The sequence below is a fragment of the Notolepis coatsorum genome, assembly GCF_963971535.1.
Source record: "Notolepis coatsorum genome assembly, contig: SCAFFOLD_210, whole genome shotgun sequence".
NCBI lineage: Eukaryota > Metazoa > Chordata > Actinopteri > Aulopiformes > Paralepididae > Notolepis > Notolepis coatsorum.
In genome coordinates, this window is record NW_028173250.1 from 7484 (window position 1) to 79572 (window position 72089).

At 48.3% G+C, this 72089-nt stretch overlaps 1 protein-coding gene across 1 annotated transcript; it reads left to right on the forward strand.

Moving 5' to 3' along the window:
- Positions 1 to 3607: 3607 nt before the first annotated feature.
- LOC311247836 (dynein regulatory complex protein 11-like) lies at positions 3608 to 31950 on the forward strand (the record flags this gene model as incomplete). The annotated part of the gene is made up of 14 exons (XM_084338827.1): positions 3608 to 3760; positions 6205 to 6261; positions 9719 to 9732; positions 12199 to 12526; positions 15131 to 15253; positions 15787 to 15975; positions 16249 to 16320; positions 18129 to 18334; positions 26106 to 26190; positions 26381 to 26500; positions 27192 to 27267; positions 29074 to 29180; positions 31777 to 31840; positions 31922 to 31950. 14 exons carry the CDS (start codon positions 3608 to 3610, stop codon positions 31948 to 31950), a joined length of 1623 nt encoding a protein of 540 aa, XP_084194953.1.
- Positions 31951 to 72089: the final 40139 nt, after the last annotated feature.

Consider the following 72089-nt stretch of genomic DNA (forward strand, 5'->3'; position numbering starts at 1 on the left):
AAAAGTGAAGGTCTGTGGAGTGGGGATAGTAGGGGAGAAGAGGGATGGTGGTTGCAAGGGGGTGATTAGTGGAATTCCAATTAGGGTTAGTGAAGGGCAGCTGTTAGGAGAGTTGAGGAGTGACGAACGTAATGGGAAAGTTAAGAGTGTAGAGAGGATGAAGAGAGGGGCAGAGAAGGTGGTGACAGGGACGGTAGTCGTGCAGTTTGAGGGTGAGGTTAGGCCGAGAGTGGTATTTGTAGGGTTTATGGCGTATAGGGTTAGGGAGTTTGTGCCGAATCCGTTGAGGTGTTACAGGTGTCAGGAGTTTGGTCATATAGCTAAGTTGTGTAGGAAGGGGCAGAGATGTGGTAGATGTAGTGGGGAGCATGAGTATGGGGAGTGTGACCAGGGAGTGGAGCCGAGGTGTTGTAGTTGTGGTGGGAAGCATAGTGTAGCGTATTGGGGTTGTGAGGCGATGAAGCGAGAGGTAGTGGTCCAGCGGGTGAGAAGGGAAGGTAGAATTTCATATGCGGAGGCAGCTAGGAAGGTAGGACAGGGACAGCAGGGCAAGGGAGAGGGGTTTAGAGAAGGGCAGTTGGCAGTGAGGATAGTGCAGGAGGGTCAGGGACAGCAAGAGAGGGCACAGGGTTTTAGGAAAGGGCAGCTGACAGTAGAGGAGGTACAGGAGGAGGAGAGGAGGGTGTGGAGGGGGAAGTTGGATTTAGTGGCCTTTGTGGCAGGGGTAGTGAATACGACGGCGACGGTTAGCAGTAGGACAGAGAGGACTAGGTTGATAGTTTTAGCAGCAGTGGGGCACTTGGGTATGGAGGGGTTGACGGTGGAGGATGTTATAAGGGAGTTGAAGAGGGTGGCTGATCTGGTGGAGTTAGAGAAGGGGGGTGTGAGTGAGCGGGTGGTTCGGAGCCAGGCTACGGGGGGTGATGAAGCATGTATCGTGGAGGGGGACTCAGTCAGGGGGAAGCAGCGTTAGCTGCAATTCAGGGTGGTGGGCGCAGGAGGGGCAGTATGGGAGGTGAAGGGGGCCAGGAGATGGCGGTGTTGTGCAGTTGCGATCGTGTCAAACTAAAGGAAGTGGCGGTAATGCACTCTGTAGGTGCCAACTGCCAATAAATCAGACAAAGAAGAAGAAGAAGAAGGAACGTTAGTTGGAATTGTTTGTTGCGGCCGGTGCAGTGAGGTAGGTGCACACCTCACTCCGGAATGCAGGAACAAGCATTACACGCTAAGATCACTTGCCTGGTTCCCAGCGGGATTGAAAGTAGTCGGTAGGATTATAGGACTTGATTGATTGATTGAAAAGTTTATTAACAGATTGCAGAATGGGTACAGTACAGTACAGCTCAATACATACAATTGTTAAGGGGATGCAGACCAGAGAAAGACTTTCGTCTTGTTTACATCAGGGTCCCCCATTTTCAATTCATCATAACATATATGACATACATGACATACAGATAGACAGTACTGCTACATCTATACATTTATGACATATCAGATTTGCAAATACAGTACTGTTTGTGATACAGAAGTGTCCAGAAAAGGAGTGTATATACATTTGGCATAGAAACTGTACATTGGAGGAGGTTGGTTGGGTGGGGTGGGGTTGGGTGGGTTGGGTGAGGGCTGTACATTGGAGGTGGGGGGGGGGGGGGGTTGGGAAGGGGACACACACATTTTACACTGTACATTGGAATATTGACAAAGCCTTACTTGGTCATTTACTGTACAACTAGGTTAGGACATTTGTAGGGGCCAGTTTCGAATTGCAGTCTCACGTAGGTGTTTTTTGAGAGTGTTTTTGAAGGTGGGTAGTGATTCACATTCCTTTACAGATTTAGGCAGGGCGTTCCACATTGATGTGGCATAATTGCGAAACGTGTTTAGTCCCTTGTTTGAGCCGAATCTGGGTTTTACATGATTTGTGGAGCTCCCTCTGGTGTTGTGATCGTGGTATTCACTGACCTTTGGGAAGTATTTTGACATGTACATGGGTACCTTGGTCGCGTAGTGTATCTTGTAGACCAGGCCCATTGCAAGTTGCTGTACTCTGTCGTCTACTCTAAGCCATCCTAGGTTGTCAAAGTGGGCAGGGGTGAGGTGGGTTCTAGGAGTCAGGTCAAGTAGTAGTCTGACTAGCTTGTTTTGAGATGTTTGTAATTTGTTTTTTAGTGCCTTTGAGGTGCTTTGGTACCATGAGGTGCAAGCATAGTCGTAGTACCCCTGAATGAGTGCTCCTGCTAGAGTCTTCAGGGTATTCTTGTTTACCAGAGAGGAGATCCGGTACAAGAATCGCGTTCGTTGGTTGACTTTTTTTATTACATTGGATGCCATTTTGTCACAGGAAAGATTAGCCTCTAGGATGGAACCCAGGTCGGTAATTTCATCTTTCCTTGTGATAATATTGTCACCCACTGTAACCGAGAAGCCGTCGGTCTTGCTGAGTTTGTTATTTGAACCGAAGAGAATGGACTCTGTTTTGCCCATGTGTAATGATAGTTTGTTGTCGGCGAGCCATATGCAGATTTTGCCTAGTTCCGAGCTGAGGGCTTTTTCAACCTGTAACTTGTTCTTGTCAGAGACCAGCAGGGCTGAGTCGTCCGCAAACAGGAACAAGTTGCAGTCACAAGCTGACGACATGTCATTTGCATAAATTAGGAATAGTAGCGGTCTTAGTATGCTTCCTTGTGGACCACCGACGAACCAGAGCACCAGTGGTCCAGCTGCTCTTGCCATGAAACACTTTTAGTATATATTGTTTGGTAGTTTAATATAATGTCTAATCCGCCCGGGCCAATGGGCCGGTAGACGGGCAAAAAGAATTGGGTCTTGCCCTTGGGCCGGATTAGTTTTCTTTACATGTATGTTTGTTTGTTTATTTGTGTGTCCGTTTCCCCCCCACCATAACACCAACCCATGTACAAGGTACCTCTCTCAGACGTGAACACGGGCAGGCTTAGTGTGCCATTATCATATGGATGCCGTGATTATGCACAGTTTGCACAAGTTGAATCACAGAGTGGTAGGATATCTGTTTACTTCATTGTGAGAAGTTTGACATCCCTTTTTATACAGTTCTTGACGTGGTATTTATTGATGTGTGATAAAGTTTCCTTCATTGTGTGAAGTGCTATTTATTAACAATCGATATCGTATGAAGTGCTATTTATTGACAATTGATCGTATGACATGCTATTTATTGACAATTGATATTACTCTCCTTCATTGTGTGAAGTGTCACCAGGTTGCTGTGAATAAAACCCTGCCCGGTCAAGACTGATTGGGGTTCCTGAGCATGAGGTTGAAGTGGGCTTATAATAATGTTGTCCACTCCTTTTTATGTAATAAATATTATGGTTAAATTAACCTACACTCTTGTGTCTTTCTTAAAGCTAGGAACTTAGCGGGTGTAACATTTGGCGTAGTCAGTAGTCCTAGCTAAGTAAGAATTTATCTTTTCATGGGGGAAGCGGATTACATGTTTTTTTCCTTATTTTTGAGCACGTGAAACGGCAAGAGCAGCGGTGGGCCAGGGCCACGCAGCAGAGAGGATCCAGGGCCATTGTGGTCTTCTCATCAGTTCTCATAGGCCATGGAGCCAGACGCGATGGCGCAGCGCATACAGGAGTTGGAGCAGGAGTTGCAGAGACTGCAGCCAGACGTTCAACCAGGAGCTTCGAGCAGCACTGGGGACAATGTGGAGCCAGCTGCAGAGGCTCAAGGGGGAACACGGTTGGTGTACATCCAGCAGAGTGAAAAGGTACCCAAATTCTCGGGCAATCTGGATAACGCAGACTCGCCTACCCTGGAAGAATGGATTGAACTGATTGAGAACCATATCCAGTTAAAATCGTCTGAAAAAGAAAAAGCTAATTGTGTGTATAACCATTTAGAAGGGGCGGCCCGGGTAGAGGTTAAATATCTTCCCAAACAAGAGAGAGAGACTGTTGGTGGAATAATTCAGATATTGAGAGAAGTGTATGGATGTTCACACTCTCTAATCTCTCTTCAGCGCAGGTTTTTTAACCGCAAACAACGTGAGGGGGAGTCATTGTTGGACTATTCCCATGCCCTTATGTCCCAAATGGATCAGATTGTTCAAACAGACGCACAGGCTAAGCCTAAGTCCCAAAGAGACCTGCGTGACCAATTTTGTGAGGGGGTCAAGGACCATGGTTTGAGTATAAGATTACGAGACAAAATTTGTGTGAACCCTAATTGGAAAATTAGGGATGTACGGAGGGAGGCTGTTGAGTGGACAGCGCAGTGTGAAAAACGGTCATTTAAAAAGGATAATCACTCCCCTCCATTTTCGAATGAAGTCCAGGCACAAGTGTCCTGCGAGCCAATTGAAAATAAATCAAGTTATTCTGAACTGAAAGCCCTCATTGAGGCTCAACAGAGACAATTGGATGTGCTAATGAAAGCATTGCAGCCCTTCAAACAGGAAGGTGGGGCTCAACCTCCATCTAGATTTAGAAGAGCTCCTGCTCCTGATGGAAAGCCTATCTGTTTTCGGTGTGATCAAAGGGGCCATATAGCACGTTACTGCACTGCAGCTCTCCCAAAAACATCCCAGCCCAAAAAGGGACCAGGCCAAGCAGAGGGACGAGAGCCCACTACTACCGAGCAAAGTCATATAAACCCTGAGACTAAGCTTGATTCAGGACGAAATCCATCTGTTATGTCGACACTTGTGAGTGAATGTCCAGTAGTGGAGGTTAAGATGGGGGAAATTGTGGTTCCATCATTATTGGATACTGGGTCCATGGTCACAACGATGACTGAGAGTTTTTTTAAAGAACATTTTGGTCACCTCACCGATGCTCAGTTACGTGAGTGTGCATGGTTAGATCTTCGGGCAGGAAATGGTCTAGAGCTGCCATACCTGGGTTATTTGGAGTTGGACATCACGATTTTGGGAAAATGTATCACGGGCAGGGGTGTCCTGGTAGTCAGAGATGCAGATGACCCTCAAATGCAGCATAAAAAAAGGTTAACCCCGGGAGTACTGGGTATGAATGTAATCAAAGGGTTTTATCAGGAGTTGTTTGTACAGTCTGGCTCTAGTCTTTTTGAGGATCCTAGAGTGACAGAGGCCCCGGAATGGAGACGAGCCCTTAGACACTGCCAAGTGGAGGAGACCATGGCCAATTCCCCTGAGCCCTTCAGAGTCAGAGTGAGAGGTAAGCGGCCATTTTGTGTAGCTGCCGGTACATTAATAATGGTCCCTGTAACATGTCCTAAGGTCCATTCACAGCAGCACATGGAATTATTGGTGGAGCCATTACGGCCAGGTGAGGGGGTACTTCCAGAAGGGCTGTTGGTTTCACCTGCCCTAGTGACAGCTGAAGCAGGGATAACATATGTACCAATCACTAATGTGGGCTACTCTGATGTTTGGCTAACCCCACGCAGGGTCATCGCTACGGTGAGCATGGTAACTATAGTATCAGAACCAGCTCCTCAGGTTGAGTTTTGCAGGGATGTGATTAACAATGAGTGCACAGCATCTGTGTCCCTTCCAGGAACTGAAGCTGGGGGGGGGCTGACTGGGTTTTGCCTAATTCTTTTGAGGGATTAGATGCATCTGAGCAACAACAAGCGGCAGCTTTGATTAATAAATATAACAGTCTGTTTGCAAAAAGTGAAGCTGATTTGGGCTGTACCAATCTGATTCAGCATGAGATCCCCCTGCTAGATGATGCTCCTGTACGGCAGCCGTACCGTCGCATCATCCCGTCTCAATATGATATGGTGAGGGCCCACATAAAACAACTGCTGGACAGCCAGATCATCAGAGAGAGTTGTAGCCCTTATGCATCACCCATTGTCATGGTACAGAAGAAAGACGGCGGAAAGCGAATGTGTGTAGACTATCGTCGTCTCAATGCTAAGACTAGGAAAGATGCGTTCCCTTTGCCACGGATTGAGGAGTCATTAGATGGACTGGTGGGAGCTAAATGGTTTTCAACTCTGGACTTAGCCAGTGGCTACAACCAAGTGGAGGTTGTGGAAAAGGATAGGGCAAAGACGGCATTCTGTACTCCATTCGGTCTATTCGAATTTAATAGGATGTCATTTGGATTGTGCAATGCTCCTAGCACTTTTCAACGCCTTATGGAGCGCATGTTCGGAGATTGCCGTTATCAGTCTGTTTTACTGTACCTTGATGATGTGATTGTGTTCTCTTCCTCTGTTCAGCAGCACATAGAGAGGCTGGAGGAAGTTTTCTCTCGGCTACAGAAGCAGGGGCTCAAGGTAAAGGGTTCTAAATGCCATTTCTTTCAGAGGCAAGTGAAATATCTGGGCCATGTAGTTTCGGCTGAGGGAGTGGCAACAGACCCGGACAAGGTAGCAATTGTGAAGGAGTGGCGGACCCCCACTAATCTGGCCGAGCTCAAATCTTTCCTGGGGTTTGCTAGTTACTATCGGCGCTTTATAGCTGGGTTTGCAAAGATGGCTGCTCCTTTAAATCATGCAGCAGCACAATTGTCCCCAGGCATAAAAAAGGGTAAGACTCCCAGGAAGCCACTGGCCCCGGTCTGGACACCAGAGTGTGAAGAGAATTTTGGCCAGATAAAGACGGCGCTGATCTCTGCACCAGTGTTGGCCTATGCAGATTTTCATAGGCCATTTGTGTTACAGATTGATGCTAGTCATGCGGGGTTGGGGGCAGTACTTTGCCAGGAACATGGAGGGAAGCTCAGGCCTGTCGCTTATGCTAGTAGGGCACTTAAACCTACAGAAAAGAACATGCAGAACTATAGCTCTATGAAACTAGAGTTTCTTGCTCTTAAGTGGGCAGTGTCGGAGAAATTCAGAGGGTATCTGTTAGGGGGTTCCTGCACTGTATATACAGATAACAACCCACTTACCCACCTAGACACAGCTAAACTTGGTGCAGTAGAGCAACGATGGGCAGGCGAGCTGGCTCCATTTAACCTTACTTTAAAATATCGTCCTGGGACTAGGAATGGTAATGCGGATGCCTTGTCTCGCCGGTACAGGGAGCCCAGTACGACTGAGGCCTCAGAGGAGGAAGATGTCTGGGAGGAAGGGCTCTTTGGCATCCAGTCTGACATTTCTGTGCTTCCAGGTTGTTCCAAGGAGAGCCTAGCCGTGTTGCAAGAACAAGATCCAGTTATTGGACCACTGTTGGCCTGTTGGAGAAAAGCCAGGCCACCCGATGCAAAGGAGAGGGAGAGGTTTGGCCAGGGTACCAAGGAGCTTGCACGCCAATGGGGGCGCCTGAGAGAGGAAGGGACAGTGCTGTATCGACAGTGTAAATCTCCTGATGGTGGTAAGGAGATCTATCAGCTTGTACTACCACAGTGTTTACATAAAGATGTGCTCACTCAGCTGCATGATAATCATGGGCATCAGGGGGTGGAGCGGACGTTGCAGCTTGCGCGTTCGCGGTGTTACTGGCCAAATATGTACAGGGATGTCGAGAAATGGTGTCTGCAGTGTGGGAGATGTGTGTTGGCTAAAGCTGTACAGCCAAAAATTAAACCAGTTATGGGCAGTCTACAGGCCTCTAGGCCAGTGGTTCCCAACCTTTTTTGAGTACTGTACCACCAAAGCATTTCAAGCCAACCAAAAGTACCACCTACTACGCAATCAATCGTGGTGATGCCCAGGATGTATAATTAATAAATTAATAGTCTATATATTGTGGCAGACCGGCTGTGTGTGTGTGTGTGTGTGTGTGTGTGTGTGTGTGTGTGTGTGTGTGTGTGTGTGTAGCTAAGGTGAAACCTGGGAGTGGAAGAAGGAGAGAAGTGATGAGGAGAGATAGAGAAGAGGAGATTTTTGTCTTTGTGACCCAATGCGACAATTAATGTGACACTTAAATCATATATTCAATCATAACTAATCATATAAATTATAATAGCCATTGTTTAAAGACTAAAAAAAAGTTAGTAACTCACCAATTAATGTGACACTTGAGCCTGTCATACAAGCTAAGAACAGTTGTGTCTTTACCTTGAAGAGAGAGATTCAGCTGGTTGAGTTTGCTGAAAATGTCAGAGAGGTTTCCCAGCCGAGCTACCCAGTCTGTGTCGTCGAACATCGCCACAAGGGGGTGTGTGTGCTCAGACAGAAATGCCCTCACTTCATTGCGCAGCTCGAACAGCTGCTTGCTGTAATGTCTTCCCTCGGGATAACCGTCGGTGTGAAGCAGGAGCTGTTTATGTTCTGAGTCTGACCCACCGTCTTCACAAAGTGACTGAAACAGTCTATGATTCAAAGGCCTGGACTGTATGAAGTTGATCACTTTTACGGCATCATTCAAAACATAATTTAACTCTGGACGCCGTCTGTGCACACATGAGCAGTATTTCCAATCCAGCTTGTGTTGAGAGAAAAAATTGTCAATAACGTTAAAAACGTCCAGTCCAGTAGTTCTCCCCGTGAGTTTCTTGCAAAACAGAATGTGCTCGTTCATCTCCAAAGTGTCTTTGTAACGCACAAACGCAATCAGTTGTGCTTCCCCACTGACATCCGTCTATTCATCCAACTGCAAAGCGAACATAATTTATATGCTTTACATTGTTTCTGGATGAACCATCTCGACTCAGCCATTGATCCATAATGATTTTTATCTCAATAAACACCAGCGCTTCAATGAATACCTGACAGCTGACAGACAGTCCGGCGCCGGCGGGCGGGAAGCTGAACTCAGCGCCAATAATAATATAATTATAGCCAGCAAATGATTACTTAATTTGAATGCCCCCAATTTTGGTTACATTATTACAGATTATGCATTATTCATTATGTGGGTACAGTTTTCCTGTACAATTTCTAATAATTTTTTTTTTTTTTTTTTTTACTTTTCAAAATCTTTTCACGTACCACCTGGGGACCACCCACGTACCACTAGTGGTACGCGTACCACCGGTTGGGAAACACTGCTCTAGGCCACATGAAATCCTGGCTATAGATTTCACCATGTTGGAACTAGCTTCAAATGGAAGAGAAAATGTGCTGGTCTTAACAGATGTGTTTTCCAAATACACCCAGGCCATTCCCACTAAAGATCAGCGGGCCAGTACCGTAGCTGATGTTCTGGTTAAACAGTGGTTTAATTTGTTTGGTCCTCCTGAACGTATCCATTCAGATCAAGGAAGAAACTTTGAGAGTGGGTTGGTCAGGCAGTTATGCAAGGTCTACAAGATTCGCAAGTCTCGTACTACCCCTTACCACCCTCAGGGAAATGGTCAGTGTGAAAGATATAATCGCACATTACATGATTTGTTGCGCACACTGCCCCCAGACCAGAAGAGATATTGGCCGCGGCACCTTCCTCAGTTAACCTATGCCTAGAACACCACCGTGCATCAGTCCACTGGCATGACTCCCTACTTTTTAATGTTTGGCCGGGAGCCCCGACTCCCTGTGGATTTTTTGCTAGGGGAGGGGTTAGAGGAGGCAGAGCAGGGTCTAGAGGACTGGGTAAAGGAGCACCAGGAGTCACTGGAGGGAGCGTATAGCCATGTACGACAGCGCCTGGCTACAAGGAGAGAGTACAGAGATAAGAAACAGGAAGAGCAAGTGAGAGATCCATTTATAGGGGAGGGAGACCTTGTATATGTCCGTAACCATGGGGTGAAGGGTCGTAACAAGATTCAGGATGTCTGGGAACCGACCCCTTACCGGGTGGTACAGTGCCCCGGAGAACGTGGTGTAGTCTACTCCATCACCCCTGCAGTTCAGGATGGTCCGGTACGGCATGTCCACCGGACTGAGATGAGAGGTATGCCCATAGGTGGGTTGAGGCCTGATACAGGCCATGATTTGGGGGAAGAGCAGGAGGAGCAGGGGGATGGAGGAGACAATGGGGTGGAGGATACAGATGTTACATTGACCGAAGGACGGCCGTTGGAGTCATATAGTGAGGGGTCAATGTCAGAATCCGAGCTTGGTCCAGAGGATGATGTGTTGGAAGGAGGGGATGGTGACTTGGAGACAGATTTCCCAGTGGTGGTGGAAGGCCTCAGGAAGTCTAATAGGAGTACTGCAGGCAAACACGATAATCCGTTTAGACTCCCTAAATCTGCAGTTTAAGGTTTTCCCCAAGTAGTAGATTGTATTGGTATATCGTCGGGACGCAGATACATTTGGAGGGGGTGTATGTGACGGGTGGCATTAATGAGAAAGGAGGAGGGGCCTCAATGAGCCAGGTTCCGTTATAGGGGGCTACCTGCGGGAGGAACGTTAGTTGGAATTGTTTGTTGCGGCCGGTGCAGTGAGGTAGGTGCACACCTCACTCCGGAATGCAGGAACAAGCATTACACGCTAAGATCACTTGCCTGGTTCCCAGCGGGATTGAAAGTAGTCGGTAGGATTATAGGACCACCGACGAACCAGAGCACCAGTGGTCCAGCTGCTCTTGCCGTGAAACACTTTTAGTATATATTGTTTGGTAGTTTAATATAATGTCTAATCCGCCCGGGCCAATGGGCCGGTAGATGGGCAAAAAGAATTGGGTCTTGCCCTTGGGCCGGATTAGTTTTCTTTACATGTATGTTTGTTTGTTTATTTGTGTGTCCGTTTCCCCCCCACCATAACACCAACCCATGTACAAGGTACCTCTCTCAGACGTGAACACGGGCAGGCTTAGTGTGCCATTATCATATGGATGCCGTGATTATGCACAGTTTGCACAAGTTGAATCACAGAGTGGTAGGATATCTGTTTACTTCATTGTGAGAAGTTTGACATCCCTTTTTATACAGTTCTTGACGTGGTATTTATTGATGTGTGATAACGTTTCCTTCATTTTGTGAAGTGCTATTTATTAACAATCGATATCGTATGAAGTGCTATTTATTGACAATTGATCGTATGACATGCTATTTATTGACAATTGATATTACTCTCCTTCATTGTGTGAAGTGTCACCAGGTTGCTGTGAATAAAACCCTGCCCGGTCAAGACTGATTGGGGTTCCTGAGCATGAGGTTGAAGTGGCCTTATAATAATGTTGTCCACTCCTTTTATGTAATAAATATTATGGTTAAATTAACCTACACTCTTGTGTCTTTCTTAAAGCTAAGAACTTAGCGGGTGTAACATATATATTTAGATTCTAGTGTTTATTGTAACCATATTTATTGTAATGTATAATATAACTGATATTCAGGTCATATTACAGACCCTCATCTGCACCTTTGATCACACTGCCTACTTGCTCATATGCTTATATTCAGAGTTAATTATATTGTTTACACTGCCTATTTTTACCTTTCTACTGTACTATAATATTTATTGCCTGTATTTATGTCTTACTATTACCATGCCGGGCAGCGTGTCTTTTACCAACAAACTTGCAGTTCCGTGTTCGGGTTCTGCGATCTGATTGGCCACTGACGTACGCTCTCTCTACGCCCAAACAGCGCGTTACGCTAGTTCTGCCTCTAACCTCTAACAGCCTGCAGCCTGCTAGCATTATCCAATTCATATCAATCGAAATAACGTATTGTTTTCATCTCTCTATATTAACATGATTCCATCAACACAACATAAATGTTCAAAACACGACAAGACAGTTTGCATCACTTCCCACGGTTCTCTGCACTTATTCTACCGGTAGTGCGGTAGTTGTTGCCACGGTATTGGGTCTTTGGGTGACCAGACCACCGCCCCGCGAGCCCCGCAAGACTTATTTCCTGTGCGCCTAAAATTCTACCTGGTCTCGTCCCATGGGGCTCGCAGGACGGTGGTCTGGGGCTCGCGGGACGTGGTCTGGGGCTCGCGGGGCGGTGGTCTGGGGCTCGCAGGACGGTCCACACACCGCTATCAGTGTTCTTCTTCCCCGCCAATGAAGTATTCACCCAAAGACCCAATACCGTGGCAACAACTACCGCACTACCGGTAGAATAAGTGCAGAGAACCGTGGGAAGTGATGCAAACTGTCTTGTCGTGTTTTGAACATTTATGTTATGAAATCGACAATGCTAGCAGGCTGCAGGCTGTTAGAGGTTAGAGGCAGAACTAGCGTAACGCGCTGTTTGGGCGTAGAGAGAGCGTACGTCAGTGGCCAATCAGATCGCAGAACCCGAGCGCGGAACTGCAAGTTTGTTGCCCATACCTGTACCCCCCCCCCCCCGCCCCCATACTGCTATAATGCCTAAATTCCCCCAAGGGGATCAGTAAAGGAATATCTGATCTCATCTTATCTCTTTCCAGTGCGTACAACAAGCAATGGGCAGAAGCCCAAGTGGAGCTGAGCAGTCTGCTGACTCAGGAGCTCCCTGTCGAGCCCCCTCGTCCAGAAAAGGACCGGGTGGTGTTCGTCCAGCGCGTGGCCACCCTCTACGTACGTTACATTCAAATCTTCCGGCAGCTGGAGGAGGCCTACGACCAGGTGGTCCACCCCCAGAAGAGACGCGTGATCCGGGGGGTCCTGGAGGGCGTGATGGGGAGAGTGCTGGAGCTCAAGCACGAGATGGTGGAGAAAGGGTTCTCGGAGTACCACTACCTGGATGATGTGGTCCAGGATCTGAAACTCACACCTGTGAGTCTCAGCAGTCAATAATAATAATACACTTTATTTGTATAGCACCTTTCATACAAGAAGTGCTTCACAGCAGTAAAAAAAAGACATAGGCAAAAATGTGCACAAAATTGGCAGATCAAGAGCAATACATGTGTGACCCGTGTGATCTCGCTCTGCATTGTGTTTCGATTCGACCCCTGTTAAGGGATCGCCCTGAGTGGGAGTTGAACCCCGGCCTCGCGCGCCGCGGGCGGCATCACAGACCACCGTACCAAGAGGTGAATTCACTTTTTTTTTTTTTTTTTTAGTCTTTTCCCCCTCCATTTTCCTCCGATTTTCTCCCATCCCAATGTTAGTCGTATGCCAATTCCCAGTCCCTTCCTGGTCGCTGCGCACTTACCCCCCACAGTCAGATCATCTGGGAGAGTGGAGGCTACCACGTGCTTCCTCCGACACACGTCCAGCCAATCACCGCTTCTTTTCACCTGGCAGCGCGGATTCTCATTGAGAGGGCATAGCGTGTGGGAGGACCACACTATCCCCCTCAAGTCCAATCCGCTCTTAGCAGGCGCCCCGACCGAACTGTAGGAGTCGCTGTTTACAACGACCCGGACCCACCCCGCCAGCTTCTCCCACCCTCTAATACAGCCAATTGTATTAGTGCAGACGGCCAGCCAAGCTGGTGACAACCCCGGAGCTGTGAGCTGGATTCGAACAGGCGAATGCAGCTCACAGCTCCGGGGCTGGTGACGAACGCAATCTCCGCTCGGCCACCTAACCGCCTGAGGTGAATTCACTTCTAAGTACTGGGTCTGGATGCCTCTGGGGAGTGAGTTTACTTGCAGTACCGCTTAACGTCCACAGCCACTTCACTATACAAGTCCCTCGTGACTGTGGATAGACATGCGGTACCTCCGTTACACATGAAGTGCAGACATAAAACAAGTATACAATGAGCATAAAATAGACAGCAGCAAAATAGACAAATTCAAGGTAAGGCATAGAACATTAAATCACATAGTTTTTCACATTAGGATCTAACATCTTAATAGGCCTCTTTGTTTATGGTTTAATTATCACTGATAGGCCTACTCATAATATAGACAATTACATTAAAAAAAAATTTAATTATGTTTTTGGTAGATTTTTATTTGTTTGTACTACCGGGCAGTCCGGTAGAGGGAGAGAGAGAGGAAGAACGGGAGACAGAGCGGGGGGAAGACATTCGGCAAAGGACGCCGGGTCCGGGATTTGAACCCCAGTCAGCCGCTTTGCGATGCAGTGCGTTACATGGGTCGCCACTTGGGTGCACAACAATTAACATTTTTAATAAAAGAGTAAAATATAATAGACAAGAGTAAAATAGTGCAGTGCAATAAAATAGTTAGTAAAATAGAATAGACAGAATAAAATAATGCAATAGTGCAGTGCCCACGCTTTACAGAACAGTTTAAACAATTACAATTACTGTTTAAACAGTTTAAAACCCAGTCTTTCATAGTTTAAAACCTGATCTACTTACAGTATTTCCTCCTGTTTGATACCCACACAGTTTAAAACCTGACAGTCTTTCTTGCTTGATACCCACACAGCCCAAAACCTGACAGTCTTTCCTCCTGTTTGATACCAGATAGTCTCCTGTTTGATACCCACACAGTTTAACAATCAACATAAATATTTAATTTAATTTAAACCTTTATTTAAACTCGAAAGGCAACTGAGGTTTCCCTCATTTACAGTCACGTCGAGTGTACATACAGAAATAAGCAAAGAAAAGGGCATATAAAATCACACAGCACATAAAATCATAACAATAAGACAACACGGCGAGTAAGGATAAAAGTAGTAAGGATAACAAATCTATTAAAACACATACAACTTGATTGACAAAGGTTGGAGATCAAGGTTTTAAACTCTGCACCAGAGGGGAGAATCTCAAGCTTTAAGGACTGTTGGAGTTCATTCCATGAGCTAGGGGCATCATAGCAAAATGCATATTTACCCTGTTTACGAGCAAACTGGACCTTAAGGACCAGCCAGTCACTAGAATGGGATCCATAGGTACCAACATTCCATTCCAATAATGATTTTGTATAAGGAGGTAGCTTACCAAAAATGGCCTTAAAAATGAACAAATACCAGTGTTTTTTTTGCGCCTCTCCATCAGAGAGGACCAACCAACCTTCTTATAAAGGACACAGGGATGAGTGTTGTATCTATCATTATCTGTATGTCATGTATGTCATATATGTTATGATGAATTGAAAATGGGGGACCCTGATGTAAACAAGACGAAAGCCTTTCTCTGGTCTGCATCCCCTTAACAATTGTATTGTACCCATTCTGCAATCTGTTAATACAATTTTAAATCAATCAATCAATTAGTGGTGAATCTGAGGGCAGAATAATATACAGAGTCCAGGGATTTAAATATCATAAAGGTGCTGTCTTGGGGGCAGAAGTGACCAGCAGTCCCCGTTCACTTAACATACTTCATAACCAGGCAGGGACTGTAAAGGTTGGCTCATGGTAATGCCCTTCCCCAAAAAAGAAGGAATGCTATATAGATTCTTCAATCGCCACGAAACCATGAGAGCTGTTGTCTTTGATTTCCCCTTATAGGCAGACATAGAGATCCCTATCCCTCGCTATTTCATCAGTGAACGCAGCGAAATGCTACAGGAGCGAAGGGCGATGTTAAAGGACATCCTCAACAGGATGGAAGGTACTCCAGAGAGACCCCAAGTGAGTTCTACACTGGCTACAGTTCAGTCGAGGGAAAAAACAACATACTGTACTTGATCATGTTATTTACTATTTACTTGGTCATTCATTCAAAAATAAGATTACAGTATTTTTACAGTATAATCTACATCAGGGGTTCTCAAATTTCTTTTTATACCACACCCCCATTTTATTTAGGATTCTTTTTGGCGACCCCACACTTAAGGTATCGTGTCATTTCAATGTGGAATTAAGGAATATCAAAATAAAAGCACATGTTTTTGACTTTGATCATGCATATTTATTAGACAATTATATTACAGCACTATGTTATCAATACAAATTTATAAAACGAGGCATATTTAGCCAAAATATGTTGCCAGAACATACAAAAATATATAAAAAAATGTATTTCTTGTATTAAAGAAAATTACTTGCCAATGCGCTGTCACCTACCCACGACCCCACTTTGGGTCGCGACCCGTAGTTTGAGAACCACTGATCTACATATTACTACAGTATCAGTTTACCACTTCTTCTATTGTCCCTGTCAGTCTGTAGCATTAACAATGGACCTGGAGGAGGCGGTTAGGATCATCCAGGTAGCAGAGAGAGCTCGCCAGGGGCGCACCAGGGCCATGTTCATGAAGGAGATCCACAGGGGAAAGGAGAGGCAGAGCTGGGACCGTGACAGGGATCTGGGGGCAGCTGCTATTGACTCGGCTGTGGTCTGCATCCAGAAGGTACTGTGTGCACCGTGCTCATCAGGGGGGGTAGTGTAGCTACATCACTATGTACATTACCCCTCCCTCCCCCCCTCCCTCCCTCCCTCCCTCCCTCCCTCCCTCCCCCCCTCCCTCCCTCCCTCCCTCCCTCCCTCCCTCCCTCCCTCCCTCCCTCCCTCCCTCCCTCGCTAGATACAGATAATCACATGGTTTCATAGACATGAGCTCTGAGATGTACAACTTCTCATTGTACGAGATACAAATGATGACAAATGAAGACTTCATTCTCAGGTGTGGAAAGGCTACATACAGAGGAAGAGGACCTTAAAAGAACGTGAGGAAGAGCTGATATTTCTGGGCATGGTGAGTTAAACAGACGTGACGCTGGTTGTCTCTGGTGAGTTAAACAGACGTGACACTGGTTGTCTCTGGTGAGTTAAACAGACGTGACACTGGTTGTGTCTGGTGAGTTAAACAGACGTGACACTGGTTGTGTCTGGTGAGTTAAACAGACGTGACACTGGTTGTCTCTGGTGAGTTAAACAGACGTGACACTGGTTGTCTCTGGTGAGTTAAACAGACGTGACACTGGTTGTCTCTGGTGAGTTAAACAGACGTGACACTGGTTGTGTCTGGTGAGTTAAACAGACGTGACACTGGTTGTCTCTGGTGAGTTAAACAGACGTGACACTGGTTGTCTCTGGTGAGTTAAACAGACGTGACACTGGTTGTCTCTGGTGAGTTAAACAGACGTGACACTGGTTGTGTCTGGTGAGTTAAACAGACGTGACACTGGTTGTGTCTGGTGAGTTAAACAGACGTGACACTGGTTGTGTCTGGTGAGTTAAACAGACGTGACACTGGTTGTCTCTGGTGAGTTAAACAGACGTGACACTGGTTGTGTCTGGTGAGTTAAACAGACATGACACTGGTTGTCTCTGGTGAGTTAAACAGACATGACACTGGTTGTCTCTGGTGAGTTAAACAGACGTGACACTGGTTGTGTCTGGTGAGTTAAACAGACGTGACACTGGTTGTCTCTGGTGAGTTAAACAGACGTGACACTGGTTGTCTCTGGTGAGTTAAACAGACGTGACACTGGTTGTGTCTGGTGAGTTAAACAGACGTGACACTGGTTGTCTCTGGTGAGTTAAACAGACGTGACACTGGTTGTCTCTGGTGAGTTAAACAGACGTGACACTGGTTGTCTCTGGTGAGTTAAACAGACGTGACACTGGTTGTCTCTGGTGAGTTAAACAGACGTGACACTGGTTGTGTCTGGTGAGTTAAACAGACATGACACTGGTTGTGTCTGGTGAGTTAAACAGACGTGACGCTGGTTGTGTCTGGTGAGTTAAACAGACGTGACACTGGTTGTCTCTGGTGAGTTAAACAGACATGACACTGGTTGTGTCTGGTGAGTTAAACAGACGTGACACTGGTTGTCTCTGGTGAGTTAAACAGACGTGACACTGGTTGTCTCTGGTGAGTTAAACAGACGTGACACTGGTTGTCTCTGGTGAGTTAAACAGACGTGACACTGGTTGTCTCTGGTGAGTTAAACAGACGTGACACTGGTTGTGTCTGGTGAGTTAAACAGACGTGACACTGGTTGTCTCTGGTGAGTTAAACAGACGTGACACTGGTTGTGTCTGGTGAGTTAAACAGACGTGACACTGGTTGTGTCTGGTGAGTTAAACAGACGTGACACTGGTTGTGTCTGGTGAGTTAAACAGACACGACACTGGTTGTCTCTGGGCGTGGTCAACGTAGACTCACAAAGTTCTTTAAAAAACATAAATGTATGTTTTTGCATAGTATAGTTAGTATAGTTACATATAGCATAAATGTATATTGTATAGCATATTGTATAGTAGTGTATATAGGACTCATTACCTTTCATTCGTAAGCTTAGCATTGTATAGTATTTTATATTAGTACCTTTTATCATGTCTATTTATTATCTATTTTATTTGTATTTCTTTGCACAATCAAGGCGGGCATGGCCACCTTCATTTCACTACATGTCTCGTGTATGTATGTGACGAATAAATCTCTTAAATAAATCTCTTGAAGTTCCATCAACACGCAGTCTTGCACTCTCCATCATTTGTATACATTGTTAGACAGACACTGTATCCTAGAGACGCTGTATGAATGTCTTCTCTCAGGCTTTGGACCCAAAGCAGCAGCAGCCCGCCCCTGCCACCACCTCCGCCCAGGCTACCAAAGCTCGCAGACGGAGTAAACAGGGAGAGAACGAGGAGGAATACCAGGAGTCCATGGTGGCCATCACCAGAAACCTGCGAGATGTGGAGGGGCCGGACATGAAGGAGACCATGCAAGAGCAGATCCGGCAGTGGTTCTTTGCATGTCGGTAAGATCGTACAGAGAGGTTAACAGAGGCCGACCAGTGACCGAAAGGTTTCTGGTTTGAATCCCAGGCACTGGCAGAATGATGAGTCAGTGACTGAAGGGTGGCTGGTGACCACAGTCTGCCTACGTGCCCTTGAGCAAAAGGCTCCAGGGGAACTGCAACTGTGGGGCGACCCCCTGTGTGCTCTGACATCTCGTGAAATACACAAGTGTAAGTTACCATGTGTATCTAGGAGGGATATATGCAGAATAAATACACTGCAATTGCCTTATGGACATTGACAATAAAAAAAAAATGTAGTCCAAGTTCAAGTTCAAGTTTCTTTAATAGTTGTCATACAGAATACTTTTATACAAAATGCTTCTTTCTGTTACGCTCCAGAGACTGTGCTAGACAAAAGATAAGTATGAAATAAAATAGTATAGCATGTAAAAAATAGAAGTCACGTACGTAGACACAGTGTTCAGTATATACATGCAGAATAGAAGTAACTGAGTTACCATACAATATACAATATACTATGCAATATACTAATATACAATATACTATATAGTGCAAAGCAGAAATGGGATGAGGTACAATTTAGGTACAATTTACAGTAAGGTGTACTGAGGTATGGGTTGTAGTGCAAAGCCTTTACCAATAAATATAAAGTGTGTTTAGGTGTTCTAAAGTGTGGAGAGTGGGTGCTGCAGTGTGTTGTTTGTTTAAAGTGAGTGTGTGCGTGTGGATGTTGTTATGGTTTGACACCGACCCCAAACGCTAACGACACAAAGAGAGTTGTTTCAGAGTTGCCAAAAACTAGGGCTTGTTTTATTTCACAAAATAGCAGCAAGAACTTGGTTGAAAACAAACAAAGACTGGGATACAAGCATTAGAAGAATGTTGCTGCTCTGCAGCTTCTCCCGGGAAGGTTCGTCTGAGGAATCTGACAGTGACGTCAGAGCCGCTCTGCAGAATCCTCTCTGCAGCTCTCCGAGGTGGTAACGGGACAGAGAGAGAGAGAGAGAGAGAGCGGGTTAGCTCAGAGTACAGTTGGGAACAGAACAGGTGACAGGAGAAGTGACTTGTCCCAAAACAGGTAATCCAAGTGACTGAATCTTCGGTGTAAATACACACTGTGAGCAATGTCCCAACAACAATCCAAGTGATAGAATCTTCGGTGCGAATACACACAGTGAGCGATGTCCCAATAATAATCCAAGTGATAATATCTTCGGTGTGAATACACACAGTGAGCAAAGTTCAAGCAAATATTATCCCAAATGAACAATCCAAAAAGCAGGCACAGGGTGAGTGACAGACCGAACAAAAAGCAGGATCTCTTCAGTGTCTACACACACGAAAAACGATAGGGACAAAAGACTGTCTTGCAAAACTCACCCAGGCGCTGTGCGTAAAGAGAGCAGGATCAAACAGGGCGAGCGCGTCGTTACGGGGAACGGGTTGTCCAAGCGGAATACTTCTTGAGTGTCCTGGGAGGCAAAGCACAGGGAAAACAGCAGGCAAGGAAGGAACGGCAAATGCTGATAATATATCAAAACGATCCAACAACACTTGATGGGGAATCGGGGTATATATAATCAAAAGGAATGCTTAATGACAAGCTGTGACAGCTGCGGGATGAGATTGACAAGCGTGTGGTTGGGGAAGCACCAATCAAACGGCGTCTACAGGAAGAAGCGTGTGAAGAGGAGAATGCAATTAATTAACTGAAAACTTAAAGGAACAGAGCGAGTAGGCTTAAAGGAACAGAGCGAGTAGGTGAGCAGCGGACAAAACCTCACAGTACCCCCCCCTCCACGGGAGCCACCCGGCGACCAGGCCGACCTGGCTCGTCCGGATGGGCACGATGGAAGTCCGTGATCAGGCCGGGATCCACGATGAGCTGTCGGGAGACCCAGCTTCGCTCCTCCGGGCCGTAACCCTCCCAGTCCACCAGGTACTGGAACCCCTGACCCCGCCGTCGAACGCCCATCAACCGGCGGACCTGCCACTGGGGGTGACCATCCACCATCTCGGGAGGCGGAGGATCAGGAGCTGGAGGCATCAGGGGACTGAGGGAGACAGGCTTAACCCGGGAGACATGGAAAACGGGGTGAATGTGCATGGACGCAGGATGTTTCAGACGCAGAGCCGCCGGACTGAGTACCTTCAGAACCTCGAAAGGTCAGACGAAACGGGGGTTAAGCTTCTTGGCCGAGGACCGAAGCGGGAGGTCCTTCGCGGAAAGCCACACCCTCTGCCCAGGGTGGTAAGTCGGCGCAGGAACCCGACGCCGGTCGGCCCCACGACAGGCGCGCTCAGATGTCCGGAGCAGCGCGGTCCTGGTGATCTCCCAGACCCGTCGGCAGCGGTCGAGGTGGACCTGCACAGAGGGAACTGCCACCTCCGTCTCCTGTGCGGGGAAAAGAGGGGGTTGGTAGCCCAGGGAAACCTCAAATGGTGAGAGGCCGGTGGCGGAACTGACCATGGAGTTGATGGAGTACTCGACCCAGGGAAGGAAACGGCTCCAGGAAGCTGGTCTCTCGGCTGCCACACACACCGAAGAGCAGACTCCACGCTCTGGTTCATCCTCTCCGTTTGTCCGTTAGTCTGGGGATGATAACCAGAGGAAAGACTGACCGTCGCCCCCAATTCCTTGCAAAAAGCCCGCCATACCTGGGAGGTGAACTGGGGCCCCCGGTCAGAGACGATGTCCTGGGGAAAACCATGAAGGCGGAACACGTGGTGAGTCAGGAGGTCCGCCGTCTCGGCCGCCGAAAGAAGCTTGGAAAGGGCCACGAGGTGAACCCCCTTGCTGAATCGATCCACCACGGTCAGAAGGCAAGTGTTCCCCTGGGAGGAGGGAAGACCTGTGACGAAGTCTAGCGCCACATGTGACCAAGGACGGCTCGGAACGGGAAGTGGCTGTAACAGCCCGGAGGGTGCCTGGTGCGAGGCCTTGCTGCGGGCACAGACCGCGCAGGCCAATACGAACTCCTTGACGTCGTTCCGCATGGTGGGCCACCAGAAACGACGAGCCAGGAAGGAGAACGTGCGATGAACGCCCGGGTGGCAGGCGAACCGGCTGGTATGGCCCCACAGCAGCACCCGGGACCGGACAGAGTCGGGGACGAAGAGACGATGAATCGGAACGTTGCTTGGAGCACGCTGGAAGCGTAGGGCACGTCTAACCACCCCCTCGATGCCCAAGGTGATGGCTCCAACCACCCTGGCCTCCGGGAGGATGGGAGTCGGGTCCTCAGAGGGTGGAGCCCCCTTGGAGTGTAACCGGGACAGGGAGTCGGCCTTCGTGTTGCGGGAACCAGGACGAAAAGTCAGCGAGAAGTCGAACCGACTGAGGAAGCTGGCCCATCTCGCCTGCCGACCGTTGAGGCGCTTGGAAGCGCGGATGAACGTCAGGTTCTTGTGGTCCGTCCAGATGGTAAATGGCTCCTCGGCCCCCTCAAGCCAATGACGCCACTCCTCCAAAGCAGCCACGACCGCCAGCAGCTCCCGATTGCCGGTGTCGTAGTTCCTCTCGGCAGGGAGGAACCGACGCGAGTAGAAGGCGCAAGGATGTACCTTCTGGTCCGTTGCCGAACGCTGGGATAAGACAGCCCCCAGTCCAGTATCCGAGGCGTCCACCTCAACGATGAACTGTCTCTTGGGGTCAGGGTGGAGCAAGATCGGGGCGGAAGTGAACCTCTTCTTGAGGGAGCGGAACGCAGCACATGCCGCTGGGGACCAGTCGAACGGCAGGGCGGGAGAGGTCAGTCTGGTAAGTGGCTCCGCCACTTGACTGTAGTTCCGGATGAACCTTCGGTAGAAGTTGGCGAACCCGAGGAAACTCTGTAACTCCTTCCGAGTGGTGGGTTCAGGCCATTCCTCCACAGCTTGGATCTTGCGAGGATCCGCTCGGGTCAAGCCCTTCTCCACGATGAAGCCCAGGTAGTCGACGGAGTCGGAGTGGAAACGGCACTTCTCCGCCTTGACGAAGAGCCGATTGTGGAGGAGGCGCTCCAGCACACGGCGGACATGCTGGATGTGCTCCTCGAGGGTCTTGGAGAAGATGAGGATGTCGTCCAGGTACACCACCACAAACACCTCCAGCATGTCACGAAGGACGTCGTTCATGAGCGCCTGGAATACCGCCGGGGCGTTGGTGAGGCCGAACGGCATCACCAGGTACTCGTAGTGGCCCCTGGGGGTCTTGAAGGCGGTCTTCCATTCATCGCCCTCACGGATACGGACAAGATGGTAGGCACTCCGGAGGTCCAGCTTGGTAAAGACGGTAGCCTGGGTGAGAGGTTCGAAGGTGGAGTTCATGAGAGGAAGAGGGTACTTGTTCTTGATGGTGATCTCGTTGAGCTGGCGATAGTCGATGCAGGGTCGAAGGTCCCCGTCCTTCTTCCCAACAAAGAAGAAACCGGCCGCCACCGGGGAGGAGGAAGGCCGAATGAGTCCTGCTTCCAAGGACTCAGAGATGTACTGATCCATCGCCTTCTTCTCCGGAACGGTCAGACTGTAGAGGCGGCTGCCGGGAAGGGGAGCCCCTTGGCGGAGGTCGATGGCGCAGTCGTAAGGACGGTGGGGTGGAAGGGCCTGAGCCCTGGACTTACTGAAAACCTCCAAGAGGTCGTGGTACTCGGGGGGGTATGGATGAAGAGTCCGGAGGCGACTCACCAGCGGGCCTCCGGGGCGGGGGACAGGACGCCGCCTGTAGACACTGGGCGTGACAGGAGGAGCTCCAGCCCTTGATGGTACCGGAGGACCAGGCGATGTGGGGCTCGTGCAGCGCGAGCCAGGGCCTACCCAGGACCACCGGGACAAGAGGGGATCGGGTGATAAGGAACTGGATTCTCTCAACGTGGTTCCCAGCGATGGTCAGCACGACTGGGCAGGTGCGTTGAGAGATGTCGGCCAGGCGGTGTTGGTCCAATGCGAAGATCTCCAAAGGCCTCACTAGGTCCTCAAGTGGAATGTTGGCCCGGGTAGCAAACTCGAAGTCGAGGAAACTCTCGTCTGCCCCAGAGTCGATGAGTGCCTCCACCGTGGCCCGTTGGTCCGCCCAGGCCAGGGTGACGCTCATCAGATGGCCAGGTGGTGCGCGGCTCTGGGAATGAGAAAAACGGCTCACCAGGATTTCCCGGGGTCTCGGCGAGCCTGGTCTTTTGGCCGGGTGGGGCAGTTGGCGATTCGGTGTCCCTCCCGACCGCAGTAGAGGCAGAGACCGGACCTGTACCTCGCCTCACGTTCAGCCTGGCTCAGATGAGAGCGTCCCAGCTGCATGGGTTCCTCCTCGCGAACCGAACGGGAGGGTAAGCTACCACCAGTCGTGTTGAGGGCAGGGCGACCAGCAGTAACGTCATGAGTACGGGGGATCCGGAGTCCCTCAGGAGGTACCTGTCGGGTCCTCTCACGCCTTCTCTCCTGGAGGCGTCCGTCGATGCGAATGGCGAGGCTGAACAGGTCCTCGAGGGAGTCAGGCTCCTCCCGGGTCGCAAGCTGGTCCCTGACTGCGTCACTGAGCCCCCTCATGAAGGTTAGGCGAAGTGCTGGGTCGTTCCAACCACTCTCCACCGCCGCCAGTCGAAACTCCAGGACGTAGTCTGTTACCCCGCCGCTCCCCTGTCGGAAGGTACCCAACCGGGCTCCAGGGTCCAGACCACGGGCTGGATGGTGGAACACCCTGCGGAGCTCAGCCACGAAGTCTGGATAGGAGAAACAAAAATCTGCATCCATTGCCCAGGAGGAAGTGACCCACTGGGCTGCCCGGCCTGAGAGCAAGTTTGTCATATAGGCCACTCGGGCTCCTTCTGAAGTGAATCGACTGGGTTGATGACGGAAAACCAACTCACATTGCATGATGAATGTGGCACACTCCTCGGGATTGCCGTCGAACAGCCGTGGGACGGAGAGACGGGGTTCCCGAGGTGCGGGATCGGGAAGCGCGGGGCCTGCTGGGGCTGCGGGGGATGCTCCTGCCAATGCTCCTGAAGGAAGTGGGGGTACAAGTAAAGCGTTAACGGTGTCGCTCAGCGTGTGAAGATGAAGGAGTATACTTGACTGTTGTCCTGCCAGAGCGGCCAGGGACCCTTGAATAGGCTGGACCTGTTCCCTGAGTTCATGCACCGCAGCCGCAGCCCTCTCTAGTTGGTGACTGTGATCCTTGGTCAACTCGATCTGACCAGCTAGTGCTGTTCTGACTCTCTCTGTGTCGGCTGGGGTCGTCATATTGGTTGGATCGTAATGTTATGGTTTGACACCGACCCCAAACGCTAACGACACAAAGAGAGTTGTTTCAGAGTTGCCAAAAACTAGGGCTTGTTTTATTTCACAAAATAGCAGCAAGAACTTGGTTGAAAACAAACAAAGACTGGGATACAAGCATTGGAAGAATGTTGCTGCTCTGCAGCTTCTCCCGGGAAGGTTCGTCTGAGAAATCTGACAGTGACGTCAGAGCCGCTCTGCAGAATCCTCTCGGCAGCTCTCCGAGGTGGTAACGGGACAGAGAGAGAGAGAGAGAGAGCGGGTTAGCTCAGAGTACAGTTGGGAACAGAACAGGTGACAGGAGAAGTGACTTGTCCCAAAACAGGTAATCCAAGTGACTGAATCTTCGGTGTAAATACACACTGTGAGCAATGTCCCAACAACAATCCAAGTGATAGAATCTTCGGTGCGAATACACACAGTGAGCGATGTCCCAATAATAATCCAAGTGATAATATCTTCGGTGTGAATACACACAGTGAGCAAAGTTCAAGCAAATATTATCCCAAATGAACAATCCAAAAAGCAGGCACAGGGTGAGTGACAGACCGAACAAAAAGCAGGATCTCTTCAGTGTCTACACACACGAAAAACGATAGGGACAAAAGACTGTCTTGCAAAACTCACCCAGGCGCTGTGCGTAAAGAGAGCAGGATCAAACAGGGCGAGCGCGTCGTTACGGGGAACGGGTTGTCCAAGCGGAATACTTCTTGAGTGTCCTGGGAGGCAAAGCACAGGGAAAACAGCAGGCAAGGAAGGAACGGCAAATGCTGATAATATATCAAAACGATCCAACAACACTTGATGGGGAATCGGGGTATATATAATCAAAAGGAATGCTTAATGACAAGCTGTGACAGCTGCGGGATGAGATTGACAAGCGTGTGGTTGGGGAAGCACCAATCAAACGGCGTCTACAGGAAGAAGCGTGTGAAGAGGAGAATGCAATTAATTAACTGAAAACTTAAAGGAACAGAGCGAGTAGGCTTAAAGGAACAGAGCGAGTAGGTGAGCAGCGGACAAAACCTCACAGATGTGTGTGTTGTGAGTGCATTTGATGGTTGTTGCATAGTGTTATTGTTCGTTGAGCAACCTGATGGCCTGGGGATAGAAGCTTCTTCTGAGTCTTTCTGTGCTTGCCATGAGACTCCGGTATCGCTTGCCTGACCGCAGCAGTTCAAAGAGGCAGTTGTTTGGGTGGCTGGAGTCCTTGATAATTCTCTTAGCCTTACCCCTGCACCGCTTGTTGTAAATGTTCTGGAGAGTGGGGAGCCCCCCTCCAATTGTGCGTTCGGCTGAACGTGCCACTCTCTGTAGTCTGTAGTCTGCTAGTCCTCTTTTTACACAGAGCATTTCCCCAATCAGGGTGATTTTGATTAAAATATGTTGATGGTCCAATCCAATCCATCCAATCCAACTTAATTTATAAAGCGCTTTAACAGCCACAGGGGCACAAAGTGCTGATACGTTGATGGTTATATAATGTATCATTCTTTCCTGCACGTTTGACTTCTAGTGATGCAACAGGATCTTTTCCAGACTACCCAGAGCAAGAGGCCGGAGGCTCCACTCTTCTCTTCGCAGAGAAAACCCCCCAGGAGGTACAGTACAGCATCTATCTCCCATCACACAGTCAAACTATAGTTCACAGCCTGCTTGTACAGTAGTTCAAATCTGTATTACATTATCATCGCAGACATCTTGGTAGGCAAAGATGTATAAAAAATAATCAGTCAATCAAATCGACAGGTGATCATTAAATGACAGTGATGCAACTATGCTTTGTTTCAGTTAATGGAGGAATTAGCTGCAAAGGAGGAGGAGGAGGACGTCAACAACAAACCAAAGGGCAAAGAAGAGAAGAAGGAACAAGGAAAGAAAGGAAAGGACAAAGGGAAGGGAGGAGAAGAGGTGGGTTGTTCTGGAATTGTGTTGTTTTCAATCATGTTTGTATTATGTATTATGTTGTATTATGAATTCTGAACAATATAAAGATCTAAAGCATTTATAAGGCTGATTACTATGACCACACAAATCCACTGTTTATAAAGTTATGAAATGTAATGATTTGGTTTATTATACATTTTATTTTTTTCCCAATACAGGAAAGCAAATATGATTTGAGAGACGTTTGTAAGTTTACTGTTCAAAAAGCTAAGAAAGGGATTACAAGGAGATGTATTTCTATTGTTGAGGTTAACTTGTGGAACAATGCTGATATACATTTAAGAATTAGTCATTTGCTTTTGCTTATCCAAAAAATGGTTTGTATAGATATTATTGAAGGTTACAAATCTGAATAAGTTGTATTTTGTCAATTTTTTGGTTTCTGTTTTGGAGGCTTAAGAATACAGGACAGGCATGTATAAGTGTTATGCTTCAGCCTGTACCTTTTCTGTCACTGCCAAAATCAAAGACTGTTGACAGTCTGCATATTGCATATTGTATTGTGTGTGATGACTGAATACAAAAACGACTAATACTACTATTACTAAATAAGAGGATTTAGCTCAATCGAATCAACCATAATGTGATCAGGTAGAGATTGCAATGCAGTGCATGTTTAGATGGACCGGCGTAACCTTCTACTGAACCACAGGGGGAGGAGGAGGCAGGGTTGAAGATGCTGCCCTCTGCTCTCCTGTCTGATTTGGAAGTGGGACACAAGACCTTTGTGGGTAAGCTCCATAAAAAACCTCATACTATAGCTCTACAAACAAGGTACGCACTCCTATCTTTTAAAGCGTGGCATTGCTACAACGGGACCCGTCTAATGGCTGGCGCCCAATGTGTTAAAGGTTAAGAGTTACAGTAGAATGGTTCCCCCTATCTGACGATGCTTAAAGGTTAGGAGTTAGAATGGTCCCCCCTATCTGACGATGCTTAAAGGTTAGGAGTTACAGTAGAATGGTTCCCCGTATCTCACAATGCTTAAAGGTGTGGTAACATTGACTGTGTATTTCATAATCCATATGTGTGTATAATTAGAAAACCACAATGCAAAAGTCTGGTGTGCCATAAGGAGTGATACTAGCGTGACAGGAAACAGGTAAAACTGTTTGAGCCCCTATGAAACCCCTGCTGTGTTGAACTGTATTCAGGAGACAGTCAACAAACCCCCACACAAACAGATGTACTTAACTACTTAGAACAGAAGGAACAGTCACTCAACCCCCACTCAAGCAATGGCTAATCTATAGAACAAACAACACCTTTCCACAGGAACAGTTGCACCAAAAAGCAGAAGGCTAAATGAAACAATTATAGATTAGAGACAAAACGCACTGTTACATCATCACTGAAAACTGCAAATATCTGTAATAATGGTTAAATACAAATAATGCCTTAAGTACATATGACTAGAATGATTAGATCTTCCCACGCACAGAGTGGGAACCTCAAGTTGACTTTATGTTAATGTACCTCACACCCCCCGTAGGAGTCAAGAGGACAGCTGGTCTGAACGAGGGCAGACCAGCACAAACAAGATTATATTAATTAAACTGACTTATTTGATAAAAGGATTTAAATGTCATTTAGAATGTCACCTGAGTATGCAATTTGGTATCAAAAGGTAAACAAAAGAGTAAAACTGTGATAATACTGGAAGAGTGTAATTCATATACACTGGAAATACTTTGTAAAAGTTTATGGGAATTACCCCTCTGTCCAACTGAGAAGACCACAGCCCAAAGGAGGGGGCGGACGGCCCCCAGAAGACAAACCTGATTGGAACCCAAGAAACAGAAGAAAGCCTGTTTTTAGAATCAAGAACCAATTGGAACAGAACGCCATATATATATATATATATATATATATAATATAACTGATTGGCTATGAATCAAGTCAACTTGTGACATCATTTTGAGTATAAAAAGGAAAACTCATTGTTAAGCATCCAGAGAATGCTGTTGTCTTGCATGTGAGTAAATCATGGAAAAACCACTGTTGTTTAGTTTAGTGTAACATGTACAGATCCCTATCTGTTGAACAGGTTTACTCATGTGAAATGCTCAGTAGATTCTCTCTTCATTTGATAAACATGACTACTGTTTTATGTACAGACTGGGTTTGATGTGCAAACCTTATCAATAATTTTGTACAACATGTTTTGATGTACTATGAAATGATCCCTGTATGTAAACAACAACATTTAATTTCACTCTGAGCCCAGAGGCAAATAAATCATGAGTTTTAACTATAGCTCTATTGTCTGGCTGCACAGTTTATTTCTCTACTGGCTATATTTGAAGTCAGATGAGAGGAACCATTCTCCTTCTCTCCCTCTAGTTGGCAACCTCAATGCACTGTAAATAACCTTAGAAATGTATAGAATATACGACAAAGGTTAGGATTTACCGTAGAATGGTTCCCCCTATCTGACGGTGCTTAAAGGTTAGGGTTAGGGTTAGAATGGGCATCGGCAGTGAAGAGTTTGTGTCGCTGCCTCCCTGACCTCAACTGAACGTGTCTTTTATCATCAGATGTGTGGCAGAACCGTGAGGAGTCGAGCAACTACAGCCAGAGGCATGAAGCCGAGCTGGTCAAGGAGGAAAAAAGGAAAGAGATTGAGGCAGAGATCCGCGTGCAGGTAATGCTGCCCCTGTGGATACACGGACTACAGGATAACAGCACAGTGGCTCAGGAGGTAGAGCGGTCTAGAGACAGTGGCTCAGGAGGTAGAGCGGTCTAGAGACAGTGGCTCAGGATGTAGAGCGGTCTAGATACAGTGGCTCAGGAGGTAGAGCGGTCTAGAGACAGTGGCTCAGGATGTAGAGCGGTCTAGAGACAGTGGCTCTGGAGGTAGAGCGGTCTAGAGACAGTGGCTCAGGAGGTAGAGCGGTCTAGAGACAGTGGCTCAGGATGTAGAGCGGTCTAGAGACAGTGGCTCAGGAGGTAGAGCGGTCTAGAGACAGTGTCTCAGGAGGTAGAGCTGGTCTAGAGACAGTGGCTCAGGAGGTAGAGCTGGTCTAGAGACAGTGTCTCAGGAGGTAGAGCTGGTCTAGAGACAGTGGCTCAGGAGGTAGAGCGGTCTAGAGACAGTGGCTCAGGAGGTAGAGCGGTCTAGAGACAGTGGCTCAGGAGGTAGAGCTGGTCTAGAGACAGTGGCTCAGGAGGTAGAGCGGTCTAGAGACAGTGGCTCAGGAGGTAGAGCTGGTCTAGAGACAGTGGCTCAGGAGGTAGAGCGGTCTAGAGACAGTGGCTCAGGAGGTAGAGCGGTCTAGAGACAGTGGCTCAGGAGGTAGAGCGGTCTAGAGACAGTGGCTCAGGAGGTAGAGCTGGTCTAGAGACAGTGGCTCAGGAGGTAGAGCGGTCTAGAGACAGTGGCTCAGGAGGTAGAGCGGTCTAGAGACGGTGGCTCATGATGTAGAGCTGGTCTAGAGACAGTGGCTCAGGAGGTAGCGTGGTCTAGAGACAGTGTCTCAGGAGGTAGAGCGGTCTAGAGACAGTGTATCAGGAGGTAGAGCTGGTCTAGATACAGTGGCTCAGGAGGTAGAGCGGTCTAGAGACAGTGGCTCAGGAGGTAGAGCGGTCTAGAGACAGTGGCTCAGGAGGTAGAGCGGTCTAGAGACAGTGGCTCAGGAGGTAGAGCGGTCTAGAGACAGTGGCTCAGGAGGTAGAGCTGGTCTAGAGACAGTGGCTCAGGAGGTAGAGCTGGTCTAGAGACAGTGGCTCAGGAGGTAGAGTGGTCTAGAGACAGTGGCTCAGGAGGTAGAGCTGGTCTAGAGACAGTGGCTCAGGAGGTAGAGCTGGTCTAGAGACAGTGGCTCAGGAGGTAGAGCGGTCTAGAGACAGTGGCTCAGGAGGTAGAGTGGTCTAGAGACAGTGTCTCAGGAGGTAGAGCTGGTCTAGAGACAGTGGCTCAGGAGGTAGAGCGGTCTAGAGACAGTGTCTCAGGAGGTAGAGCTGGTCTAGAGACAGTGTCTCAGGAGGTAGAGCTGGTCTAGAGACAGTGGCTCAGGAGGTAGAGCGGTCTAGAGACAGTGTCTCAGGAGGTAGAGCTGGTCTAGAGACAGCGTCTCAGGAGGTAGAGCTGGTCTAGAGACAGTGGCTCAGGAGGTAGAGCGGTCTAGAGACAGTGGCTCATGATGTAGAGCGGTCTAGAGACAGTGGCTCAGGAGGTAGAGCTGGTCTAGAGACAGTGGCTCAGGAGGTAGAGCTGGTCTAGATACAGTGGCTCAGGAGGTAGAGCGGTCTAGAGACAGTGGCTCAGGAGGTAGAGCTGGTCTAGATACAGTGTCTCAGGAGGTAGAGTGGTCTAGAGACAGTGTCTCAGGAGGTAGAGCTGGTCTAGAGACAGTGTCTCAGGAGGTAGAGCTGGTCTAGAGACAGTGGCTCAGGAGGTAGAGCTGGTCTAGAGACAGTGTCTCAGGAGGTAGAGCTGGTCTAGAGACAGTGGCTCAGGAGGTAGAGCTGGTCTAGAGACAGTGGCTCAGGAGGTAGAGCTGGTCTAGAGACAGTGGCTCAGGAGGTAGAGCTGGTCTAGAGACAGTGTCTCAGGAGGTAGAGCTGGTCTAGAGACAGTGGCTCAGGAGGTAGAGCTGGTCTAGAGACAGTGGCTCAGGAGGTAGAGCTGGTCTAGAGACAGTGGCTCAGGAGGTAGAGCTGGTCTAGAGACAGTGGCTCAGGAGGTAGAGCGGTCTAGAGACAGTGGCTCAGGAGGTAGAGTGGTCTAGAGACAGTGTCTCGGGAGGTAGAGCGGTCGTCTGGTAATCTGAAGGTTCCCGGTTCGATTCCCGCTCCTCCCGGGCAGCGTGTCGAAGTGGCCTTGAGCAAGACCCTTAACCCCTAATTGCTCCCGATGAGCAGGTTGGCACCTTGCATGGTCGCCTCTGCCGTTGGTGTGTGAATGTGTCAGTGAATGGGTGAATGTGAGGAACAAAATTGTAAAGTGCTTTGGAGAAAATAGATATACAGTATAAATGCACTTTACCATTTAATCATAACAAATTCTGGGCTTTATGCATGTAATCACCAACTCCTGTGATTACATTTTGTATTTGTACATTGAAGACTTGGGAATAAGAATTGCTACTGTCAAGTAAAGCGTGATTTACTTCGCTTTATTCTGGTTTAATGAAACAGCGGTTTAAAACCGAGAGAATAAGCAGTTGTTAGAATGATATCAAATAGAGTAATTAGAACATCAGGCAGTGGTGTTCACTGGTTCGCTCTGTTTCCATCAGGTGGATGAGTTGATGAGACAGGAGCTCGCTAACCTGAAGCTAGTTGTGGATAAAGTCACGTCTGGCAAACCCAAAGGAAGCAAGGTATATTATTATGAACACATTAGAGGTTTGACGTCTTATATATATATATATAACGCTCCAGATCTTTATTCCTGTTGGTTTATTTTGTGATGTATAGTAATGATGTATTCCAGACCCAGTACTTAGAAGTGAATTCACCTCTTGGTACAGTGGTCTGTGATGCCGCCCGCGGCGCGCGAGGCCGGGGTTCAACTCCCACTCAGGGCGATCCCTTAACAGGGGTCGAATCGAAACACAATGCAGAGCGAGATCACACGGGTCACACATGCATTGCTCTTGATCTGCCAATTTTGTGCACATTTTTGCCTATGTCTTTGTTTTACTGCTGTGAAGCACTTCTTGTATGAAAGGTGCTATACAAATAAAGTGTATTATTATTATTGACTGCTGAGACTCACAGGTGTGAGTTTCAGATCCTGGACCACATCATCCAGGTAGTGGTACTCCGAGAACTCTTTCTCCACCATCTCGTGTTTGAGCTCCAGCACTCTCCCCATCACGCCCTCCAGGACCCCCCGGATCACGCGTCTCTTCTGGGGGTGGACCACCTGGTCGTAGGCCTCCTCCAGCTGCCGGAAGATTTGAATGTAACGTACGTAGAGGGTGGCCACGCGCTGGACGAACACCACCCGGTCCTTTTCTGGACGAGGGGGCTCGACAGGGAGCTCCTGAGTCAGCAGACTGCTCAGCTCCACTTGGGCTTCTGCCCATTGCTTGTTGTACGCACTGGAAAGAGATAAGATGAGATCAGATATTCCTTTACTGATCCCCTTGGGGGAATTTAGGCATTATAGCAGTATGGGGGCGGGGGGGGGGGTACAGGTATGGGCATGCCCAACAGCGTGTAGTCTTTTACCGCGGGATGGTGGTCTGGGGCTCGCAGGACGGTGGTCTGGGGCTGGCGGGGCGGTGGTCTGGGGCTCGCGGGACGGTGGTCTGGGGCTCGCAGGACGGTGGTCTGGGGCTCGCAGGACGGTGGTCTGGGGCTCGCAGGACGGTGGTCTGGGGCTCGCAGGACGGTGGTCTGGGGCTCGCAGGACGGTGGTCTGGGGCTCGCGGGGCGGTGGTCTGGGGCTCGCAGGACGGTGGTCTGGGGCTCGCAGGACGGTGGTCTGGGGCTCGCAGGACGGTGGTCTGGGGCTCGCAGGACGGTGGTCTGGGGCTCGCAGGACGGTGGTCTGGGGCTCGCAGGACGGTGGCCTGGGGCTCGCAGGACGTGGCCTGGGGCTCGCAGGACGGTGGTCTGGGGCTCGCAGGGCGGTGGTCTGGGGCTCGCAGGGCGGTGGTCTGGGGCTCGCAGGGCGGTGGTCTGGGGCTGGCAGGGCGGTGGTCTGGGGCTCGCAGGACGGTGGTCTGGGGCTCGCAGGACGGTGGCCTGGGGCTCGCAGGACGGTGGTCTGGGGCTCGCAGGACGGTGGTCTGGGGCTGGCAGGACGGTGGTCTGGGGCTCGCGGGTCGGTGGTCTGGGGCTCGCGGGACGGTGGTCTGGGGCTCGCAGGACGGTGGTCTGGGGCTCGCAGGACGGTGGCCTGGGGCTCGCAGGACGTGGCCTGGGGCTCGCAGGGCGGTGGTCTGGGGCTCGCAGGACGTGGCCTGGGGCTCGCAGGGCGGTGGCCTGGGGCTCGCAGGACGGTGGTCTGGGGCTCGCGGGACGGTGGTCTGGGGCTCGCTGGACGGTGGCCTGGGGCTCGCGGGGCGGTGGCCTGGGGCTCGCAGGACGGTGGTCTGGGGCTCGCAGGACGGTGGTCTGGGGCTCGCAGGACGGTGGTCTGGGGCTCGCAGGACGGTGGTCTGGGGCTCGCGGGACGGTGGTCTGGGGCTCGCGGGACGGTGGTCTGGGGCTCGCGGGACGGTGGTCTGGGGCTCGCAGGACGGTGGTCTGGGGCTCGCAGGACGGTGGTCTGGGGCTCGCAGGACGGTGGCCTGGGGCTCGCAGGACGGTGGTCTGGGGCTCGCAGGACGGTGGTCTGGGGCTCGCGGGGCGGTGGTCTGGGGCTCGCAGGACGGTGGTCTGGGGCTCGCAGGGCGGTGGTCTGGGGCTCGCAGGGCGGTGGTCTGGGGCTCGCAGGGCGGTGGTCTGGGGCTCGCAGGACGGTGGTCTGGGTCTCGCAGGACGGTGGTCTGGGGCTGGCAGGACGGTGGTCTGGGGCTCGCGGGACGGTGGTCTGGGGCTCGCGGGACGGTGGTCTGGGGCTCGCGGGACGGTGGTCTGGGGCTCGCAGGATGGTGGTCTGGGGCTCGCAGGACGGTGGTCTGGGGCTCGCAGGACGGTGGCCTGGGGCTCGCAGGACGGTGGTCTGGGGCTGGCAGGACGGTGGTCTGGGGCTCGCAGGACGTGGTCTGGGGCTCGCAGGACGGTGGTCTGGGGCTCGCAGGACGGTGGTCTGGGGCTCGCGGGACGGTGGTCTGGGGCTCGCAGGACGTGGTCTGGGGCTCGCTGGACGGTGGCCTGGGGCTCGCAGGGCGGTGGTCTGGGGCTCGCAGGACGGTGGTCTGGGGCTCGCAGGGCGGTGGTCTGGGGCTCGCGGGACGTGGTCTGGGGCTCACGGGGCGGTGGCCTGGGGCTCGCAGGACGGTGGTCTGGGGCTCGCTGGACGGTGGCCTGGGGCTCGCAGGACGGTGGCCTGGGGCTCGCAGGACGGTGGCCTGGGGCTCGCAGGACGGTGGCCTGGGGCTCGCAGGGCGGTGGTCTGGGGCTCGCAGGACGGTGGCCTGGGGCTGGCAGGACGGTGGTCTGGGGCTCGCAGGACGTGGTCTGGGGCTCGCTGGACGGTGGCCTGGGGCTCGCAGGACGGTGGTCTGGGGCTCGCAGGACGGTGGTCTGGGGCTCACGGGGCGGTGGTCTGGGGCTCGCAGGACGGTCCACACACCGCTATCAGTGTTCTTCTTCCCCGCCAATGAAGTATTCACCCAAAGACCCAATACCGTGGCAACAACTACCGCACTACCGGTAGAATAAGTGCAGAGAACCGTGGGAAGTGATGCAAACTGTCTTGTCGTGTTTTGAACATTTATGTTGTGTTGATGGAATCATGTTAATATAGAGAGATGAAAACAATACGTTATTTCGATTGATATGAAATCGATAATGCTAGCAGGCTGCAGGCTGTTAGAGGTTAGAGGCAGAACTAGCGTAACGCGCTGTTTGGGCGTAGAGAGAGCGTACGTCAGTGGCCAATCAGATCGCAGAACCCGAACACGGAACTGCAAGTTTGTTGGTAAAAGACACGCTGCCCGGCATGGTAATAGTAAGACATAAATACAGGCAATAAATATTGTAGTACAGTAGAAAGGTACAAATAGGCAGTGTAAACAATATAATTAACTCTGAATATAAGCATATGAGCAAGTAGGCAGTGTGATCAAAGGTGCAGATGAGGGTCTGTAATATGACCTGAATATCAGTTATATTATACATTACAATAAATATGGTTACAATAAACACTAGAATCTAAATATATACTATGAGTAAGTACAGTATACAGTATACACAGGTGCAGTATACACAAGGTATACCCTAACCAATTATGATGAATTGAAAATGGGGGACCCTGATGGAAACAAGACGAAAGTCTTTCTCTGGTCTGCATCCCCTTAACAATTGTGTGTATCGAGCTGTACTGTACTGTACCCATTCTGCAATCTGTTAATAAACTTTTCAATCAATCAATCAATCAATCAACCAACATGATATACACACTATGTTGACGGTAACGTTACCTGTGCGACATATCCCTGCAACCATAGGAAGCAAATACCGGTCATTTGCTTTCAGAGTTTCATAACTAATGTTAGCTAAACTAACTGACTGGTTTATTAGCGTTGGTTTATTAAATTATGCTCCAACGTCTCTGACGTTACTCATGAGTTTGGTCCGTCTCCATAGTAACAGTGATTAGCGATCAGACCGGTAGTGACTAGATCCCATATTCGGGAAGGACGTTTGTACATGTATTTTTATTTTGTATGTGGTGGGGGCGGTTGTTAGAGTTATGGTAAAGGGTGGGTTTATAACATATGATAAATTACGGCTTTACAGCTTGGTAAAAAAAAATATTCCCATCGAAACGTCCTTCCGGCTATGAGATCTAGATGACTTTGTATGATGCGGTCAAAGAAAAAACAGATTGATTGATTGATTGAATTGATTGATTGATTGATTGATTGATTGATTGATTGAAAACTTTATTAACAGATTGCAGAATGGGTACAATACAGTACAGCTCAATACACACAATTGTTAAGGGGATGCAGACCAGAGAAAGACTTTCGTCTTGTTTACATCAGGGTCCCCCATTTTCAATTCATCTGGACATATATGACATACATGACATACAGATAGTCAGTACTGCTACATCTATACATTTATGACATACCAGATTTGCAAATACAGTACTGTTTGTGATACAGAAGGAGTCAGGAAAAGGGAGCATATACATTTGACGTAGAAACTGTACATTGGAGGAGGTTGGGTGGGGGGGGGGGTTGGGTACACGACGTCAAATCCTGGAAACACTGTGCAAAGTAACGATATGAAACTTACTTTATGTTTCTCTTTGTCTGTTTATTTGATTTATGACTAAAGTGAGAAAGAATGAATGAGACGCGGTCATAGAACGAAGACTAAAATATATCCATAGAGTCTACTAATATAGTGACACGCCACTAGGTGGTCAACTAGTGGTCAACTATAAGACCTGGACACCGACACTGTGGTCAGTGAGCTGACAGGTCAACTATAAGACCTGGACACCGACACTGTGGTCAGTGAGCTGACAGGTCAACTATAAGACCTGGACACTGACACTGTGGTCAGTGAGCTGACAGGTCAACTATAAGACCTGGACACTGACACTGTGGTCAGTGAGCTGACAGGTCAACTATAAGACCTGGACACTGACACTGTGGTCAGTGAGCTGATGGTCAACTATAAGACATGGACACCGACACTGTGGTCAGTGAGCTGATGGTCAACTATAAGACCTGGACACCGACACTGTGGCCAGTGAGCTGACAGGTCAACTATAAGACCTGGTCACTGACACTGTGGTCAGTGAGCTGACAGGTCAACTATAAGACCTGGACACTGACACTGTGGTCAGTGAGCTGACAGGTCAACTATAAGACCTGGACACTGACACTGTGGTCAGTGAGCTGACAGGTCAACTATAAGACCTGGACACAGACACTGTGGTCAGTGAGCTGACAGGTCAACTATAAGACCTGGACATCGACACTGTGGTCAGTGAGCTGACAGGTCAACTATAAGACCTGGACACAGACACTGGTCAGTGAGCTGACAGGTCAACTATAAGACCTGGACACCGACACTGTGGTCAGTGAGCTGACAGGTCAACTATAAGACCTGGACACTGACACTGTGGTCAGTGAGCTGACAGGTCAACTATAAGACCTGGACACTGACACTGTGGTCAGTGAGCTGACAGGTCAACTATAAGACCTGGACACTGACACTGTGGTCAATGAGCTGACAGGTCAACTATAAGACCTGGACACTGACACTGTGGTCAGTGAGCTGACAGGTCAACTATAAGACCTGGACACTGACACTGTGGTCAATGAGCTGACAGGTCAACTATAAGACCTGGACACCGACACTGTGGTCAGTGAGCTGACAGGTCAACTATAAGACCTGGACACTGACACTGGTCAGTGAGCTGACAGGTCAACTATAAGACCTGGACACTGACACTGTGGTCAGTGAGCTGACAGGTCAACTATAAGACCTGGACACTGACACTGTGGTCAATGAGCTGACAGGTCAACTATAAGACCTGGACACAGACACTGTGGTCAGTGAGCTGACAGGTCAACTATAAGACCTGGACACAGACACTGTGGTCAGTGAGCTGACAGGTCAACTATAAGACCTGGACACTGACACTGTGGTCAGTGAGCTGACAGGTCAACTATAAGACCTGGACACAGACACTGTGGTCAGTGAGCTGACAGGTCAACTATAAGACCTGGACACTGACACTGTGGTCAGTGAGCTGACAGGTCAACTATAAGACCTGGACACAGACACTGTGGTCAATGAGCTGACAGGTCAACTATAAGACCTGGACACTGACACTGTGGTCAGTGAGCTGACAGGTCAACTATAAGACCTGGACACAGACACTGTGGTCAGTGAGCTGACAGGTCAACTATAAGACCTGGACACCGACACTGTGGTCAGTGAGCTGACAGGTCAACTATAAGACCTGGACACCGACACTGTGGTCAATGAGCTGACAGGTCAACTATAAGACCTGGACACTGACACTGTGGTCAGTGAGCTGACAGGTCAACTATAAGACCTGGACACAGACACTGTGGTCAGTGAGCTGACAGGTCAACTATAAGACCTGGACACTGACACTGTGGTCAGTGAGCTGACAGGTCAACTATAAGACCTGGACACTGACACTGTGGTCAGTGAGCTGACAGGTCAACTATAAGACCTGGACACTGACACTGTGGTCAGTGAGCTGACAGGTCAACTATAAGACCTGGACACTGACACTGTGGTCAATGAGCTGACAGGTCAACTATAAGACCTGGACACTGACACTGTGGTCAGTGAGCTGACAGGTCAACTATAAGACCTGGACACTGACACTGTGGTCAATGAGCTGACAGGTCAACTATAAGACCTGGACACAGACACTGTGGTCAGTGAGCTGACAGGTCAACTATAAGACCTGGACACAGACACTGTGGTCAGTGAGCTGACAGGTCAACTATAAGACCTGGACACCGACACTGTGGTCAGTGAGCTGACAGGTCAACTATAAGACCTGGACACCGACACTGTGGTCAGTGAGCTGACAGGTCAACTATAAGACCTGGACACTGACACTGTGGTCAGTGAGCTGACAGGTCAACTATAAGACCTGGATACTGACACTGTGGTCAGTGAGCTGACAGGTCAACTATAAGACCTGGACACCGACACTGTGGTCAGTGAGCTGACAGGTCAACTATAAGACCTGGACACTGACACTGTGGTCAGTGAGCTGACAGGTCAACTATAAGACCTGGACACTGACACTGTGGTCAGTGAGCTGACAGGTCAACTATTAGACCTGGACACTGACACTGTGGTCAGTGAGCTGACAGGTCAACTATAAGACCTGGACACTGACACTGTGGTCAGTGAGCTGACAGGTCAACTATAAGACCTGGACACAGACACTGTGGTCAGTGAGCTGACAGGTCAACTATAAGACCTGGACACCGACACTGTGGTCAGTGAGCTGACAGGTCAACTATAAGACCTGGACACTGACACTGTGGTCAGTGAGCTGACAGGTCAACTATAAGACCTGGACACCGACACTGTGGTCAGTGAGCTGACAGGTCAACTATAAGACCTGGACACCGACACTGTGGTCAGTGAGCTGACAGGTCAACTATAAGACCTGGACACCGACACTGTGGTCAGTGAGCTGACAGGTCAACTATAAGACCTGGACACCGACACTGTGGTCAGTGAGCTGACAGGTCAACTATAAGACCTGGACACCGACACTGTGGTCAGTGAGCTGACAGGTCAACTATAAGACCTGGACACTGACACTGTGGTCAGTGAGCTGACAGGTCAACTATAAGACCTGGACACCGACACTGTGGTCAGTGAGCTGACAGGTCAACTATAAGACCTGGACACTGACACTGTGGTCAGTGAGCTGACAGGTCAACTATAAGACCTGGACACCGACACTGTGGTCAGTGAGCTGACAGGTCAACTATAAGACCTGGACACTGACACTGGTCAGTGAGCTGACAGGTCAACTATAAGACCTGGACACTGACACTGTGGTCAGTGAGCTGACAGGTCAACTATAAGACCTGGACACTGACACTGTGGTCAATGAGCTGACAGGTCAACTATAAGACCTGGACACAGACACTGTGGTCAGTGAGCTGACAGGTCAACTATAAGACCTGGACACAGACACTGTGGTCAGTGAGCTGACAGGTCAACTATAAGACCTGGACACTGACACTGTGGTCAGTGAGCTGACAGGTCAACTATAAGACCTGGACACAGACACTGTGGTCAGTGAGCTGACAGGTCAACTATAAGACCTGGACACTGACACTGTGGTCAGTGAGCTGACAGGTCAACTATAAGACCTGGACACAGACACTGTGGTCAATGAGCTGACAGGTCAACTATAAGACCTGGACACTGACACTGTGGTCAGTGAGCTGACAGGTCAACTATAAGACCTGGACACAGACACTGTGGTCAGTGAGCTGACAGGTCAACTATAAGACCTGGACACCGACACTGTGGTCAGTGAGCTGACAGGTCAACTATAAGACCTGGACACCGACACTGTGGTCAATGAGCTGACAGGTCAACTATAAGACCTGGACACTGACACTGTGGTCAGTGAGCTGACAGGTCAACTATAAGACCTGGACACAGACACTGTGGTCAGTGAGCTGACAGGTCAACTATAAGACCTGGACACTGACACTGTGGTCAGTGAGCTGACAGGTCAACTATAAGACCTGGACACTGACACTGTGGTCAGTGAGCTGACAGGTCAACTATAAGACCTGGACACTGACACTGTGGTCAGTGAGCTGACAGGTCAACTATAAGACCTGGACACTGACACTGTGGTCAATGAGCTGACAGGTCAACTATAAGACCTGGACACTGACACTGTGGTCAGTGAGCTGACAGGTCAACTATAAGACCTGGACACTGACACTGTGGTCAATGAGCTGACAGGTCAACTATAAGACCTGGACACAGACACTGTGGTCAGTGAGCTGACAGGTCAACTATAAGACCTGGACACAGACACTGTGGTCAGTGAGCTGACAGGTCAACTATAAGACCTGGACACCGACACTGTGGTCAGTGAGCTGACAGGTCAACTATAAGACCTGGACACCGACACTGTGGTCAGTGAGCTGACAGGTCAACTATAAGACCTGGACACTGACACTGTGGTCAGTGAGCTGACAGGTCAACTATAAGACCTGGATACCGACACTGTGGTCAGTGAGCTGACAGGTCAACTATAAGACCTGGACACCGACACTGTGGTCAGTGAGCTGACAGGTCAACTATAAGACCTGGACACTGACACTGTGGTCAGTGAGCTGACAGGTCAACTATAAGACCTGGACACTGACACTGTGGTCAGTGAGCTGACAGGTCAACTATTAGACCTGGACACTGACACTGTGGTCAGTGAGCTGACAGGTCAACTATAAGACCTGGACACTGACACTGTGGTCAGTGAGCTGACAGGTCAACTATAAGACCTGGACACAGACACTGTGGTCAGTGAGCTGACAGGTCAACTATAAGACCTGGACACCGACACTGTGGTCAGTGAGCTGACAGGTCAACTATAAGACCTGGACACTGACACTGTGGTCAGTGAGCTGACAGGTCAACTATAAGACCTGGACACCGACACTGTGGTCAGTGAGCTGACAGGTCAACTATAAGACCTGGACACCGACACTGTGGTCAGTGAGCTGACAGGTCAACTATAAGACCTGGACACCGACACTGTGGTCAGTGAGCTGACAGGTCAACTATAAGACCTGGACACCGACACTGTGGTCAGTGAGCTGACAGGTCAACTATAAGACCTGGACACCGACACTGTGGTCAGTGAGCTGACAGGTCAACTATAAGACCTGGACACTGACACTGTGGTCAGTGAGCTGACAGGTCAACTATAAGACCTGGACACCGACACTGTGGTCAGTGAGCTGACAGGTCAACTATAAGACCTGGACACTGACACTGTGGTCAGTGAGCTGACAGGTCAACTATAAGACCTGGACACCGACACTGTGGTCAGTGAGCTGACAGGTCAACTATAAGCTTCTGGCCTCCGGGCCGCGAGAAACACCTGTCTGTCTGTCTGTCTGTCTGTCTGTCTGCGGCCAACATCCAACGATAAGGCGCTACTTTGGAAAACTATACGTTTGTTTTCTACAACGCCACGCCATTTTCTTTGGCCAATTCCAATAGGATATTTCTTGATTGGTTGATGTGCAAAACTATTTTTTTCTTGAAAAAAAAAAAAACAAGTAAAGCTCCATCTGTTGCTTAGTTGTTGTTATTATTATTCCATGATGTTTCTGGGCGTCAATGAGGGGCGCAGCATCATCGTGTCTACAGGGAGCGACCGTCCGCCACTAGAATGAATTGAACTAAAGATGTCAACATTGCTTTATTACCACCCACTCGAAATCGATTGTATTACATTGAAGAAGCTGATCGCTCGTCATATAAAACGGGACGCGGGATTTCGAGACAGTAGTGAATGAACGCAACCTGCTGCCGGCTGTTCTCTTCTTTACCATCGGAACTACAGACAGACAACGAGATATTATTTGTTGAAGACTATTATTGTGTCCCACTCTGCAGGATATACGATATCTTTCACTGAGTCCTGGACCTGTACGTTTTTAAGTTACGTTAACTGATTGATTGATTGATTGATTGATTGAAAACTTTATTAACAGATTGCAGAATGGGTACAGTACACTACAGTACAGTTCAATACACACAATTGTTAAGGGCCAGGCGCTGCAGACCAGAGAAAGACTTTCATCTTGTTTACATCAGGGTCCCCCATTTTCAATTCATCATAACATATTATGACATACAACACAATATACAGATACAGTACTACATCTATATATTTATGACATACCAGATTTGCAAATACAGTACTGTTTGTGATACAAAAAGAGTTTCAAAAAGAGAGTATATACATTTGACGTAGAAACTGTACATTGGAGGAGGTGTGGGGTGGGGGGGGGGGGGACTGTACATTGGAGGTGGTTAGGTGGGTGGGGGTTGGGGTAGGCGGAGTGGGGGAAACTGTACCACTGTACAAGCAAAACTGTACATTGGTAATTTACTGTACATTAGGGTTGGGTTATGACATTTACAGGGGCCAGTTTTGAATTGCAGTCTCCCGTAGTGACGCAGTCAGGGGTGTAGCTCCAGATTCTGGGCCCCATGAAAGAATGTATTTGTAGGCCCCCAGTGTATGCGATGACTTTGTCAACTCATCTGTACTACTGCACAAAGTAATATTCGCTGATGACACTAATTTGTTTCTGTCACATAAAAACCCACTCGAGCTACAAGATCTACTCAATACAGAACTACAAAAAGTGGACACCTGGTTCAAATGCAACAAATTATCACTAAATCTCAGCAAAACAAATTTCATTGTCTTCCACTCAAATTGGATGCGCACACATCACATGTGCATACAAATAAATGGAAAGGAGCTGTCAAGAGTGGTGTCCACAAAATTCCTGGGGGTCATCATCGATGAGTCACTCAACTTCAAATGCCACATAAAATATCTACAAACAAAACTGTCCAAATATGTTGGCTTATTCTGCAAAATACGTAATTTTCTTCCCTTGCCTGCCCTTCTCACTTTATACAAAACCCTGTTTGAACCCCTCATCAATTACTGTAACGTCATATGGTGCAACACATACCCCAGCCATCTCAAGAAACTAGAAAGCCTACAAAAGAGGGTACTACGAGTGCTGTCATGGTCCGGGTATAGAGCGCCCTCAAAGCCTCTTTTCCATCGCTTTGGTCTCCTGAGGCTCGCTGAATTTAACATTCATCAAAACGCATCAATTATGTATCAAGTTGTCAACAACATGAATCACAGACTGTCTGAGCTTGTCCCAGTCTGCCAACCACTGCACATCCACAACACAAGAAATAAGCATCTTATATCTGGCAAGAGGAGAAGACTCAATTGTGCTAGCCTAAGCATAGCATGCAGGGGTCCACAGATCTGGAACAAGCTTGACGAAAATCTAAAAATGACTAATACCTTTAAAACCTTTAAAAAATCACTGAAAGAGGAACTGCTAAAATCATATCTCTAATTAAAATTATAACTTAGGAATAAAATTGTCTGTATTATGTATCTCTGTTATATGTCAGTTAGTAGGTAGGTGTGTAAACCTACCCACGTTGTATTGTTTTGTTTTGTTTTTTGTTATTGTTTTGTTGTTTATATTCTGTTTGTATCTGTGTTCAGGCTCCCTCCAAAAGCTTTAAATAGCTTCTTGGGAGACCTGGCACATGCACACAATTTGTGACATTGATATCACATGAGGATACTCGCATGTAAATGTATCGTGTGTGTGTGTGAATAAATTCATTCATTCATTCATTCAACAGCCAATCAAAATAGGCTATTAACTTCATCTAAGCACGGTCTGTGCAGTTAAACTCTTGCCATTGAATGGATAACAAGGCTGTCAATCATTCAATCCACCAATCAGCTTTTGCTGTTCTGTGGCTCTGCAGCTAGCATGATTGACAGCCTTGTGGCCCAATCAGATAATGGTTTCTCTTGGGCTGTACTGTGGCTCTGCAGCGAGCTTGTTTTCAAAATAATTTTTATCTCAGTTTAAGAAGATAACTTGTTGGAGCTAATGTAGCTAAATGGCTACCACCGCAGCTATCAGGCCCAGGGTGGAGTGTTTTGTTATTGTTCATGAACTTATTGTGCATCGTTTGATGATATATATATACACCTGCGATAAAAGCTAAACGTCATAAACGTCACAACAACAACGTCATCGCCTCGCGGGCACTTTGAATTCTCTAGTACTGTAGTGTGTAGATAGCGTTGTCAGTCACAGGTAAAGATGAGGACAGACATACAGTCACAGGTAAAGATGAGGACAGACATACAGTCACAGGTAAAGATGAGGACAGACATACAGTCACAGGTAAAGATGAGGACAGACATACAGTCAGAGGTAAAGATGAGGACAGACATACAGTCACAGGTAAAGATGAGGACAGACATACATGGAGGAACGAGATATTGTCGACTAGCTTGCTTGCTAGCTAACGTTACGCAAGTCTTGTGAATGTCTAAACAGGGCTGATGGCATTGATTGATTGATTGATTGATTGATTGAAAACTTTATTAACAGATTGCAGAATGGGTACAATACAGTACAGCTCAATACACACAATTGTTAAGGGGATGCAGACCAGAGAAAGACTTTCGTCTTGTTTACATCAGGGTCCCCCTTTTTCTTATGAATGAAGATGATATCAATAACAACAATGCCGCCGCCCTATCTGGAATGAATGAATGGAAAAGATGACGTTGTGGGATGTATGCAGCAGGCGCGGCTCATCTAAGGTAAGGGACAATACATAATGTTGTTGAAACTGCCGCCGTGCAGTTGTAATGTTATGCAAGTCTTGTGAATGTCTAAACAAACGGCATTGTTTGATTGATTGATTGAAAACTTTATTAATGACGCAATGAAGCATATAGCACTAGTTAGAGGGGACATTCGGATTCCTCTCGGATTCATTCATTGAGCAGAACTGCAATTCGCTTGATTGAATTGATTGATTGATTGATTGAAAACTTTATTAACAGATTGCAGAATGGGTACAGTACACAGTACAGCTCAATACACACAATTGTTAAGGGGATGCAGACCAGAGAAAGACTTTCGTCTTGTTTACATCAGGGTCCCCCATTTTCAATTCATCATAACATATATGACACACATGACATACAGATAGACAGTACTGCTACATCTATACATTATGACATGTACCAGACTTGCACATACAGACAGTACTGTTTGTGATATAAAAATAGTCCAGAAAAGGGAGTATATACATTTGACGTAGAAACTGTACATTGGAGGAGGTTGGGTAGGGGGGGACGGGACGGGACTGTACATTGGAGGTGGGGGACATACACTGTACAACTGTACAAACAAAACTGTACTGTACATTGGAATATTGACAACCATACTTGGTCATTTACTGTACATTGAGGGGGTTGTGTTAGGACATTTACAGGGGCCAGTCATAGCATACTGTGTTATTTTTTGATGGGCCCGAGCCATACTGTACATGGTCTGTTGGTTTGATCGGGCCGCCGAGCCACTGTATACTGTACATGGTCTGCTTGGTTTGATCAGGGGCCGCCGAGCCACTGTATACTGTACATGGTCTGCTTGGTTTGATCAGGGGCCGCCGAGCCACTGTATACTGTACATGGTCTGCTTGGTTTGATCAGGGGCCGCCGAGCCACTGTATACTGTTCATGGTCTGTTGGTTTGATCAGGGGCCGCCGAGCCACTGTATACTGTACATGGTCTGGTTTGATCAGGGGCCGCCGAGCCACTGTATACTGTACATGGTCTGGTTTGATCGGGCCGCCGAGCCACTGTATACTGTACATGGTCTGTTGGTTTGATCAGGGGCCGCCGAGCCACTGTATACTGTACATGGTCTGTTGGTTTGATCAGGGGCCGCCGAGCCACTGTATACTGTACATGGTCTGGTTTGATCGGGCCGCCGAGCCACTGTATACTGTACATGGTCTGTTGGTTTGATCAGGGGCCGCCGAGCCACTGTATACTGTACATGGTCTGGTTTGATCAGGGGCCGCCGAGCCACTGTATACTGTACATGGTCTGGTTTGATCAGGGGCCGCCGAGCCACTGTATACTGTACATGGTCTGTTGGTTTGATCAGGGGCCGCCGAGCCACTGTATACTGTACATGGTCTGGTTTGATCAGGGGCCGCCGAGCCACTGTATACTGTACATGGTCTGTTGGTTTGATCAGGGGCCGCCGAGCCACTGTATACTGTACATGGTCTGGTTTGATCAGGGGCCGCCGAGCCACTGTATACTGTACATGGTCTGGTTTGATCAGGGGCCGCCGAGCCACTGTATACTGTACGTCCCCAAAATGAATGGAAGCAAATGAGGAGCCTGACACCTGGGAGGAATGGGGGTGTTGCAGCGTTGGGGATGTTTAAAAAATATAATTTAATATATAATATAATAATTTGTGCTTCACCTAAAAATTTGGTCAGCAGCCTCCACTGGTTTAGAATGTGTCTTATCTTGCATAAAACACCAACACTCCGTGCCAATTTAGTCCTGACATATTTGACTTGAGGTTTCCAGTTGAGTTTGTGGTCTATTATCACACCCAGAAATGTATTCTCAAATACCCTCTCCAGTTTAATACTATCAATCATTAGTTCAACCGGTGTATTTGCTTGTATATCACATTTACCAAATATCATGATTTTTTTTTTTTTATATTTAATGATAATTTATTTACATCAAACCACACTTTCAGCTTGGATAGCTCAGCTGTGACATTCTTTAAAATCATTTGGAGGTTCTCTCCCTCACAGAAGACATTTGTATCGTCAGCAAAAATAAAAATTTTCAATATTTTAGACGCATTACCTATATCATTTTAGGTAATGCGTCATCACTTTATATACAGTGATATTCTGAATACACAGCTGGCTGGTGTCATGATTGTGTTTACTGGTGGTGGACTATGTCCCCTGCATATTTGATTTGCAGCAGGGTATTTGACATCTTAGTGCTGCTAAGGTCAGGTTGCTGTGTTTTCTAGAAAGTGGTCATAAATAAGCTGAATCACACAGATAACAGGTGGTTTTGACATAAACCAGGACATTGAACATCTCTGTGTGCGTTCTCCTGACAAGCAATCACAATTATGATGAATCACTATACACATAATTATGTCATGAAAGACAAGTGTCATTTGAATATATGCAATACATATCATTTATATTTATGTGAGACAATCATAGATTTTCCACAACAGCCGTTGCAACGCACTCTCATTATCTTTGCTCTAAAAGACGCAAAGGGTGATCAATATCGTCCTAATGACATACCTGTATGTCATGTATGTCCCTATGCCATAAATGTCATGATGTCATGTATGTTGTGTATGTCATAAATGTCACTATGAATTGAAAATGGGGGACCCTGATGTAAACAAGACGAAAGTCTTTCTCTGGTCTGCATCCCCTTAACAAGTGTGTGTATTGAGCTGTACTGTATTGTACCCATTCTGCAATCTGTTAAATAAAGTTTTCATTCAGGTACAGTTTTGATTATGATCATTTGCTGGAGGTTTAAACTGCTGAGGTAAAAATGACCCTGTTATGGACACTGTTCTTTTCCTTTTTGAATATTGATTTGGTGCCACTGTTTGGTGCCTTGTTCTCTGTTGAGTTTTTGTGAAATAAATACTATTTTAAAACTGTTTCACGGTTTTGTGTCACTACACCCTCACCTTCTATGTCTGTGGCCTTGTGTTGTGTCCCCTTACTGCGGGGTGTAACAGACCCCAAGGATAAAGGGAATAAAGTAAATGTGAGGTTAATTAGAACATTTATGAATGAATTAAAACAAACTCAAGTTTACAAGTAAGGTTTCATAATGGAAACCAGGGACGTTTCCACAGAACGGTTCCTGTGAAAATGCTTGTACAGCACCTACCCATAAGATTTCTTAAATTAAAGCAGACAAAATGTCCAAATTGAATTCTCCAATTTAAATGTACAGTATGCACAACCCCCCCCCCCCCCCCCCCCCCCTAAACATGTGTTTCTGATAGGCAGTCTTTTCTTGTCCATATAGAAACTCCTGAACCTCAAAGCAGTTCATGTCTTCAATTATGCTTGAAAGAATAGACAAAATGTCAAAGAGTAATCCAAAAAATACTTCCATATGGGAAAAGTACACTGTGGGAGCATTATGTTCTTTACTGAGTGAGAAGATGGTTTGAAACCACATAACTTCCCATTCAAATCAACATCTATGAATGGTCAATAGAGGCCTGCACCGAATGTTTATGTAGTTCTCCTTCTTCCAGCATGGCTGCCTGTGATTGATTGATTGATTGATTGATTGATTGATTGATTGATTGATTGATTGATTGATTGAAAAGTTTACTAACACAAGGGCCAACGATCGGCTAACTGTTATCCAGAGTCACCAGAGGGATATGCAAAGGACAGACATACAGTCAGACATACAGTCACAGGTAAAGATGAGGACAGACATACAGTCACAGGTAAAGATGAGGACAGACATACAGTCACAGGTAAAGATGAGGACAGACATACAGTCACAGGTAAAGATGAGGACAGACATACAGTCACAGGTAAAGATGAGGACAGACATACAGTCACAGGTAAAGATGAGGACAGACATACAGTCACAGGTAAAGATGAGGACAGACATACAGTCACAGGTAAAGATGAGGACAGACATACAGTCACAGGTAAAGATGAGGACAGACATACAGTCACAGGTAAAGATGAGGACAGACATACAGTCACAGGTAAAGATGAGGACAGACATACAGTCACAGGTAAAGATGAGGACAGACATACAGTCACAGGTAAAGATTAGGACAGACATACAGTCACAGGTAAAGATGAGGACAGACATACAGTCACAGGTAAAGATGAGGACAGACATACAGTCACAGGTAAAGATGAGGACAGACATACAGTCACAGGTAAAGATGAGGACAGACATACAGTCACAGGTAAAGATGAGGACAGACATACAGTCACAGGTAAAGATGAGGACAGACATACAGTCACAGGTAAAGATGAGGACAGACATACAGTCACAGGTAAAGATGAGGACAGACATACAGTCACAGGTAAAGATGAGGACAGACATACAGTCACAGGTAAAGGACAGACATACAGTCACAGGTAAAGATGACTTCCTTTATAGAATTCCCTGATGTTTGTTTAGTTTAGTTTAGTTTAGTTTAGTTTAGTTTAGTTTATTTAGGATCCACATTCCACAGTAACAACTACTCTTCCATTCCATGTAATGGATGTAGACCAGAGTTACCTTTCATTGTTCAACCATTCCCCATCATATGAGTCTCTGTTGGAGTCTGTGTAGACGCCATGACCATTGTTGTGAAGGATCAGATTAAACCGAATATATATATTTATTTATGGATATATATTTAATAGTATTTGTATATCGTTCGATATCCCTTGTATATTCTTTGTACATATACACTGAATATCCCTTTAGTCTACTACAGCCCATAATAGTTCATTCTCTCATTGGACAAGGACCTGGCGCCAGCAGACAAGCCCCTTGAGTCAAGTTCAATAGCGCCGACGAACATGTCGTGACAAGCCCCGGTTCCGCGTAGGAATACGGCTACCGAAATACGAATGGTACTATTTGTTCACCGCGCATATAAATATGGCGCAAGTAAATGTAGACAACCCTTAGCCCTTAGTCCTTTACCCTCCAACCTAGTAACAGACGTGAAGCCTCACCCACGACCAGCGTGTGGTGCAGTATGGTCTATTTGGCCCCAGAATAGGCATTGAGACCTCGTGTAAATTAATAGCTGAATTGTCATAGTTTGGCACTGTACCGTCGAGTGGGACGTATTTCTATTAAGTTAATAATAGTCTATTATGTATGGTGCATCGTGCGGTATCGAGTTCTAAAGTGAGTAGCATCCCCATCGCCTCCTCGTGTTATCTAGAAGCTTAACCAGGTTGGGCAGACCACATGTGGTGCTTGCATCCGAGGAGTTCTAGACGAGGACCGAAGGGACCTGCACATTGGATTACCTACCCGGACGACTGCTGAGCCCTATACGGCATGGAATATCTATTTGCTTTGGGTGCTTTGATTTGTGGAGTGGATAACAGCCAACGCCGGTGAGTGTTGGAATTACCCCCGAGAGGAGCCCAGGTGAGACGGCGCTCAACCCAGACCGAGGTTGCCTCGCTTCTCCTTCGTTGTGGACCTACAGCCTACAGCTACCGTCTACAAGAGGGCCCAAGTGTATTCATCTGTGGATCAAGATACTGCGGGCACTGTGTTCTGTACCTGAATTCTCCCCAGAAATCGTTGGCCAGATGGGATACAGCTGACGGCTCTCCTAACCCCCCCCCCCCTACTGACTTACAACCGGCAGGACCCCTTTAGTATATCCCGCTATAATCATTAAGTACCATCGCTATAATTCCCTAAGAACCAGGTTGTATACTTGCTTCCTGCGTAACCAGAGATTGGACATTCAGTGTTGATTTGCCTACGAATACTCATTTGCCTTACAAGTGCATTCAAATCATAAATGTAATAAGTAACTATTGTATATACCCTTTGCTATATTAAATATTCGACTGTTACATTTGTGTGGACCTGATTTCATATGTGGGAAAGTGTTCATCATATTTAGATATTGTGTACTGTATGGCCAGTAGTTAAAGTACATAAAGCGGTAGTGGTTTAATGATACCATACTTATCAATACAGTCAGGGAATTGTACCCCTCAGTTACAATTGGTCCTTCGAGCCGGATGGTAACTAGTGTAATATTAATATAGTGTTATTAATATTGAAATGGCCTATGATGAACACTCCACGAAACGGTCCCCCTAAAGTAGAACGCCCGCAGCGCAGACGACAGCCACCTCAGTACTTAGAGGATTATGCTGTCAGTCAACTACCTAGCCTTCTACAGACGGTAAACGCGGTAAAAGTAGAAAGTAAAATTATGTCTGACCTTAACGACCAGGATACCCCAACCACAGAGGCCCTAGTGGGTTCTAATGTAACTGACCAAGCTCACGGTGGGGACCAGGAGGGAACTGACATGCTTTTACCCCCCGCCAATACCGAAGAAGTAGTTCCCGACCAGCTCCGGGAGGAAGACAACCCTACAGAGAGAGAACTCTGCACGGTAGAAGAAGAGGAGAGCACCGAGGAGATAGAGCTCCAGGACTCCCCGCAGGAGAGCGCATCTCCCACGGGCACTGCCAGGAGCGGGTCACCCCAACCAGCGCCTTCTCCCAGCGAAGCGGACAAGATGCTGGCAAAGGCGTTCCTCGCCAGCCTAGCAGCAGCCACAGAGCGCGACCGGCTCCAAGCGCAGACGCTTAGTGAGCGCGAACATTCTACTCTGGAAAGAGAACGCATTCAAGCGCAGCAATGGAGCGACGAAGAGCGCATACGTCTGGAGATGAGACGCCTTCAGACGGAAGAGAATATGGCAAGAGACCGAGCAGACACCCAGCGTGCCGCTGCCGGTGCCAAACGAGAGGCGGACCTCACCAAGCGCGAAGCCGAACGCGACAAGTTACAAGCGCAACTAATGGAGCAGCTGATCACCAAGGCAACACCCTCTCCCTCCGCCAGGGGTTCAAGGGCCTCGTCGAGACAACAGTCAAGGGCAGCATCCCCTAACCGACCAAGCGACCCTGAACTTGACCACCAGAGAGAGCCCATACCCCCCGCAGACCCCCTTCCCCGACCGGTCCAAGCGAGACCCAGCTACAAGGAAGGAGCAGCATACACTGCGGAGAGGCTAAATAAACGACTACAGGATCTAGAGGACCTGACAGAAGAAGAAGAGGGAGAGGAGGAGAACCAAGCCCGACGACAGCACAGTACTCCACCGGACCAGGAGGTCCAGTACAGCCCAGGCTATACCCCCGCGGCGCTGCGCTACAGACCCCCGACTCTATTCACGGGTGAGCATGACGCACGACCAGCCCCGAGGAACAGCACCTGGACCAGCGGGCCATGGTACCCTGCCGGTACCAGCCCACAGAGAGGCGCAAGAGGAGACTCGCCTAGGAGGCCTCTCTCCCAACGCTCACCGATGTGCCAGCCATCCACGGCGTCATACATTGGCACACCGACGTTTCCAGACTTCACCCATGAGAATCGAGCACAGTACACGGAGCTCCGGATGTGCTTAGAGACAATGATGGTGGATGTCGCTGATGAACGCCACAAGTATGCAATATTACTGAAGCACCTGAAAGTACCCCGAGCGCACAATATAGCGCTAGCCTATGCCACCTCTACGACCCCATACACCGCGGCCCTAGCAGCGCTGGACCAGAGATATGGACGTATATGGGATTACGTAATCCAAGAGATAAGGCATATTGACCGCCTACCCCCAGCAACAGACAATCGCTCACTAGACGACCTGTCTATAAAAGTGCAGTCCCTGGTAGGGATGCTGGGAGCGCAACGAGAAAAGGGTATGCACGAGCTATACGCCAACTCTAACGTCGAGAGGATTTTAGAGAAGCTGCCGCCCGCCAGACAAGAGCGCTTTAGGCGGCAAAGAGACCACCGTGATCCTAACGGTCCCGAACCATCCCTCCTAGACCTAGCCGACTTCCTGGTGAGAGAAGTCAGCAGCCTATGATTGGATACGTTCGTGCGGAGCACACCAAGCTCCCGAGAGGGACCTAGGAGAGTAAACGATGGAAGAAGATCGGTGACTGTCATGCACCAATCAGAATCAGTACCGAGCAGTAAGAACCACAGTACCCCCTCGAAGAAAGAGAAGTGGAAGATGGTGTGCCCGTACTGCGAGAAGGAACACTGGCTGTCACAATGCGACCTATTTAAGAAGATGAATGCAGAAGAAGTGAGTCACTGGATAAAGTCCAACAGGCGCTGTTACCGATGTGCGCGCAGTCACATGGCAGCCGAGTGCCGCCTAAAGAAGAGGTGCAGTCGGTGTGATGGAGCCCACCTAGATGTCCTGCACGACAGTAACAGAAGAAAGCCTGCACCATCGAGCAGCACAAAGGCAAGTGTCATGTACATTGACCCTGCCAGCAGCAGCGGCGCCCAGGTGCTCTTAAAGGTGGTCCGTGTAACATTGAGCTACCAAGATAAAGTCATGGACACTTACGGCGTCCTTGATGACGGGTCAGAGAAGACCCTTCTCCTCGCATCCGCTGCGGCCCAGCTGGGACTGCGGGGGAGCGAGAACCAGATGACGATTCGGACAATAAGAAGAGATCTAAAGACGATAAAAGGCGAGAATGTCTCCTTCACTATCGCAGCAAGCGGGCAGCCAGAGAGACGGTATAGGATTGCGAATGCTTTCACCAGCCAAGAAATAGGACTATCACAGTACACCTACCCCATCGCCAAACTGATGGATAAATATGTGCACCTGCGTCAACTACCTATCCCGCTCATAGACGGCGCCACCCCGACCCTGCTGATAGGCTCCGACCATGCAGACCTCATAGTCCCGATAGACCGGGTCCATACAGGACCCAGAGGCTGTCCTGCAGCAGTCGAGACCCGCCTAGGATGGACATTACAAGGTCCCCTCGCTAAATCTCTTAACCGAACAGCAGCCACTAGCTGCCTCCACTCCAGAGTGACAGAAGAAGACACCACTCTCCTGCAGCATGTCGAGAGGCTATGGACACTAGAGACAATGCCCTTTAAGAACGAAAAGAAAGATATTCGTTCTAAAGAAGACATTTACGCCATAAACCTCCTCGAGCAAGGGACAAAGAGAGTCACAGTCAGCGGAGTGATGAGATACGCAACTCCACTCCTGAGGCGAGAGGGAATGCCCACCTTTCACGCCACAAAAGAAGCTACGGAATGGTATCTATTGAACACAGAGCGGCGCCTAGCCAAAGACCCCGCTCAAGAGAGTGTGTACCGCGCTGAGATTGAGAAGCTAATCACAGCGGGACACGTAATGAAGATTGACATTAAAGAGGCCGATCAGACGACCGAATCATGGTACGTGCCGCACCACAAGGTCCACCACAACGGCAAGGATCGCATTGTGTTTAACTGCAGCTACCAGATCGGATCCCAAAATCTGAATAAAGAGCTCTTGCCCGGCCCCACACTCGGCCCCTCTCTACTAGGCGTGCTACTACGCTTCCGCCAGGACAAGGTGGCTATCAGCGGGGATATCAAAGGGATGTTCCTGCAGGTGAGACTAGTGGAGGAGGATAAGCCCCTGCTGCGGTTCCTATGGAGAGAGAGGATCGGAGATGAGCACCCAGCCATCTATCAATGGGAAGTCCTCCCTTTCGGAACCACATGCAGCCCATGCTGTGCTACATTTGCACTACAGAAACACGTCGCAGAGGACCCAGCAGCAGATGAAGAGGTCCGACACAGTGTGAAGAACAGTTTCTACGTGGACAACTGTTTACAAAGCGTTTCGACTCAAGAAGAAGCCGAGGCTCTCCTACTCAAGCTACGCGCCTCCCTGATCAAAGGCGGCTTTGATCTCAGGCAGTGGGCCAGCAGCGACCCGCAAGTATTGCGCAGCCTCTCCCCCGCGGACAAGGCCGCCAGTAGCGAGACCTGGATGGCGACCATCCCAGGAGAAGCCCAAGAAATGACACTAGGACTAGTCTGGCGCTTCAAAACAGACTCGCTCCACTATAGACACAAACCCCTGACCACGGAGCAGGGAAGGTCGACGGCAATACCGACCACCAGACGGAGTGTGTACAGAACACTCGCCAGACAATATGACCCGTTGGGATGTATTCTACCTTACACCACCAGGGCAAAGATGATTGTACGAGCACTATGGGACAAGGACCAGGGCTGGGACGACCCAATACCTGCACACCTTGCCTCCACATGGAGAGAGTGGGAGACGGAACTCCGCTCACTCCCAGGCGTCAATATACGCCGCAGCTACTTCCCACCCACAGTGAGGCCAGAGACATGCAAGATGGATCTACACGTCTTCAGCGACGCCTCCGAAGTAGCCTATGGATCGGTGGCCTATTTGCGTGCCCAAGAGAAGGGAGGAGAGATACACACTGCTTTCATCCTGGCTCGCTCAAGAATAGCCCCACGAAAGCAACAATATATCCCGCGTCTAGAGCTCTGCGCAGCCCTAGCAGGAGCGCATCTAGCCACGTTAATCCAACGTGAACTCACCATTCCGGTGCAAAGAACAATCTTGTGGTCAGACTCCACGACAGTACTCACATGGATCAGGTCTGATTCATGCAGATACAAGGTCTTCGTGGGAGTCAGAGTCACAGAGATTCAAGAGTTAACAGAAGCAGCGAGCTGGCGGTATGTGGACACCAAACACAACCCAGCTGACGTCATCACCCGGGGAATGTCCCTAGATGACCTCACCCGTCACAACATCTACAGTGACGGACCAGAGTTTCTCAAGCTCCCGGAAGAAGAGTGGCCTACGCCCACCCCACGGGAGGCGAGTAAAGAGGAGGCTGAAAACAAGAAACCTATGTTCTGTGGATTGAGCACAGTCGCCTCCACAGACCCCAACATAGATGATTGCCTCACCCTACAGAGTGCGCAGCTAAAGACATTCCTGTGGCACCACCCAGAGATTCAGCCCACCACTGACATTTCAGCAGCTGACTACGAAGAAGCAGAACTTCTTCTACTACAACGAGCCCAGAGAGACTCATTCCCCGACGAGCTAGACTGTCTACAGGGAGGAAAGCCCGTCCCATCAGACAGCAGACTGCTCCACCTGGCACCCGAGAGCGACGCCCATAATCTCATCAGAGTGGGTGGTCGTCTGCGGAGAGCCCCCGACCTACCGGATGACGTTAAGTACCCGATAGTCTTGAACAGCCGACACAAGGTCACAGAGCTGATCATAAAGAAATACGACGAGGATGTGCACCACGCAGGAGCAGAGAGAGTCTTCGCGGAGATCAGACGTCGCTATTGGATACTTCAAGGGAGAGAAGCAGTGCGGCGCTTCCAGCGAACCTGTCTAGACTGCCGAAAGTGGCGCGCGCAGCCCAGCATACCCCGGATGGCAGACCTACCTCCCTGTCGCCTCCGACTCGGCGACAAGCCCTTTCACTCCACAGGCATGGACTGTTTTGGCCCGTTGTATATAAAGAAAGGAAGAGGAACCGAGAAGCGGTGGGGTATTGTATTCAAATGCATGACCACCAGAGCGATACATATCGAACTCCTTCCAACCATGAGCACAGACTCATTCCTTATGGCCTTCCGAAGATTCACATCGCGGAAAGGAAAACCGTCTACATTGTTGTCTGATCACGGGACAAACTTCAAAGGCGGAGAAAGAGAGCTGAGAGAGAGCTTCCAAGCTATGGGCCCAGAACTTAAGACCCACCTCGCTCCATCCCAGATTGACTTCCAGTTTAATCCCCCGAACGCACCCCACTTCGGTGGAACCTGGGAACAAGAAGTACGTTCCATAAAGACAGCCCTGTACGCCGTGCTTGGGGCCCAGACTGTGGCGGAAGAAGTCCTAATGACAGTCCTCACGGAGATCGAGGGAGTATTGAACTCCAAGCCCCTCGGTTACGTCTCAAGTGATGTAGCAGATGTCGACCCAGTCACCCCCAACACACTCTTGATGGGGCGGCTGGACCCCGCGCTACCCCAGACAATGTACAGGCCTGAAGAAGCGAACGGCCGAAGAATGTGGAGGTACAGTCAAGTACTGGCTGACAAGTTTTGGAATAGCTTCCTACTCCACTACCTACCGTCTCTACAGACCCGCCAGAAGTGGGTAAAAGAGAGAGACAATTTGACAGAAGGAACAGTCGTCATGATTATCGACCAGTCACTACCCAGAGCTATGTGGCCGGCTGGCCGCGTAAGCAAAGTGATCACCGGTGCCGATGGCAAGGTCCGAGCAGCTGAAGTGCTCGTCCAAGGGCGGACTTACACACGACCCGTGGCGAGGCTAATAGAACTGCCAAGACTCCCAGACACTATCGATGACGACCATGACCCCATGACTTTGTGAGTTGACTGACCCTTACAGCGGACCTTGAGTGGTAGACAGTGCGGTTAATCTGTCTCTGCTTAGCTAATTAGGTGGGACTAATTAGGGGGCGGCTGTTGTGAAGGATCAGATTAAACCGAATATATATATTTATTTATGGATATATATTTAATAGTATTTGTATATCGTTCGATATCCCTTGTATATTCTTTGTACATATACACTGAATATCCCTTTAGTCTACTACAGCCCATAATAGTTCATTCTCTCATTGGACAAGGACCTGGCGCCAGCAGACAAGCCCCTTGAGTCAAGTTCAATAGCGCCGACGAACATGTCGTGACAAGCCCCGGTTCCGCGTAGGAATACGGCTACCGAAATACGAATGGTACTATTTGTTCACCGCGCATATAAATATGGCGCAAGTAAATGTAGACGACCCTTAGCCCTTAGTCCTTTACCCTCCAACCTAGTAACAGACGTGAAGCCTCACCCACGACCAGCGTGTGGTGCAGTATGGTCTATTTGGCCCCAGAATAGGCATTGAGACCTCGTGTAAATTAATAGCTGAATTGTCATAGTTTGGCACTGTACCGTCGAGTGGGACGTATTTCTATTAAGTTAATAATAGTCTATTATGTATGGTGCATCGTGCGGTATCGAGTTCTAAAGTGAGTAGCATCCCCATCGCCTCCTCGTGTTATCTAGAAGCTTAACCAGGTTGGGCAGACCACATGTGGTGCTTGCATCCGAGGAGTTCTAGACGAGGACCGAAGGGACCTGCACATTGGATTACCTACCCGGACGACTGCTGAGCCCTATACGGCATGGAATATCTATTTGCTTTGGGTGCTTTGATTTGTGGAGCGGATAACAGCCAATGCCGGTGAGTGTTGGAATTACCCCCGAGAGGAGCCCAGGTGAGACGGCGCTCAACCCAGACCGAGGTCGCCTCGCTTCTCCTTCGTTGTGGACCTACAGCCTACAGCTACCGTCTACAAGAGGGCCCAAGTGTATTCATCTGTGGATCAAGATACTGCGGGCACTGTGTTCTGTACCTGAATTCTCCCCAGAAATCGTTGGCCAGATGGGATACAGCTGACGGCTCTCCTAACCCCCCCCCCCCCTACTGACTTACAACCGGCAGGACCCCTTTAGTATATCCCGCTATAATCATTAAGTACCATCGCTATAATTCCCTAAGAACCAGGTTGTATACTTGCTTCCTGCGTAACCAGAGATTGGACATTCAGTGTTGATTTGCCTACGAATACTCATTTGCCTTACAAGTGCATTCAAATCATAAATGTAATAAGTAACTATTGTATATACCTTTTGCTATATTAAATATTCGACTGTTACATTTGTGTGGACCTGATTTCATATGTGGGAAAGTGTTCATCATATTTAGATATTGTGTACTGTATGGCCAGTAGTTAAAGTACATAAAGCGGTAGTGGTTTAATGATACCATACTTATCAATACAGTCAGGGAATTGTACCCCTCAGTTACAACCATGACGCAGGTCTTCATATGAGTCTCTGTTGGAGTATGTGTAGACGCCATGACCATGACGCAGGTCTTCATATGAGTCTCTGTTGGAGTATGTGTAGACGCCATGACCATGACGCAGGTCTTCATATGAGTCTCTGTTGGAGTATGTGTAGACGCCATGACCATGACGCAGGTCTTCATATGAGTCTCTGTTGGAGTATGTGTAGACGCCATGACCATGACGCAGGTCTTCATATGAGTCTCTGTTGGAGTATGTGTAGACGCCATGACCATGACGCAGGTCTTCATATGAGTCTCTGTTGGAGTATGTGTAGACGCCATGACCATGACGCAGGTCTTCATATGAGTCTCTGTTGGAGTCTGTGTAGACGCCATGACCATGACGCAGGTCTTCATATGAGTCTCTGTTGGAGTATGTGTAGACGCCATGACCATGACGCAGGTCTTCAGCCCAGGATCCTAAAGGATGAAGAGAAGGAAAACCTCAAACTGAGTTCAATCAAGACCCACAATGGGGGTTTGGTCTTTTCCTGATGGGGAGTCAAACAACGAGAGTAGCAAGATACCTTTTAATGAACTGGGGTCCAAGGGTGAGAAACTACATTTCCCATTTAGGTCCACAGCTGATTTAATTTTTAATATGAAACTGTATGATTTGGGTGTGTCTCTTCTCAGTTTCTAAGGGGGGGGGGGGGGGGGGGGGGGGGGGGAAGTAACAACAGGGTTGTCAGGCCTCTGGTTTATTCAACCTCTATATCCTTCTCTCTACAGTACCTTGACTCTTATCTCTGGGCAGGTGTCTGGTTTGATTGATTGATTGAAAATTGTATTAGCAGATTGCAGAATGGCTCAATACACACAATTGTTAAGTGGATGCAGACCAGAGAAAGACTTTCGTCTTGTTTACATCAGGGTCCCCCATTTTTTATTAATAACAACTTATTATGATGTTTCTTCTTGACTTGTTTAAAGTTTCAAGTTTAAAGTTTCTTTATTAGTTGTCATACAAAAATACAGAATACTTTTATATGAAATGCTTTTTTCTGTTTTGCTCCTGAGAGTGTGCTAGATAAAAATAGATAAAGTATAAAATAGAAAGTCAAAAGTACGTAAACAAGTGTAAACAAAAGTGTTCATCAATATAGATATATACAATATACAATACAGAGTAGAAAGAATTTACAGTACAATACAGTATAAAGTACAATGCAGAAATGGGATGAGGTACAACTTAGGGTAAGGTGCAAGTTGTAGTTGAAGAAGACTTGTCCAGCCCATAGGGGCATTGCCTTGTGATTTCGGGCTTTACAAATAAATTTGATTTGATTTGATAGATGATATATACTGTAGACTACATAGCTTGGTTTTGCTCAGAAAAATACCAAATCTTATTTCAAATTCGCAAACAAAATCCAGTCTTAAGTTACAACCATATATTATTCAGTTGTATCATTCTCTTTTAATTATTATTTTATTAAAGTCCAGAGTAACCATTTCTATTCAGTTTACATGAAGCTATGGACTGGATTTGGATATTGATCTGACACACTGACCAAGAGCAGTTTCATGCATTTAGAACTTGAAATTTTCAATCAATCAATCACTGCGCAAGGTTTTTTTTCCGCACAATTAACACTTTCAGTGCCACCAGGGGGCGCACGACTTAGTGCTTGAATGCCACCATCGGCGCCAATGTTAACGTTAATATCGCCTAATCTATGTTTTAAATGATGGCTATGTGTCTAATCTGCCCTTCGCTTATCAAAGAATCATTTTCCAGTCAGTGTTGTCAAGGCAGATTGGTTTTTTATCGCTTCATTTCCGTTTGAGAGCATTTTGAAAAGCACCCGTTTTGAGGTGAAAAACAGCCCATTCTGTGATAATCGCCTTTTACTGGAATATTCCAGAACGTTGATATTTGTCGGCCTATTTATGAATCATTTTCAAATAAACGCTAGATGATCAATACTATACGTGCACGCACGCACGTTTGAGGCGCGCACGGATAATAGCTGCTTTCATTTCCTCGTGGATTTTACAGTGAAACAGCTGGAGCACATATCACAAAAAAGCTTATATCTTCATGAAAACGAGTCTGATTATCCTAACACTGATAACATAGATACCTTACCTGACATCAGATGGTATCTGTAACTGAGGGGTACAATTCCCTGACTGTATTGTTAGATATGATATTTAATACCACTACCTCATGTACTTTAACTTCTGGCCACCCAGTACAAGATATAAGTATGATGAACACTTTCCCACCTGATGAAACGAACCAACACAAATGTACCAAATCGAAAGTTTAATACAGCAAAGGGTGTATACAACGATCACTTAATTACATTTATGATTTGAAATATGGAATATGCACTTTTATGGCAAATGAGTATTCGTAGATAAATCAACATTGAATGTCCAATCTCTGGTTGCGCAGGGAGTAAGTATACAACCTGGAATATTTAGGAAACGATAGCGATGGTACTTAAATGATTATAGCTGGATACACTAAGGGGGGGGGGGGTTCCCGCTGGTTGTAAGACAGTAGGAGGGGGGGGGTTAGAGAAGCCGCTGGCGGTATCCCATCTGGCCGACGGTGTCTTGGGAGAATCCAAAGTCTTGGACACGGTGCCCACAGAACCTCGGGCCGCAGACGAATACAGCTGGACCCTCTGTGGAACGGTATCTGCCGGTCCACAACGGAGAGACGTGGTGCGACCTCACGTGTAGAGCGCCGCCTCACCTGGAGTCCTCTCCGGGGGGTAATTCCAACACTCGGCAGTGTTGGCCTTTATCCATGGAATAATCAAAGCACACAAAGCATAATCCAAGAGCCGGGGAAGGCTCGCCGTCGTCTGGGTAGAGTAATCCAATATACAGGTCCAGTCGCTCTTGGCCCGGAGCTCCTCGGATGCAATGACCACTAGGGGTCTGACCAGCCTGGATAAGCGTCCAGATAACGTCAGGAACGATGGGGGTACTGATAACTGTAGAACTCTAACCGAACGATGCACCATACATAAATAGACTATTATTAGCTTAATAGAATACGTCCAACTCGACGGTATGGTGCCAAACTATGACCATTCAACTATTAATCTACACGATATCTCAATGCCTATTCTGGGCCAAGTAGGCCTTACTACACCGCACGTGCGTCGTGGGGAGGCTTTTGCGTCTGTCACTCTGTTGGAGGGTAAAGAACTGGACTAAAAGAAAGTTCTACTTTACGAGCGCCATATATATATGCGCTATGAACAAATAGTACCATTCGTATTTCGCCCGGCATATTACTGCGCGGAACCGGGGGTTGCCTCGACATGTTAGGCGGCACGATTGAACTTGGACCTAGGGGTATGGCAACCTGGCGCCAGGTTCTCGTCCAATGGTAGAATGAAACTATTATGGGCTGTTTAGTAGAAACGGGGATATTCAATGCATATTGTACAAGGAATATACAGGGGATATCAAACGATATACAAATACAATTAAATATATATATATAAATAAATATACATATTCGGTTTAATCTGATCCTTCACAACAGCCGCCCCCTAATTAGTCCCACCTAATTAGCTAAGCAGAGACAGATTAACCGCACTGTCTTCCACTCAAGGTCCGCTGTAAGGGTCAGTCAACTCACAAAGTCATAGGGTCATGGTCATCATCGATAGTATCTGGGAGTCGGGGCAGTTCTATGAGCCTCGCCACGGGACGTGTGTAGGTGCGCCCTTGGACGAGTACTTCAGCTGCTCGGACCTTGCCATCGGCACCGGTGATCACTTTGCTTACGCGGCCAGCCGGCCACATAGCTCTGGGGAGTGACTGGTCAATAATCATGACGACTGTTCCTTCTGTCAAATTGTCTCTCTCTTTTACCCACTTCTGGCGGGTCTGTAGAGACGGTAGGTAGTGAAGTAGGAAGCTGCTCCAAAACTTGTCAGCTAGTACTTGGCTGTACCTCCACATTCTTCGGCCGTTCGCTTCTTCGGGCCTGTACATTGTCTGGGGTAGCGCGGGGTCCAGCCGCCCCATTAGGAGTGTGTTGGGGGTGACTGGGTCGACATCTGCTACATCACTGGAGACGTAACCGAGGGGCTTTGAGTTCAATACTCCCTCGATCTCCGTGAGGACTGTCATTAGGACTTCCTCTGCCACAGTCTGGGCTCCGAGTACGGCATACAGGGCTGTCTTTATAGAACGTACTTCTCGTTCCCAGGTTCCACCGAAGTGGGGTGCGTTCGGGGGATTAAACTGGAAGTCAATCTGGGCTGGAGCGAGGTGGGTCTTAAGTTCTGGGCCCATAGCTTGGAAGCTCTCTCTCAGCTCTCTTTCTCCGCCTTTGAAGTTGGTCCCGTGATCAGACAACAATGTAGACGGGTTTCCTTTCCGTGATGTGAATCTCCGGAAGGCCATAAGGAATGAGTCTGTGCTCATGGTCGGAAGGAGCTCGATATGTATCGCTCTGGTGGTCATGCATTTGAATACAATACCCCACCGCTTCTCGGTGCCTCTTCCTCTCTTTATATACAACGGGCCAAAACAGTCCATGCCTGTGGAGTGGAATGGCTTGTCGCCGATTCGGAGGCGACAGGGGGGTAGGTCAGCCATCCGTGGTATACTGGGCTGCGCGTGCCACTTACGGCAGTCTAGACAGGTTCGCTGGAAGCGCCGTACTGCTTCTCTCCCTTGCAATATCCAATAACGACGTCTGATCTCCGCGAAGACTCTCTCTGCTCCTGCGTGGTGTACATCCTCGTCGTATTTCTTTATGATCAGCTCTGTGACCTTGTGTCGGCTGTTCAAGACGATCGGGTGCTTAATGTCATCTGGTAGATCGGGGGCTCTCCGCAGGCGACCACCCACTCTGATGAGATTATGTGCGTCACTCTCTGGTGCCAGGTGAATTAGTCTGCTGTCTGATGGGACGGGGTTTCCTCCCTGTAGACAGTCTAGCTCATCGGGGAACGAGTCTCTCTGGGCTCGTTGTAGTAGAAGAAGTTCTGCTTCTTCGTAGTCAGCTGCTGACATGTCAGTGGTGGACTGAATCTCTGGGTGGTGCCGCAGGAATGTTCTTTGTTGCGCACTCTCTAGGGTAATGCAGTCATCTATGTTCGGGTCTGTGGAGGCGACAGTGCTCAGTCCACAGAACATAGGCTTCTTGTTCTCAGCCTCCTCGTTACTTGCTTCCCTCGGGGTGGGCGTAGGCCAATCTCCTTCCGGGAGCTGGAGGAATGCTGGTCCGTCACTGTAGATGTTGCGACGGGTTAGGTCATCCAGGGACATTCCCCGGGTGATGACGTCAGCTGGGTTGTGTTTGGTATCCACATACCTCCAGCTTGCTTCTTCTGTTAATTCTTGAATCTCGGTGACTCTGACTCCCACGAAGACTTTGTATCTGCATGAATCAGACTTAATCCATGTGAGTACTGTCGTGGAATCTGACCACAAGATTGTTCTATGCACCGGAATGGTGAGTTCACGTTGGATTAACGTGGCTAGATGCGCTCCTGCGAGGGCTGCGCAGAGCTCTAGACGTGGGATAGATTGTTGCTTACGTGGGGCTATTCTTGAGCGGGCCAGTATGAAAGCAGTGTGTATCTTTCCTCCCATCTCTTGGGCACGCAAATAGGCAACCGATCCGTAGGCTACTTCGGAGGCGTCGCTGAAGACGTGTAGCTCAATCTCGCATGTCTCTGGCCTCACTGTGGATGGGAAGTAGCTGCGGCGTATATTGACACCTGGGAGTGAGCGGAGTTCCGTCTCCCACTCTCTCCATGTTGAGGCAAGGTGTGCGGGTATTGGGTCGTCCCAGCCCTGGTCCTTGTCCCATAGTGCTCGTACAATCATCTTTGCCCTGGTGGTGTAAGGTAGAATACATCCCAGCGGGTCATATTGGCTGGCGAGTGTTCTGTACACACTCCGTCTGGTGGTCGGTATCGCCGCCGACCTTCCTTGCTCTGGAGCCAAGGGTTTGTGTCTATAGTGGAGCGAGTCTGTTTTGAAGCGCCAGACTAATCCTAGTGTCATTTCTTGGGCTTCTCCTGGGATTGTCGCCATCCAGGTCTCGCTGCTGGCAGCCTTGTCTGCGGAGGAGAGGCTGCGCAATACGTGCGGGTCACTGCTGGCCCACTGCCTGAGATCAAAGCCTCCTTTGATTAGGGAGGCGCGTAACTTGATTAGGAGAGCCTCGGCTTCTTCTTGAGTCGAGACGCTTTGTAGACAGTTGTCCACGTAGAAACTGTTCTTCACACTGTGTTGGACCTCTTCATCTGCTGCTGGGTCCTCTGTGACGTGTTTCTGTAGTGCAAAGGTAGCACAGCACGGGCTGCATGTGGTTCCGAAGGGGAGTACTTCCCACTGGTAGATGGTTGGGTTCTCATCTCCGATCTTCTCTCTCCATAGGAACCGTAGCAGAGGCTTGTCCTCCTCTACTAGTCTCACCTGCAAGAACATCCCTTTGATATCCCCGCTTATAGCCACCTTGTCCTGGCGGAAGCGCAGTAGCACGCCTAGTAGGGAGGGGCCGAGTGTGGGGCCGGGCAAGAGCTCTTTATTCAGATTTTGGGATCCGATCTGGTAGCTGCAGTTAAACACAATGCGATCCTTGCCATTGTGATGGACCTTGTGATGCGGCACGTACCATGATTCGGTCGTCTGATCGGCCTCTTTAATGTCAATCTTTGTTACGTGTCCCGCTGTGATTAGCTTCTCAATCTCAGCTCGGTACACACTCTCTTGAACGGGGTCTTTTGCTAGGCGCCGCTCTGTGTTCAGTAGATAGCGCTCCGTGGCGTCTTTCTTTGCGTGAAAGGTGGGCATTCCCTCTCGCCTCAGGAGTGGAGTTGCGTATCTCATCACTCCGCCGACTGTGACTCTCTTTGTCCCCTGCTCGAGTAGGTTGATGGCGTAAATGTCTTCTTTAGAGCGAATGTCTTTCTTTTCGTTCTTAAAGGGCATTGTCTCTAGGGTCCATAGCCTCTCGACATGCTGCAGGAGAGTGGTGTCTTCTTCTGTCGTTCTGGAGTGGAAGCAGCTAGTGGCTGCTGTTCGGTTGAGAGATTTAGCGAGGGGGCCTTGTAATGTCCATCCTAGGCGGGTCTCGACTGCTGCAGGACAGCCTCGGGGGCCCGTATGGACCCGGTCAATCAGGACTATGAGTTCTGCATGGTCGGAGCCTATCAACAGGGTCGGGGTAGCGCCGTCTATGAGCGGGATAGGTAATTGACGCAGGTGCACATATTTATCCATCAACTTGGTGACAGGGTAGGTGTACTGCGATAGTCCTATTTCTTGGCTGGTGAAAGCATTTGTGATCTTGTACCGTCGCTTTGATTTGTGGAGCGGATAACAGCCAATGCCGGTGAGTGTTGGAATTACCCCCGAGAGGAGCCCAGGTGAGACGGCGCTCAACCCAGACCGAGGTCGCCTCGCTTCTCCTTCGTTGTGGACCTACAGCCTACAGCTACCGTCTACAAGAGGGCCCAAGTGTATTCATCTGTGGATCAAGATACTGCGGGCACTGTGTTCTGTACCTGAATTCTCCCCAGAAATCGTTGGCCAGATGGGATACAGCTGACGGCTCTCCTAACCCCCCCCCCCCCTACTGACTTACAACCGGCAGGACCCCTTTAGTATATCCCGCTATAATCATTAAGTACCATCGCTATAATTCCCTAAGAACCAGGTTGTATACTTGCTTCCTGCGTAACCAGAGATTGGACATTCAGTGTTGATTTGCCTACGAATACTCATTTGCCTTACAAGTGCATTCAAATCATAAATGTAATAAGTAACTATTGTATATACCTTTTGCTATATTAAATATTCGACTGTTACATTTGTGTGGACCTGATTTCATATGTGGGAAAGTGTTCATCATATTTAGATATTGTGTACTGTATGGCCAGTAGTTAAAGTACATAAAGCGGTAGTGGTTTAATGATACCATACTTATCAATACAGTCAGGGAATTGTACCCCTCAGTTACAACCATGACGCAGGTCTTCATATGAGTCTCTGTTGGAGTATGTGTAGACGCCATGACCATGACGCAGGTCTTCATATGAGTCTCTGTTGGAGTATGTGTAGACGCCATGACCATGACGCAGGTCTTCATATGAGTCTCTGTTGGAGTATGTGTAGACGCCATGACCATGACGCAGGTCTTCATATGAGTCTCTGTTGGAGTATGTGTAGACGCCATGACCATGACGCAGGTCTTCATATGAGTCTCTGTTGGAGTATGTGTAGACGCCATGACCATGACGCAGGTCTTCATATGAGTCTCTGTTGGAGTATGTGTAGACGCCATGACCATGACGCAGGTCTTCATATGAGTCTCTGTTGGAGTCTGTGTAGACGCCATGACCATGACGCAGGTCTTCATATGAGTCTCTGTTGGAGTATGTGTAGACGCCATGACCATGACGCAGGTCTTCAGCCCAGGATCCTAAAGGATGAAGAGAAGGAGAACCTCAAACTGAGTTCAATCAAGACCCACAATGGGGGTTTGGTCTTTTCCTGATGGGGAGTCAAACAACGAGAGTAGCAAGATACCTTTTAATGAACTGGGGTCCAAGGGTGAGAAACTACATTTCCCATTTAGGTCCACAGCTGATTTAATTTTTAATATGAAACTGTATGATTTGGGTGTGTCTCTTCTCAGTTTCTAAGGGGGGGGGGGGGGGGGGGGAAGTAACAACAGGGTTGTCAGGCCTCTGGTTTATTCAACCTCTATATCCTTCTCTCTACAGTACCTTGACTCTTATCTCTGGGCAGGTGTCTGGTTTGATTGATTGATTGAAAATTGTATTAGCAGATTGCAGAATGGCTCAATACACACAATTGTTAAGTGGATGCAGACCAGAGAAAGACTTTCGTCTTGTTTACATCAGGGTCCCCCATTTTTTATTAATAACAACTTATTATGATGTTTCTTCTTGACTTGTTTAAAGTTTCAAGTTTAAAGTTTCTTTATTAGTTGTCATACAAAAATACAGAATACTTTTATATGAAATGCTTTTTTCTGTTTTGCTCCTGAGAGTGTGCTAGATAAAAATAGATAAAGTATAAAATAGAAAGTCAAAAGTACGTAAACAAGTGTAAACAAAAGTGTTCATCAATATAGATATATACAATATACAATACAGAGTAGAAAGAATTTACAGTACAATACAGTATAAAGTACAATGCAGAAATGGGATGAGGTACAACTTAGGGTAAGGTGCAAGTTGTAGTTGAAGAAGACTTGTCCAGCCCATAGGGGCATTGCCTTGTGATTTCGGGCTTTACAAATAAATTTGATTTGATTTGATAGATGATATATACTGTAGACTACATAGCTTGGTTTTGCTCAGAAAAATACCAAATCTTATTTCAAATTCGCAAACAAAATCCAGTCTTAAGTTACAACCATATATTATTCAGTTGTATCATTCTCTTTTAATTATTATTTTATTAAAGTCCAGAGTAACCATTTCTATTCAGTTTACATGAAGCTATGGACTGGATTTGGATATTGATCTGACACACTGACCAAGAGCAGTTTCATGCATTTAGAACTTGAAATTTTCAATCAATCAATCACTGCGCAAGGTTTTTTTTCCGCACAATTAACACTTTCAGTGCCACCAGGGGGCGCACGACTTAGTGCTTGAATGCCACCATCGGCGGCAATGTTAACGTTAATATCGCCTAATCTATGTTTTAAATGATGGCTATGTGTCTAATCTGCCCGTCGCTTATCAAAGAATCATTTTCCAGTCAGTGTTGTCAAGGCAGATTGGTTTTTTATCGCTTCATTTCCGTTTGAGAGCATTTTGAAAAGCACCCGTTTTGAGGTGAAAAACAGCCCATTCTGTGATAATCGCCTTTTACTGGAATATTCCAGAACGTTGATATTTGTCGGCCTATTTATGAATCATTTTCAAATAAACGCTAGATGATCAATACTATACGTGCACGCACGCACGTTTGAGGCGCGCACGGATAATAGCTGCTTTCATTTCCTCGTGGATTTTACAGTGAAACAGCTGGAGCACATATCACAAAAAAGCTTATATCTTCATGAAAACGAGTCTGATTATCCTAACACTGATAACATAGATACCTTACCTGACATCAGATGGTATCTGTAACTGAGGGGTACAATTCCCTGACTGTATTGTTAGATATGATATTTAATACCACTACCTCATGTACTTTAACTTCTGGCCACCCAGTACAAGATATAAGTATGATGAACACTTTCCCACCTGATGAAACGAACCAACACAAATGTACCAAATCGAAAGTTTAATACAGCAAAGGGTGTATACAACGATCACTTAATTACATTTATGATTTGAAATATGGAATATGCACTTTTATGGCAAATGAGTATTCGTAGATAAATCAACATTGAATGTCCAATCTCTGGTTGCGCAGGGAGTAAGTATACAACCTGGAATATTTAGGAAACGATAGCGATGGTACTTAAATGATTATAGCTGGATACACTAAGGGGGGGGGGGGGTTCCCGCTGGTTGTAAGACAGTAGGAGGGGGGGGGTTAGAGAAGCCGCTGGCGGTATCCCATCTGGCCGACGGTGTCTTGGGAGAATCCAAAGTCTTGGACACGGTGCCCACAGAACCTCGGGCCGCAGACGAATACAGCTGGACCCTCTGTGGAACGGTATCTGCCGGTCCACAACGGAGAGACGTGGTGCGACCTCACGTGTAGAGCGCCGCCTCACCTGGAGTCCTCTCCGGGGGGTAATTCCAACACTCGGCAGTGTTGGCCTTTATCCATGGAATAATCAAAGCACACAAAGCATAATCCAAGAGCCGGGGAAGGCTCGCCGTCGTCTGGGTAGAGTAATCCAATATACAGGTCCAGTCGCTCTTGGCCCGGAGCTCCTCGGATGCAATGACCACTAGGGGTCTGACCAGCCTGGATAAGCGTCCAGATAACGTCAGGAACGATGGGGGTACTGATAACTGTAGAACTCTAACCGAACGATGCACCATACATAAATAGACTATTATTAGCTTAATAGAATACGTCCAACTCGACGGTATGGTGCCAAACTATGACCATTCAACTATTAATCTACACGATATCTCAATGCCTATTCTGGGCCAAGTAGGCCTTACTACACCGCACGTGCGTCGTGGGGAGGCTTTTGCGTCTGTCACTCTGTTGGAGGGTAAAGAACTGGACTAAAAGAAAGTTCTACTTTACGAGCGCCATATATATATGCGCTATGAACAAATAGTACCATTCGTATTTCGCCCGGCATATTACTGCGCGGAACCGGGGGTTGCCTCGACATGTTAGGCGGCACGATTGAACTTGGACCTAGGGGTATGGCAACCTGGCGCCAGGTTCTCGTCCAATGGTAGAATGAAACTATTATGGGCTGTTTAGTAGAAACGGGGATATTCAATGCATATTGTACAAGGAATATACAGGGGATATCAAACGATATACAAATACAATTAAATATATATATATAAATAAATATACATATTCGGTTTAATCTGATCCTTCACAACAGCCGCCCCCTAATTAGTCCCACCTAATTAGCTAAGCAGAGACAGATTAACCGCACTGTCTTCCACTCAAGGTCCGCTGTAAGGGTCAGTCAACTCACAAAGTCATAGGGTCATGGTCATCATCGATAGTATCTGGGAGTCGGGGCAGTTCTATGAGCCTCGCCACGGGACGTGTGTAGGTGCGCCCTTGGACGAGTACTTCAGCTGCTCGGACCTTGCCATCGGCACCGGTGATCACTTTGCTTACGCGGCCAGCCGGCCACATAGCTCTGGGGAGTGACTGGTCAATAATCATGACGACTGTTCCTTCTGTCAAATTGTCTCTCTCTTTTACCCACTTCTGGCGGGTCTGTAGAGACGGTAGGTAGTGAAGTAGGAAGCTGCTCCAAAACTTGTCAGCTAGTACTTGGCTGTACCTCCACATTCTTCGGCCGTTCGCTTCTTCGGGCCTGTACATTGTCTGGGGTAGCGCGGGGTCCAGCCGCCCCATTAGGAGTGTGTTGGGGGTGACTGGGTCGACATCTGCTACATCACTGGAGACGTAACCGAGGGGCTTTGAGTTCAATACTCCCTCGATCTCCGTGAGGACTGTCATTAGGACTTCCTCTGCCACAGTCTGGGCTCCGAGTACGGCATACAGGGCTGTCTTTATAGAACGTACTTCTCGTTCCCAGGTTCCACCGAAGTGGGGTGCGTTCGGGGGATTAAACTGGAAGTCAATCTGGGCTGGAGCGAGGTGGGTCTTAAGTTCTGGGCCCATAGCTTGGAAGCTCTCTCTCAGCTCTCTTTCTCCGCCTTTGAAGTTGGTCCCGTGATCAGACAACAATGTAGACGGGTGTCCTTTCCGTGATGTGAATCTCCGGAAGGCCATAAGGAATGAGTCTGTGCTCATGGTCGGAAGGAGCTCGATATGTATCGCTCTGGTGGTCATGCATTTGAATACAATACCCCACCGCTTCTCGGTGCCTCTTCCTCTCTTTATATACAACGGGCCAAAACAGTCCATGCCTGTGGAGTGGAATGGCTTGTCGCCGATTCGGAGGCGACAGGGGGGTAGGTCAGCCATCCGTGGTATACTGGGCTGCGCGTGCCACTTACGGCAGTCTAGACAGGTTCGCTGGAAGTGCCGTACTGCTTCTCTCCCTTGCAATATCCAATAACGACGTCTGATCTCCGCGAAGACTCTCTCTGCTCCTGCGTGGTGTACATCCTCGTCGTATTTCTTTATGATCAGCTCTGTGACCTTGTGTCGGCTGTTCAAGACGATCGGGTGCTTAATGTCATCTGGTAGATCGGGGGCTCTCCGCAGGCGACCACCCACTCTGATGAGATTATGTGCGTCACTCTCTGGTGCCAGGTGAATTAGTCTGCTGTCTGATGGGACGGGGTTTCCTCCCTGTAGACAGTCTAGCTCATCGGGGAACGAGTCTCTCTGGGCTCGTTGTAGTAGAAGAAGTTCTGCTTCTTCGTAGTCAGCTGCTGACATGTCAGTGGTGGACTGAATCTCTGGGTGGTGCCGCAGGAATGTTCTTTGTTGCGCACTCTCTAGGGTAATGCAGTCATCTATGTTCGGGTCTGTGGAGGCGACAGTGCTCAGTCCACAGAACATAGGCTTCTTGTTCTCAGCCTCCTCGTTACTTGCTTCCCTCGGGGTGGGCGTAGGCCAATCTCCTTCCGGGAGCTGGAGGAATGCTGGTCCGTCACTGTAGATGTTGCGACGGGTTAGGTCATCCAGGGACAT